Source organism: Erinaceus europaeus, chromosome 13, assembly GCF_950295315.1.
Source record: "Erinaceus europaeus chromosome 13, mEriEur2.1, whole genome shotgun sequence".
NCBI classification, from domain to species: domain Eukaryota; kingdom Metazoa; phylum Chordata; class Mammalia; order Eulipotyphla; family Erinaceidae; genus Erinaceus; species Erinaceus europaeus.
This window is the reverse complement of record NC_080174.1, coordinates 59,066,121-59,138,209: the sequence shown is the minus strand read 5'-3', so window position 1 is coordinate 59,138,209 and position 72,089 is coordinate 59,066,121. Positions and strand designations below refer to the sequence as shown.

At 41.4% G+C, this 72,089-nt stretch overlaps 2 protein-coding genes across 4 annotated transcripts in view; both read right to left on the bottom strand.

The window, feature by feature from the left end:
* The window catches only part of LOC103111998 (cytochrome P450 4A6-like), a 21,723-nt gene extending 6,542 nt beyond the window's left edge, over positions 1 to 15,181 (bottom strand). The window contains exons 1-11 of one of the 3 annotated variants that reach the window (XM_007521353.3): positions 14,959 to 15,181; positions 11,982 to 12,123; positions 10,972 to 11,019; positions 9,936 to 10,063; positions 8,109 to 8,233; positions 7,298 to 7,452; positions 6,743 to 6,849; positions 6,468 to 6,658; positions 6,239 to 6,372; positions 5,235 to 5,299; positions 5,046 to 5,122 (exon numbers count right to left, since the gene is read on the bottom strand). In XM_007521353.3, the coding sequence (XP_007521415.2) occupies positions 5,046 to 5,122; positions 5,235 to 5,299; positions 6,239 to 6,372; positions 6,468 to 6,658; positions 6,743 to 6,849; positions 7,298 to 7,452; positions 8,109 to 8,233; positions 9,936 to 10,063; positions 10,972 to 11,019; positions 11,982 to 12,123; positions 14,959 to 15,153 (1,367 nt within the window). In that variant the 5' untranslated portion in view covers positions 15,154 to 15,181. Of the gene's footprint in view, positions 1 to 5,045; positions 5,123 to 5,234; positions 5,300 to 5,479; positions 5,545 to 6,238; positions 6,373 to 6,467; positions 6,659 to 6,742; positions 6,850 to 7,297; positions 7,453 to 8,108; positions 8,234 to 9,935; positions 10,064 to 10,971; positions 11,020 to 11,981; positions 12,124 to 14,958 lie in introns of those variants that run through there. The other 2 variants (XM_060205975.1, XM_060205974.1) reach the window with 2 other exon arrangements.
* A 25,499-nt stretch (positions 15,182 to 40,680) lies between these two features.
* On the bottom strand, positions 40,681 to 63,642 carry LOC103111997 (cytochrome P450 4A6-like). Its single transcript, XM_007521352.3, has 12 exons — positions 63,383 to 63,642; positions 60,351 to 60,492; positions 59,236 to 59,283; positions 49,917 to 50,044; positions 48,271 to 48,395; positions 47,540 to 47,694; positions 46,986 to 47,092; positions 46,711 to 46,901; positions 46,482 to 46,615; positions 43,761 to 43,825; positions 43,572 to 43,648; positions 40,681 to 41,068 (listed from the first exon to the last, which is right to left on the bottom strand). The coding sequence occupies exons 1-12, from the start codon at positions 63,575 to 63,577 to the stop codon at positions 40,873 to 40,875; spliced, it is 1,563 nt and encodes a 520-aa protein (XP_007521414.2). The 5' UTR covers positions 63,578 to 63,642; the 3' UTR covers positions 40,681 to 40,872.
* Between the last annotated feature and the right edge of the window lie 8,447 nt (positions 63,643 to 72,089).

Below are 72,089 nucleotides of genomic sequence, written 5' to 3'. Positions count from 1 at the left end.
GAACATAGATGCCAAAATATTAAACAAGAACTCGGCCAACCGGATACAGCAACATATCAAAAAGATTGTTCATCACGACCAAGTGGGATTCATCCCAGGAATGCAAGGCTGGTTCAACATCCGTAAATCAATCAATGTCATTCACCACATCAATAAAAGAAAAGCTAAAAACCACATGATTATCTCAATAGATGCAGAAAAAGCCTTTGAGAAAATCCAATACCCATTCATGCTCAAAACTCTACAAAAAAATGGGAATAAATGGGAAATTCTTCAAGATACTGGATTCTATATATATCAAACCTACAGTCAACATCATATTCAATGGACAGAAGTTGAAAGCATTCCCCCTCAGATCCAGGACTAGACAGGCTGTCCACTGTCACCGTTACTCTTCAACATAGTATTGGAAGTTCTTGCCATAGCAATCAGGCAAGAGAAAGAAATCAAAGGAATACAGATTGGAAGGGAAGAAGTCAAGCTCTCACTATTTGCAGATGATATGATAGTATACATAGAAAAACCTAAAGAATCCAGCAGAAATCTACTGGAAGTTATTAGGCAATATAGCAAGGTATCAGGCTACAAAATCAATGTACAAAAATCAGTGGCATTTCTTTATGCAAACACTAAATCTGAAGAAGAAGACATCCAGAAATCACTCCCATTTACTGTTTCAGCAAAATCAATCAAATACCTAGGAATAAAGTTGACCAAAGAAGTGAAAGACTTGTATACTGAAAACTATGAGTCACTACTCAAGGAAATAGAAACTGATACCAAGAAATAGAAAGATATCCCAAGCTCAAGGATTGGAAGAAAAAATATCATCAAAATGAATATTCTCCCAAGAGCCATATACAAATTTAATGCAATACCCATCAAAGTTCCACCAAGCTTCTTTAAGAGAATAGATCAAACACTACAGTCATTTATCTGGAACCTGAAAACACCTAGAATTGCCAGAACCATCTTGAGGAAAAGAAACAGAAATGGAGGCATCACACTCCCAGACCTTAAACTATATTATGAAGCCATCATCATCAAAACAGCATGGTACTGGAACAAAAATAGGCACACAGACCAGTGGAACAGAATTGAAAGCCCAGAAATAAATCCCAACACCTATGGACATCTAATCTTTGATAAGGGGGCCCAAAGTATTAAATGGAAGAAGGAGGCTCTCTTCAATAAATGGTGCTGGGAAAACTGGGTTGTAACATACAAAAGAATGAAATAGAACCACTTTATCTCACCAGAAACAAAAATCAACTCCAAATGGATCAAAGACCTGGATGTCAGAGCAGAAACAATCAAATACTTAGAGGAAAACATTGGTAAACAGTTTCCCACCTACACCTACACCTCAAGGACATCTTTGATGAATCAAACCCAATTGCAAGGAAGACTAAAGCAGAAACAAACCAATGGGACTACATCAAATTGCAAAGCTCCTGCACAGCCAAAGAAACTATTAAACAAACAAAGAGACCCCTCACAGAATGGGAGAAGATCTTCACATATCATACCTCAGACAAGAAACTAATCACCAAAATATATAAAGAGCTCAGCAAACTTAGCACCAAAAAAACAAATGATCCCATCCAAAAATGGGCAGAGGATATGAAAAAAACATTCACCTCAGAGGAGATCCAAAAGGCTAACATATGAAAAACTGCTCTAGGTCACTGATTGTCAGAGAAATGCAAATTAAGACAACACTAAGATACCACCTCACTCCTGTAAGAATGGCATACATCAAAAAGGACAGCAGCAACAAATGCTAGAGAGGTTGTGGGGACAGAGGAACCCTTTTACATTGCTGGTGGGAAAGTAAATTGGTACAGCCTCTGTGGAGAGCAGTCTAGAAAACTCTCAGAAGGCTAGACATGGACCTTCCATATGATCCAGTAATTCCTCTCCTGGGCTTATACCCCAAGGACTCCATAACACCCAACCAAAAAGAGGTGTGTACTCCTATGTTCATAGCAGCACAATTCATAATAGCTAAAACCTGGAAGCAACCCAGGTGCCCAACACCAGATGAGTGGCTGAGAAAGCTGTGGTATATATACACAATGGAATACTATGCAGCTATCAAGAACAATGAACCCACCTTCTCTGACCCATCCTGGACAGAGCTAGAAGGAATTATGTTAAGTGAGCTAAGTCAGAAAGATAAAGATGAGTATGGGATGATCCCACTCATCAACAGAAATAGAGGAAGAAGATCTGAAAGGGAAACTAAAAGCAGGACCTGACCAAATTGTAAGTAGGGCACCAAAGTAAAAACCCTGTGGTGAGGGGTAGACATGCAGCTTCCTGGGCCAGTGGGGGGTGGGAGTGGGTGGGAGGGATGGGTCACAGTCTTTTGGTGGTGGGAATGGTGTTTATGTACACTCCTAGTAAAATGTAGTTTATAAATCACTAGTTAATTAATATGAGAGGGGGAAAATTAATTGTATGTCTCGAAGTTTTTTAAAACACAGACTGAATCTTTTTAATATATAGGCCATGTAATTGATATGTAGAGTCTCTCAAAAGCCTAGACCAAGTAGATCAGAAGCAACCAATAGTACAGCTATATACAAGATACTGGGTACTGTACAGCAAACCCTAACAAAAAGACTTTTCAAAGTTAACCCAATTACCAAATAATGTGATGATAACATTAACTATCAATAGTCTTTTTGAACCCTAAGACAGCAGGAACCTCACATATCCACTATAGAGCCTCTACTTCCCCCAGTCCTCTAACCCTTGGGTAGGGCCCACTCTCCCGTATGCCTCTCCCAATCCATATCAAATAATACTGCATCTGCTGATCACAACCTGATCAACGCCACGATGCCCACCTCAACATGCTTCACTTCAGACTGTGTCCAGAGACTTCACATGTGGAATGACAACCCTTCAGCTTCATTACTAGGTGAGACCTTTCCTTTCATAGTATATTGTAATTCCATCTCAGGTGGTTCACTTTCTAACAAAGTCCCAAAACCTAGATATACACCAGTTTCTGTGAGAGAGAGCTTATGTTCACACGTATTCATAAACTACTGCAAAATAGATACCTGAAAGCAGTAGTACACTAGAGTTTACAGTGAGTATCCCCCTAACACTTCCTCTCCACTATTCCAAGCTTTGGGTCCATGATTGCTCAACAATTTGTTTGGCTTCGTATGTTAACTCTCTTTTCAGTCACCAGGTTCCAGATGTCATCAGGATGCCGGCCAGGCTTTCCTGGACTGAAGCCCCCATCAATGTGTCCTGGAGCTCTGCTTCCCCAGAGACCCACCCTACTAGGGCAAGAGGGAGGCAGACTGGGAGTATGGACCGACCTGTCAATGCCCATGTTCAGCGGGGAAGCAGTTACAGAAGCCATACCTTCCACCTTCTATAACCCACAATGACCCTGGGTCCATGTTCCCAGAGGGATAGAGAGTAGGAAAGCTATCAGGGGAGGGGGTGGGATATGGAGATTGGGTGGTGGGAATTGTGTGTAGTTGTACCCCTCCTACCCTATGGTTTTGTTAATTTATCCTTTCTTAAATAAATAAATAAAATAAATAAAATAGAATAAAAAATAAAAATAAATAAAAGTAAACCTAGGATTCAATTCCCCAGCGCATCCTCTGCCTTTAACTGACAGTCACTGGCTTAAATCATATATCTAAGAGGAACTCATGTTTGTGGAAAAACTAAATGCCAGCATCATTCTGGAAGAAAATCAGACCACGGCAGTTGTATAAATGTAGAGTCACTCAAGAATTGAGGAGTTCAAAGGAGCTTGTTTTTACTTGTGGGAGTCAGGCGGCAGCACAGTGGGTTAAGAGGACTTGGCACTAAGTGCAAGGACAAGCTTAAGGATCCCAGTTACAGCCCCAGCTCCCCACCTGCAGGGGAATGGCTTCACAAGCAGTGAAACAGGCCTGCAGGTGTCTATCTTTCTCTCCTCCTGTTCATTCCCTCCTCTCTCCATTTTTCTCTGTCATATCTAACAATGATGACATCAAAAACAACAACAATAACAACTACAACAATAAAAATACAATAAGGACAACAAAAAGGAAAATAAATAAATATAAAAATATTTTTTAAAAAAACTACTTGCAACAATTACTTTGTAGTTTCCAGAAACAAATGTCTCCTAGCAACTACTGACACCTGAAGTGAGTCTATCACTGGTGAGTCAGCAGCAGTGGAGGGAGGACTTTCACAGCAGCCATTTGAAGAGCCCTAGTCCATCTCAACAGCTGCTTCAAGTTTGCTGCATATTGTATGCTAGGACTCTTTCAAGAGCAGTGTGCCCTATACTGAGTACTGGATATTCTCTCAAAGACTTGATCTTTCACACTTGTATCCTTTCAGTCAACATTATACTATGTGGACTACGAAACTGTAGTAGTCAAATCCTTCATACAAAGGGTTTGCCAGTAGGCAACGTTCTGCCTTTAAGCAAACATAGAAGGGTCAAAGTTGTTTTGGAAGGGACTGCAAAGATAAAAAGTATGGAAACGGATGTAAGAGTTCCTCCAAACATCTACTGAAACCTTTCATGGAGATGCCGTGAACAGTATGTAAAGGAAACAACTACATATCTAAACATACCTCCAAATCACTGCTATGTGAGCAGTGGATTGCTAAGTGAACTGTGATAGAATGGACTGAGAATGTGGGGTGAGAGAAAAAGTCAATTTAGGGTGAATGATCAGTCAATTTTCTGTCAAAAGAGTTTATTGACATGAAATTTTATGAAAAGTACTCATTTTTAAAGCAGTACTTACGAAGTACGGAAAATATCAGAATAGAATGACTGCAGAGCTGTCACTGACAGTGAATTGCAGAATTCCACCGAGAAATACAAATGGGTCAGTGTCATCACGGAGTGTCCTGAAATTGTGTTAACACACGTGCCCCATTCCTGGTGAAGTACCATATAACCTCATAACTGCAAACATCACTATGCAAGTTGATAGACGGTCACATGCATCAGGGCATGCCCCCAAGGGACTCCCTAAACACTCAAGTGCAAAAGACCTCACCTTGACCCTGCTGAGAAGGGCAAGAAAGCATGACTGTGCCGATCAGAACCAGGTGCAAAACGAAAAGGATCAAACACCTGCAGAGACAGTACCATGGCAAGTGAGCTAGTGGCAAACCTTTCTTCCAAGCCACAAAGGGGAGGGGAAGAGCAGAAATTCTCCCACACCCACCTCCCCTGGCCATCATACCTCTGGGTTTGGCCAAACCTTCGGGTTGTGGTGCAAAGCATAAATGGAGAGAGACAATATGACTCCTGTGGGGTGAGATGAAAAAGAGAACTATCACACCCATGGAGAAACTTCTGGCCCCTCAACCAGCAGTGGCCATGTGCATGAACATGAGTCATGAGGTCTGTAAAGAGAGTCATTCCAAATGAAGTTAAACTGAAGCATGAGAGGCAGATAGAACATAGAAGAGGATACCCATGAGGACAGATGGAATAACAGAATTGGAAGCTTACTTTTGTAGCCACTCCCTAGTAACAGCCAGATTAATGAACTGCAGTTGTAAGCAAACAGAGAATGTGCTTAAAATAAATCAGTGCTCACACTATCCCTCCATGGAAGTACTCTTATGTCCATTGTTCAGATAAGGCACCTAAGCCTCAGAGATTGAGTAACTTGCTTATGGTGATGACACTGTAGGATGTGGAGAGGTGGGGATTCAGATCTAGCAAAGAAGTGAGCCAAGAGTTTGCCTCCTGCTGTTCCAGAGGTGTCAGATGTGGTAATCTGCTGGTCCCAGTCCCCGCTGATCCTGGTGCATCCTACTCAGAACAGTGAATTCTCAGTGTCTATTCATCTGACTAGAACACAGAATGAAAGAGCAATATCTACCCTTTCCCTGAGTTCATCTGTTGTATCAGGATTACAATTGATAGTTATATTCTTGAGAAAAAGAATATAGGCCACATTTGGAGGACTGACTGCATTTGGCAATAGAACTCAGAAAAAGCAGTTATTTCAAAGTATTTTAAGTACCTCTTTATCACTGCACATAAGTATTACATAACTACCTCTTTATACATACCTCTTTATCATACCTCTTTATCACTGCACATAAGTATTACATAAGTAGTTTTCTTAAAGGGAAAGGGGGGCTATTTAAAGAGAGTAGACTAGCTCCAATTTAAATATTTAAAATTCTGTGTGTCTATACAGGATCATCAGGTATGAGTTTAGTGAGTCCCTACCTTTGGGTAAGGATCGTCCATCAGAGAAGGTGATGGGCTTGCTGAGTTCCCTGCCAATGCCTGGTACTGGAGGATAGAGTCTCAGTGCCTCCTTGATGCACATGGTGGTGTAGGGCATCTGGTCCAGGTGGTCCCTGAAACAAAGCCCATCATGAGGGCATGAAAAGCATGGTCACACCTGGGTTTCCTCCCCTAGGCAGACAGGGCTCCAAGTGGCTGGGACACTCACCAGGTGATGGAGGCACCATCCCCTAGGAGGCTCTGGATCTCCTCCCGGCACCTCTGCTGATGCTCAGGGTGGGAAGCCAGAGCATACAGGATCCACGAGATGCCACTAGCTGTGGTGTCATGACCCTCAAACATGAATGTGTCCACCTCTGCACGGAGGTCCTTGTCAGACAAGCTACTCCCATTCTCCATCTGGGGAAGGATAGTGACAGCAAAGGGTTTGCCCCTTCCTTGGGGGATCTGGGCAAAGCCTCAGTTTCTCCATCACACACTCACTCTGGAAAAGAGGAGGATGTCCAGGAAATCCAGGTGCCTCTTCTGTCTGACCTTCTCCAGCTCTCCCTCCTTCTGCAGTTGAGCCTTCCTCAGCCGGATCACTCGGTCTGTCCCAGAACAGTGGACCCAGGCAGAGCTGAGAATACTGGGTGCCCAGATGCGGCAAGCACAGTAGCCCAGATTGTCCCCAAGCTGCAGTCTGGGTACAGGTGTGTGGGGTTGAGTATGGGAGTGGGTGTGCACATCAGCTGAGGGTTCCAGAACCCTCTTGTTATAGATTTTGCCTTCCCTCAAGAGCTCAGCCCATGGGGCTCCCTGGATTCTACAGGGAGGGTCCCATTCAGCCATCACCAATAAGGTGACATATGTTCATCGCTGCAAACATCTTGTGCCCCAACTCCTTGTTTCTGACCCCCTGCATGAGAAACATTCCCCACACTGGCCTGCCACCATTCCTAAGGAATCTGTGAGCTCCCAGCTCTGTCTGAGGCATGAGGGCCAGACCCTTTTGGTGTGCCTGATGCAGGAGGGGATTAGTCCAGGGGAATGTCCGACCTGTGTGTTCATGGGCCGCCTGGCAGGCACGGTAGTTCCTGCGGCCTTCAGCGGTCAGTCCATAGAGGTGGTCATTATGGTAAAAGACGTTCCTCAGTCGGGAATAAAACAGGTTCTTTAGGTCTATGATCGCCTGGATGTAGGATTGGGAGCTCCTAAAGGAAGAAGTGTCAGAAGAGACTAGAGAGGAGGGCAGACTCTGACCTAGCGGAAGGGTGAAACTCTGGATGGAGGTTTCTGCTAACAACAGATCACAAGAAAGCATTTTCTTTTCTGTTTATATCCTTAAGGACCTCCTTTCTTTATCGGTTCAAGAGGAGTCAGGCTTCTCTGTATGCCACGATCATTTATCTGGCACCAGCTTTGATGGGGATAGAATATAACCTTCCCCAGGCGGTAGCACAACTGTTTAAGTGCATGTGGCATGAAGCACAAGGACAGGCCTAAGGATCCTTGTTCCAGCCCCCAGCTTCCCACCTGCAGGGGTGTTGCTTCACAGGCTGTGAAACAGTTCTACAAGTGTCTACCTTTCTCTCCCCCTCTCTGCCTTCCCCTCTTCTCTCCATTTCTCTTTGTCCTATCCAGCAACAAAGACATCAATAACAACAACAATAATAAATACAACAACAATAAAAAAACCAAGGGCAACATAAGGAAAATTAAATTTTAAAAAAGAATATAACCTTTCCTAGTCTAGTAACTGAATCTTATTTGTTATACTAGTTTATGCTCCAGATACCCTATGTGCATCTCAGGTAAGTCCACACCTCTCGGTTAGAATAAAGACACACAGTTGGAGGTGCTCACTGACCTGTCTGTCTGGACACTGCCCTGGTAGCTGAAGGCACACTTCATGATGGTGTCCAGGGTCATCAAGGAGACATGCTCAAAGATCTCCAGATGGGAGTTCTGGCTGATGCGTTCTTCCCATTTGTCCTATACAGTGAGGGGGAAAATTACCTTTTTCTACCAGAAGGGTAGAAATAGGCTCACAGCCTATTTCTCTTCTCTCTCTAGATATACTGTTTAGAATTTTTACTTTCCAGATCAGATGCATCAAAGCTGGTTAAGACTGTGACATTAAGGCTTACAAAATGATGCCTACTATTCTGTAGATCTCTGTATAGAATATAAAATTATCTTATAATCATCTGATTTTTCTTTTTAATTTTGTTATTTTGTTATTAGGGGATTAATGACTTATAGTCAACAGTAAAATCCAGTTGCATTCTTTTTAGTTTTTGTAGCAAAGTGTGATAATAAGCACATTTGAGCAAACACATTGTTTCTCAGGGACAGGAGATTGATCTGCCTAAGAACTGAGAAGACCTAATGGACAGGAGAAATTCAAACAGAGAGATTGTTATAGGTCACTACTAGGCTATTGACTTGCTTCAATATTTTAAGGGATTAAGATATGAACTTGATTGGAAAGACTACATTTCCCAGTATTCTTGGTACCAAGCAACAAAGAAACTAAAAAGGCAGGGGAGGGGGATGTTAAGCAAATTGAGGAACTGGAGAGGAAGCTGGAATTTGCCCATGAACTCTGAACCATAAGTACCAGGAGATCAAGAACTGGGGTAAAAAAAGAGGCATGGAGAAGAAGGGGTTGCAGGTGGAAATAGTGGATCTGTCCTGAAGCCAGAGAGGACTTGAGGATTGGTGGGTACAGGAAGTAGTCACAATGTTTTGTTTTGTTTTAATGTCCTTCATTCTCCTTAATATAAGACAATAAAGCCCTATTTTCATGCAATTAATCAATATACTTTTTATTTTATGAAAGCCTTTATAGATATTAGTCTATAGTAGTCATATCTACACTAAAAGAGACAAAATACCCCTATTACTTTGGGAGACGTAACATCTCCTATAACAGTATCAAGGGCAGAGAAAGCCTAAGGAGTTAGTACGGGGCTCTGAACCAAGGTAATCCAGGGACTTCCAATTCCTTTCCTTCATCAAATGCATCCCACACAAGTATTGAGAAATGAATTGTGATGGAGAAGCAGTTCTCTTTCTCTCTCTCTCTCCCTCTCCCTCTCTCTCTCTCTCTCCCTCTCCCCCCTCTCTCTCTCTTTCTCCCTCTCTCTTTCTCTCTCTCTCTCTCTTTCTCTCTCTTCCTCTCCCTCTCTTTCTCTCTCTCCCTCTCCCTCTCTCTCTCTCTCTCCCTCTCCCTCTCCCTCTCTCTCTCTCTCTCCCTCTCCCTCTCTCTCTCTCTCTCCCTCTCTCTTTCTCCTTCTCTCTCTCCTTTAACTCTGGATCCCAGCGAGATCCAGTGAGTGATACCCTGGGATGTGCACCCACCACTAAGTGAAGGCTGTCAGTCCAGCCAGGGGCACGTTGTCCTGCTGCCCAGGGGAATGGCCTGGCTCTGGTTCACAGTGCTAAAGCACTGACAGAGGGATGGGGGGGTGTTTTTCCCACCATGACTCCATTGTGAGGGTTGAGGAAAATGTGGATCCAAACTGCTGCCTGGATAACATCTTGCTGAGCTGCTTTGTGGAGAATCCTTACTCACAGTAAGGTCTGAGCCTGTTCATGTTATCTGAGTGGCACATTCAAAGAGTTGTCTGGGAGTGGAGTCTGAGCTGTTCTGTGCATGGTTGTGTGCAGGTAAGAAAAAGAACAGACTCACCAGCATCACTCGAGCAGAGTCAGCCATGGTCCCCACATAGGGCTTCAGGATGTTGTAGTGGAAGGCTGGGGTCAGCATCCGCCTGTGTTCAAACCAGGGCTGTCCATTCAGCAGGAGCAAACCATACCCTGAGGCAAAGATAAATGTTTAGGAAGGAGATAAGCAGTTAGAGAGATGACTGAGAAACAGCTAGCCAGAAAAAGGTTGTGAGATAGTGGCACCCCTCTAGATGCTTTTCAGGTGGAAACAATTAAATGGGCATCTGACAAATTAACAGATAAGAAGACATTTAATTATATGCCTATAAGGCACTTATATAGATATGAAAGACTCCAGAGATTGACAGCATGGAGTGTTGTCTTTAGGAGTAAGGAAAGGGGTTCAGGACTCTGGAAATTAAGGGAAGGAAGTCAGGTTACGGGAGATGTGAATCTCAATTGTTTGGAAAGTATGTGTCACTAGTGCTTCAAAAACATAGTGACCCCAAAAAGGAATCTGAGTTTATAGTCTATCACATTCACCAGTGTTCATAGAATTAGCTCCAAACACAAGTAGCTCATGAAAACAGGACTATAATCCAAATTCTTTTAGATATTCAAAGAGGGGAGTAAAATGTTTTCCTGAGATATTTGTTCCAAAGTGCCTCTTTGGAATCTGTATAGCAAAATGTCATATTTTGGATCATACATTCTTTCCACCATGGAAATCTCAGTACATTTAGATAATGTGAATTCCCCAAGTTGGCTTGTTCATAAGATGCTCTTATGACCTCTGGATGGAATAGGTTGGAAGGGGAGAGTTCACAGAAGGAATTAAATAAACATCCAGCTGTGAACCATAGAAAAACTTAGAAGTGACGAGGAAGAAAACTGAGCTTTCATAATACCCTCACCATCATTTCAAGGGAGTAAGAGATTATTCAAAAAGAGTGAAAGGAGTCTTGATTCAGAGGTAAAACTGGTATTATTGCTACCTATAGCCCAAGTAGACAACTTTTCCTCCCATGCTGGAGGCATTTCTAGGTATGTGTACTTACCAATCCAGGGAACAGTGAGTCTGTAGGAACCATGAAGAGCTTTTGGATCTGAAAGGAAAGGCAGGGCATTGTAGAAACTAGAAGGAACAAAACAATACAGATACCTCCAGGAGGAACTGAACTCCCATCCCTTCCAGATGCCTGTCAGTTGGCAGTCTGTCTCCAGTCACCTTCCACCACCTCCTACACTTGGTCCCTCTGTCTTCTTTAGTCACTGTGAGATCAGGGAGTCAGTCTTGGTATCCCAGCAGTTAGGATGGTGATTTGGCAAGAGCAAAAGCTCTGCCCTCAATGCCAGTGGAGAAGGCAGAAGACTGTGTGGTTTCTCTATATTTTATGAGGGCAGGTCCCACTCAGAAGGCAAATGCCAAGCAGTACAGAAGGAAATTGTCCAGAAGATCTTGGGTAGCTTTTTGTTTTTCCTGTGTCTTTGGTCTATAATTTCACACCTCTACAAACCTAGATTACCACACCATACCTACCATCACAATACCAATAACTCCCAGTGTAATTTATGAGTTGATTATATATAATAATTCATGACAATTTAATTTTAAAAAAATAATTAAGTGGCCAGACAGTGGTGTACATGGTCAAATGCACATTTTACAGAGTGCAAGGAACTGGGTTTGAGCCCATGATCCCCACCTGAAGGGGGAAAGCTTCACAAGTGGTGAAGTAATGTTGCAGGTGTCTCTCTGTCTCATTCCTCTCTATCTCCCCTTTCCTTCTCATTTTCTCTCTGTCTCTATCCAATAATAAATAAATAAATAAATAAATAAAATTTATTAGAAGAAATGAAAATTTTAAATTACAAAAAATTAATTAACACGACTCTAGTCAACTGATACACTATAAGTAAATACTGCTGGCTTAGGCACACTTGTGGGCTATAACATTAGTTGGTAGAAGGTCTGGGAAATCTGCCACTATCTTCTGGAGTCTCAGGGACAAGGGCAGGTACCCACTGGACTAACATGTTTCTGTGAAGGTGCAGGTTGGGCTCTCACCTGATCTCCCAAGAACCGCCTTCATGTAGTCAGGGTCATAGACCATCAGGTGGGCCCTCGTCCCCCACAGCCAACGAGGAAAGGCACATGGGAACTTCTCTGCCCATTTCAGTAACACCTGTAGCTCCTGATCCTCTTGGAACTGTCATCAGGGAACAGTAAAATCAACTTAAATATTGTCCAGCTCCCACGTTTGGAGTGAGGGTGAATGGCATGATCGTCACAGGCAGATAGTCTGCACCAGCAGAACTAAAAGTTCCGAAGTTTGACTTAGGACTTGGATTCTGATCCAACCTTAATGTTTTTTTGGCCAAGGCTTCACCCCAGGCTCTATTTGGTCTCATTGTTGGTAGGGCCAATGACTGAACTCTGAACTGGGTCAGGGGTCAGGTCACTGTGTAAAATTTTAGATGTCATTAGTGTCACATTTCAGGTGTTTATTTGTTTGTTTCTTTTCCAGAACAGAAAGAAACTGAGAGGTGAGGGGAAAGGAGAGAGGGAGAGACCCTTGTAGCACTGCTCACCTCTTGTGAGGCTGGCCTTCATAGGTAGAGACTTGGAGGCTTGAACCCAGGTCTCTGTGCATGGTAACATGCATGCTCAACCTAGTTTACCACCGTGGGGCCCATTAGTGTGATATTTACTTAAGGATTTTGATGATCTGAAATACTGCTTGAGCGACAGCCTTGTCATTCAGCTTTGTTTATGTAGGGAATAAAAGGATTATCTTTTAAAATGTATGATTGCATTTAAATATTAATTTGCCATGCTAGATGCTCTATCATTTCACATTAGTACATATTAGTAGAAAACGGTGCTGGAGCACCGTTATATATTTTCACTTAATATATGATTAAGTGAAAATTAAGTAGCAAGCTATCAGCATATTTTATTCTTTACATGGAATGTGTGCTCACTTAGAGCGAAGTTTGGATGTGCATCTATGAAAATGGTATGAACTGTTAATTTGCTGTTTCAGATTTTACTTCATTTTCCTAGATTAGTAAAAGAAATGTCTTTGTGACTTCCCACTGCCTGTTATCATCTTGTGAATGTCTCTGTGTGACGCAAAGTCCTTTGCTCCCATCTGAATTCTGGCCTCAGCCACGCTGGCAGCTGCCCTCCCCAGGACCAACACAGATGCTGCTGCTGCTGCTGCTGTTCACTCCCCCGAGCCTCACTAGCTGCCTGTGCACAGGCTCCTGCCTCTAGCTGGTGCTCCCCTGCTCTCTGCCACAGAGCAACAGCCTCCTTTCAGCTTTTGAGACTTGGCTCTGCTTTGCTGCCCCGGGGATTCTCACAGATACTTGAGCTTACACAGGCTTCACTGGGTCAGCTCTCCTTTATTTCACTGCTTCTACTGAACTCAAAGAGACTCTCTGCTCCGCAGGCATCTAACCTCTGCCTGCACCTTCCCTCATACAGAAACTGCCAGGCCTGCGAAAACTTGTCTAACTGTGGGCTAAGCTTCTTCACTGAGCACAGATTTTAATTGAACATCTATTCTGTGCAAGGCTATGACTTAGCTACAGAATTAAGTTACAACTATAGGTCCTTATCTATGTGGAGTTTCCAGTTTAGTAGGGAAACAGAAAGAACAAGAAGTTAGAACAACAGAGTGCTGCTAATATTTTCACAGTCAGAAGTCAAGTCTCTGGGGAAATGCTTTGAGGAATAGGACATAACTCAGAAGTCAATAATAAAAGTTTCTTCATTATGAACTTACTCTGTCATTAAGTCACCAATGACCTAGAGACTGTTGGCTTACAAAACTGAGCTAGAAACATAGCTCCTGGGAGCTCACAGCTATGGCACTGCAGAGGAAGTAGCTGGAACAAGTGCACATTGCTTCATGAGTAGGACAGTCATGAGAAAACATAGACCCCTCTGCTCCCAGAAACATATTAAGGACTATTTGGAGGAGATGGCTGGGACTGGGCTTGGTTAGATGGGTACATGACATTTCCCAGTTTTCCATATAACAATACAAACCTCACTAGGTTCTGTCATCCTTTGGGAACTAATTTACTTTTGCGCAACACTAAGTGAAAAAAAAAAAAAAAAACCTATCTACTGACCAGAACTGGCTTCCATCTATGTGGCAAAAAGAAAAGAAAAGAAAAGAAAAAGGAGGAAAAAAGGATAAATGAAGCACACATCATTTCAATAGAAGGCATGGTGTAATCAGAGACCCAAGGCTGAGACACAATCAAATATGAATGGCACACATGGAGGCCAGGCAGTAGCACAGCAGGTAAAACACACATGGTGTGAAGCACAAGCACCGGTGTAAGGATCCCAGTTCCAGCCCAAGGAGACACACCTGCAGGGGGGTCTCTTCACAAGCGGTAAAACAGGTCTGCATCTTTTTCTCACCCTCTCTGTCTTTCCCTCCTCCTTGGATTTCTATCTGTCTTATCCAACAATAACAACAACAGCAATAGCAATATTAATAACAACAACATGGGCAACAAAAATCACCTCCAGGACTGGTGAATTCCTAGTACAGGCACCAAGCCCCAGTGATAACCCTGGAGGCTATAATAAATAAGTAAATAAATAACAACGAAAGGTAGGCTTCTGTCTATCCTTCCAGTAAAGCTTAGAGCCAAGCAGAGAGAATGGAACTGAGTGAACAGACAGGATGCATATAGAAACCTTATTCTGTAAGAAAATTGAGGGGTAGAACTGGAGAAATTCAAAAAGCCAGTCACTGTCCTCACAATAGAAAGCTGCTAAGGTGGGCTGAGCAAGAATCCTCTCAGAGCTCTGGGACAGCAGTGGTTTCATAGGAAACCAGCAATGGTTTCCTATAAAGAGACAGGTCCTCAGAATGGAATAAAGAGTCAAGATTTGAAAGATAATATGGATCTCGCTACCACCACCACCTTCACACACAGATGCTTTGCCCAGTGATATATTATCCTTTGACAGCCAACTCTCCTCACCCTCCCCCTTCCACCCAGCTCCTCCCTACCTCCCTGGAGTGTCCATAGAACCAGTGGGAGGGAGGCGACAGGAACTGCTCAAAGACCTTGAGCAGCCTCTGTCTCTTCAGGTAGAGCTGGGCTGCCTTGAGAAGCAGCAGAACCAGGCTGAGCAGGGAAGCCACTAGCAGGAGCCCAGAGATGCTGCCCAGGGATCTCAGGGAGCTCAGCACAGGCTCAGTCATGGTGCACAGCTTCTCAATGGCTTCCTGACTCCTCCTGATCTCCTCAGCTCATATCAGTCTTCCCTCAGTGATGGATTGTCCCACCCACCTGTGTCAAGATTGACCACTGGGACTGAGGGCAGAGCTCAGTCACCAGCAATTATTAATTCTGTAAAGTCCATCTTGGGAAACAGAGGAGAAGCTTTCTCAACTTAAAGCTATGTATATATCAATTTTCTATTGCTCAACTTTCTCACTAATTTAATGTGCTAGTCTGCTTGCTAGATACTAGGATGCAATCTTAGGCAAAGAATAAAAAAAGACCTCAAACACTTAGAATCTAGTTTGCCACATTACAATAATAATCATTCTGCAACACAATGCTAGATTATATAGCAGATTTTCAATTTGATATGTATATGCAAATCCATTTACAACTAAACTGTGCATAAATATTTAATTGTATGTCTTACTTCAATGTCAAATTTACTTGTCACTGTCATCTCTTTCAATTATAATATATATTACATTAATTTATGTATATATATACACACATACATATATATCAAGATAATAGGATACTACATTATTTTTAGTGATTGATGGTAAACTCATACTAATGTAACAGCCTTTCAAGCACTTTTTTCTAATTATCCTATTCTGGCACAGGGCAGTGGCACACCTGCTATGACACACACATTAAAGTGTGCAAAGACCTGGGTTCAAGCACTTGGTCCCTATATGTAGTGGGAAAGTATCAAGAGTGGTGAAGCAGTGCTGCAGGTGTCTCTCTTTCTCTCCCTCTCTGTCTCCTCTTCCCCTCTCAACTTTAGTCTCTATCCAAAGTAAATAAAATAAAATAAAATAAAATAAATACTTTATCCAGTTAGACTGTTTGATGAAGAGATTTCCAGACAATCAATAGTTGAAGTAAATCATTACCATAAAACCAACTCTGAGAGAGAAATAAGTGGGCTATCTAAAATGAAAATGAAGAAAGAGAGTTTCATGGGTATGGCTAACGATTAACAAGGAAGGAAAACCACACTTTGGTGGGGGGAAGGGGGTTAGCAGAAAAAACACAAAAGATACCTGCAATGGGTTGGCAGGGAGCAACATGGGCTAGAGGCAGCTGGAATTCAGAACTATACTGCAGCGGGGGGTGGGGGGCGATACAAAAGGATACATTTCAAACTGCGGACTTGGCACTGAGTTAGGTAGCAGCATAGTGGAAAAAAAAAACATAGAAGAGGGGGCTGGGAGAGCCTACCCCTAGCCATAGGCAACTGCATGCACACCACACATTTCAGATCTGGAGTTGGAATCACATGGAAACAGATGGAGCCATATTGAAACTCCCAGTGACCTGAAAATCAGGAATACTATCCCCCTCAGCAACCCTCACTACCAGCCCCCCAACACACCAACAAATATAAACAATACAACTGAACCACCTCCTACTGGTTAAACAGCAGAAACCACACCCAACCAAAACATGGATAAGAACTCAAAAGTTCAGGTTCAAGATCACTTGGAAAACAAATGTCTGAGGTTAATTTCAGAAAGTTAATTACGAAGACAATCATAAGACACCAGCCATAGTGTACAAACACAAATTAAGAAAGTCAGAGATCTCTTCACCAAAGAGCTGAGAAACTCACAAAGAAAAACTCCAAAACAGAAATTCTGAAATTAAAGGAGATGATGGACAACACTAAGGCCTTTACAAGAGGACTGGTATCCAGATTAACCTAGTTGAGGATAGAAGAGCAGGGCTAGAAAATAAAACCCCCACACTCTCAGAGTGCAAAGCTGCTGAAGGAGAAAGTGTTATGAATAATGAATGACTCATTTCTCTGTAAAACAGCAGACACCATCAGAAGAAAAGACGTGAAATGTATTGGGGTGCTTGAGGACGAAGTGAAAAAGAGAGGAGCATAGAGCATATCCAAAGAAATGATTACAGAAAACTTTCCATTGCCTAGGCAACTGTGAAAATATAGATATAGAGGAAGGTGAATGGAAACCAGAAATGCTGAACCCCAAACAGCCAAAGCAAAAACACAAAACGGTGAGTCTTTCTAAAAGTAAGATCAAGGAGTAAAGAGTGCAGACTGCAGCAAAAGGAAGAAACTGACATATAGAGGCAAAACCAACAGATTTAACATATAAAGCCAAACAAATTGTTGACGAATCATCAACCTAAAGGCTGGAATATTGCAGGTAAAGATTTGGGGGTCTCCGTTTTGTAGATAGCTCCTAGGCCTATTCTTTTAAAGGAGGAGAAGAAGGAGGAGGAGGAGGTGAAGATGAAGTAGAAGTAGTGGAGGATGCTACCAGTGAAGCCCTAAGTTAAAAGGTTAAAATAATTATTTTTGTGGATAGATCACCACAGGAATTTCTTTTCTGAACTTGATAAATTAGAATTTGATGCTGATATAACTTAACATGTCTTGTTTACTTTTATAGCTCTGTGGAGACTGTATCTCCCATTCAAATATCTTTAAAATCTACATATTTGCTTGTAATTCCATCTGGAAGAAGGCACAGAATTATCAAGTTTATTTATCTCCGAGAGTGTTCTGTATCTTACCTAATATTTGTAATGAGATACAGAGGTAATTATGCAACAGTGATGTTTTCTTACTCAGTACCCAGCTCAGACAGTAAATCTTCAAGTAATGTCTTAATATATATATATATGTGCATATATATATAATACTTAAACTTGCTAAATTGCAGTAATAAGTACTCCTTAATTGCTGTTATTTATTAAATCTTATTTAATTTCAAGATCACTAAGACTTGGGATACCACTAAAGATTCTTTTTTTCTGTTCTTTTTAAAAATTTATTTGTAAAATAAAAACTATTGATAAGATCATAGGATAAGAGGGGTACAATTCCACACTATTTCCACCACCAGAGCTTGGTATTCCATCCCCTCCCTTGAAAGCTTTCCTATTCTTTAAATTTCTGGGAGCATGGACCCAGAATCATTATGGGGTATAAAAGATGGAAGGTCTGGCTTCTGTAATTGCTTCTCCACTGAACATTGGCATTGGCAGGTTGATCCACACTCTAAGTCTGTTTCTTTCTTTCCCTAGTGGGGCAGGCTTCTGGAGTGTGCCGTTCCAAGGTGTATTGGTTAGGTCATCTAACCAGAGAAGTCTAGTGGGCATCATGGTAGCATCTGCAACTTGGTGTCTGAAACATCATTAATATATAAAACAGAACAAATTTTTTCATAATCAGGAACCTACTGGAGGTTCTTAAGATCAAAAGCAAGTAAGGGTCCGTTTGGACCTTACCTCAAATTTCTGATTCCAGCTATTAATATTTACTATCAGTTGGTTCCGAGAGGCATGGTGTGTGGATTAGCAGCAATCAGATTGGCGCTGTTCCCATAACAACAAATAAACACAAGTACATAACTGAATCCATAACAAACAGCTGAAAGATTTACAGCCTCTGATGGGTGCTTGCATGCGTAGCTGGGGCAATAGGCGTGCTGTTTGAAAGGACAACACAGTTAAGTCAGAGATCTGGGCCACACAGGGCAGAGCCCCATCACTTTGGAGAGTGAGCAGAGTTTGTAGTCCTGGAATGTCAGGCTAGCAACACGAGAGAGAGATGACCCAGGAACCAAGCTTGTGGTGCTGAGCCAATTCAAATCTTTATTCATCCGAGAGCCCCAGAGTCATGTGGTAGCACTCCTGGTTAAGCTATGTGTCGCCAACTGCAATGGCCAGAGTCAGCCTTCCCACCTGCCCCCTGGTCCTCCCAATAATAATATAATAATAATATAATATAATAATAATATAATATATAGTAAGATAATAATAATACCCTGTGGTCTTGAGGGCAGGAATAGACTATATAAAATGAGCAGGATGGGTGGGGAAATAGAGAGGAGGCCTTAAGTGATCTGTGAGACAAAACAGAAGATTGGCATGTAGATAATAAAAGGATGGGCCATAGTATCAAGGAATGCAGGGTGGAGCAGGGGGAGCTGGTTTAATGTTTTAAGGAATGCCGGGCTCCAGGAGGCAGAACAATGCAGGGTGACTTGTGAGGCAGGGAGTCTGATAAGACAAAGGCAAACCTTGGGGGTTCTCCTGTCCCTCCTCGTTCCAACTCTCAGGAGAGAGAGAGACTGACAGGATAGACGCACCCCTCACATCAAGCCCTGCAGGCTCAACTACATCCTCACAATTGCCCTACACTGGAAGAAAAGAGAAGGTAGCTTAAACCCTCTCATCCTTTGACTTAGGGATTTTATTTTGTTTTGTTTTGTTTTTTAGCCTTCTGAATTTAAGGCAAGGACACAACCAAAGCCAGAGAGCAACTCCAAACACTTGATACCCAAAAACAAACCCCCACCCCACCCACTGCGGAAAATAATCAAGGCAAGCCTGGAGATCACAACAGCACCACCTGCTGGCTGACAATAACCAGCACAGAACTGTGCAAGCACGGAACTATGAACAACCAGTTGAATATGTGGCTTCACACAAATAGAAGCAAGACAGAGGAAATCCAAGAAGGTCCAGATACAGAAAGATTATCAGAAACAGACTATAGAAAGCTCATTATGCTCTTCCCTGATCCAGCTTTCTGGTTCATTTTCCAGCCATGACATCATCTCCCCAGACAATAACATGGACCCACCTGCATATCAAATGTCAGGCTCAGGAAAAAAAAAAAAAAAAAAAAGGATTCGACTTCCGGAGGTGGAGCTACGAGCAGCAGATCGCTTTCTCTCCTCTCCTCTCCCGGATCAACTAGGAATACCAAAGGAGACCACCCGGACCGAAACAAGACAGGACTAGAATGACCACAGGAACCCAGTAAATCACCCGTGAGCACAAACACGCGTGGCTGGTGACAGAGAGGAGAGAGGGGCCTAAGGAGAGATTAAGTGACTGCTAACAGTTCAACAGTTTATCAGTGGAGACACCACCTCCAGTCTGCTCCACAACAAGGGGACAGCTGAAGGGAGGAAAGGACTCCCCAGAGACTCACCAAGTGCAACTCTGAGTCTCCATTGCTACTACTCTCAGAATCTGGAGCAGCAACAGGGAGGGACACCAGGGGACAGAGATCTAACCGGGAAACTCAGGAGAAGACCTATACCTCGGTGGCATAGCTGAGGGGCTGTGAAAGTCTCTTTGCATAACCACTGGATTATCTCTGCCACACCCTGCTTTATCTCTTGGTCAGGAGTCAGTGATTAATCTAAGAAGCCTATTGACAGTTTAAAAGCCCTCAGGCTCCCATAGCCTACAGGGAAGAAAAAAGAAGAGGCTTTTACACCACTGAGCTCCAACTCAGGGATTGAAAAAACTGTTAACTTCCACCACGGTAAACCCTTTAATTAAATTGCTTAGACACAAGTCAATCCAGGCAATAGTGATCAATAATTTGAAAAGTACTGATAAAGGGAACTCATAACATAATATATAAAATGGTTAAAACAACAAGAAAAAATATTGGAGACTTGAACCAGGACAAGAGTCCAGCTTAAAGTCCACCAGAGGGTGAAGCACAAAACAACGAGTTCAACATCCAAACATTAGCTAAGGAAATAATAACAGGAGTGAGTAAAGAATTTGAAAAAAATGTAATCAGAAATGCAGGAACAACAAATGAGAATATGGAAGAAAATTCTAATTATCTCATGGTTATTAGAGAGCTGAAAGCTGAAATCGCTGAGCTAAGAAGGCAACTAGCTGAACAAGCTAAAACAGTATCAGAGCAGGGCAACAAAATAGATTAACTCCAGAAAGCAGTAGAGGGCAGAGAGAATAGAATCTATGAGGCTGAAGACAGAATTAGCAGATTGAGGATGAATTAGAGACAACTAAAAAAGAAGTAAGAGATCTCAAAAAGAGATTAAGAGATGCTGAAAACAACAACAGAGTCCTATGGGATGACTTCAAAAGAAACAATATACGCATTATTGGCTTACCAGAGGAAGAAAGAGAAGGAGAGGAAGAAAGCATTCTCCAGGCCATAATAGCTGAAAAATTCTCTAGTCTAGACAACACCAAAGACATAAAGATTCAAGAAGCCCAGAGGGTCCCAAACAGAATTAACCCAGACCTAAAGACACCAAGACATGTCATACTTAGAATGGAAAGGAATAAGGATAAAGAAAGGATCCTCAAGGCTGCAAGAGAGAAACAAAGAGTCACCTACAAAGGAAAACCATAAGATTAGCAGCAGACTTCTGCAAACAAACACTACAGGCCAGAAGAGAATGGCAAGATATCTATCGAGTACTCAATGAGAAAGGCTTTCAGCCAAGAATACTATATCCTGCTAGACTGTCATTCAGACTAGATGGAAGCATCAAAACCTTCTCAGACAAGCAACAGTTGAAGGAAGCAACCATCACCTAGCCTGCCCTGAAAGAAGTTCTGAAAGGTCTCCTAAAAACAACCAGACCACCACAAATAGGACATCTATCAAAACACTCTAAAACTCTACAAGAATGGCGTTAAAATATCTTCAATCTTTGATATCAATAAATGTCAATGGCCTGAATTCACCTATTAAAAGACACAGAGTAGGAAGATGGATCAGAAAACACAACCCAACAATATGTTGTCTACAAGAAACTCACCTAACCCAACAAGACAAACACAGACTTAAAGTGAAAGGATGGAAAACTATCATACAAGCCAATGGCCAACAAAAAAGGGCAGGAACAGCTATTCTCATATCTGACATGATAGACTTTAAAACAGATAAGATTTAAAAAGATGGGAATGGACACTACTTAATGCTCAGAGGATCAGTCAATCAAGAGGACTTAACAATTATTAATATCTATGCACCCAATGAGAAGCCATCTAAATACATCAAACTTCTACTGAAAGAGCTACAACAATATATTAACAGTAACACAATCATAGTAGGGGACTTCAACACCCCACTCTCTCAACTTGACAGATCATCCAGGAAGAAAATCAGTAAAGACATAAGGGAGCTAAATGAAGAGATAGATAAACTAGAACTATTGGACATTTTCAGAGTCATTCATCCCAAGAAACTGGAATACACATTTTACTCAAATCCACATGGATCATTCTCAAGGATAGACCATATGTTAGGCCATAAAGACAGCATCAGCTAATTCAAGAGCACTGAAATCATCCCAAGCATCTTCTCAGACCACAGTGGAATTAAACTAACACTTAACAATCAACAAAAGATTAGTAACAGTCCCAAAATGTGGAAGCTCAACAGTACACTTCTTAACAACTTCTAGGTCAAAGAGGAAATCAAGGAAGAAATCAAAATGTTTCGAGAGTTCAATGAAAATGAAGACACAAGCTATCAAAATATTTGGGACACAGCTAAAGTAGTCCTAAGAGGAAAGTTCATAGCTATACAAGCACACATTAGGAAACAAGAAAAGGCACAAATAAACAGCCTGATTGCACATCTTAAAGACCTAGAAGAAGAACAACAAAGGAATGCTAAAGCAACCAGAAGGACAGAAATCACTAAAGTTAGGGCAGAAATAAATAACATTGAGAATAGGAAAACCATAAAAAAGATCAATGAAAGTAAATGTTGGTTCTTCGAAAGAGTAAACAAAATCGACAAACCTTTAGCCAGACTCACAAAACAAAAAAGGGAGAAGAGCCAAATAAATCAGATAGTAAATGAAAGAGGAGATATCACAACAGACACTGCAGAAATTCAACATATCGTGTGAGGCTTCTATGAACAACTATATGCCACCAAGCTAGAGAACCTGGAAGAAATGAATGATTTCCCAGATACCTACCAACTTCCAAAACTAAGTCAAGAGGAAGTGGATAACATGAACAGGCCCATCACAGCTAAGGAAATTGAAACTGTTATCAAAAATCTTCCCAAAAATAAAAGTCCTGGACCAGATGGTTTTACAAATGAATTATACAAAACTTTCAAAGAAGAACTAATACCTCTACTTTTAAAAGTCTTCCAGAAGATTGAAGACACTGGAATACTCCCTGCCAGCTTCTATGAAGCCAACATCACCCTGATACCAAAAGCAGACAGGGACACAACCAAAAAAGAAAACTACAGACCAATATCTCTGATGAACATAGATGCAAAAATATTGAACAAAATTCTCGCCAACCGGATACAGCAGTATATAAAAAAGATTGTTCATCATGACCAAGTGGGGTTTATCCCAGGCATGCAAGGTTGGTTTAATATATGTAAATCAATCAATGTGATCCACCACATCAAAAACCACATGGTCATATCAATAGATGCAGAGAAAGCCTTTGACAAAATACAACATCCCTTTATGATTAAAACACTACAAAAAATGGGAATAGATGGAAAATTCCTGAAGATAGTGGAGTCTATATATAGCAAACCTACAGCCAACATCATACTCAATGGTGAAAAACTGGAAGCATTTCCCCTCAGATGAGTTACTAGACAGGGCTACTAGACAGTTACTAGTAGGGCTGCCCACTATCACCATTACTATTCAACATAGTGTTGGAAGTTCTTGCCATAGCAATCAGGCAGGAGCAAGGAATTAAAGGCATACAGATTGGACGAGAAGAAGTCAAACTCTCCCTATTTGCAGATGACATGATAGTATACATGGAAAAACCGAAGGAATCCAGCAAGAAGCTTTTGGAAATCATCAGGCAATATAGTAATGTGTCAGGCCATAAAATTAACATTCAAAAGTCAGTGGCATTCCTCTATGCAAACACTAAGTTAGAAGAAATTGAAATCCAGAAATCAGTTCCTTTTTCTATAGCAACAAAAACTATGAAATATCTAGGAATAAACCTAACCAAAGAAGTGAAAGATTGTATACTGAAAATTATGAGTCACTACTCAAAGAAATTGAAAAAGACACAAAGAAGTGGAAAGATATTCCATGTTCATGGGTTGGTAGAATTAACATCATCAAAATGAATATACTACCCAGAACCATCTACAAATTTAATGCTATCCCCATCAAGATCCCAACCACATTCTTTAGGAGAATAGAACAAATGCTACAAATGTTTATCTGGAACCAGAAAAGACCTAGAATTGACAAAACAATCTTGAGAAAAAAGAACAGAACCGGAGGCATCACACTCCCAGATCTCAAACTGTATTATAGGGCCATTGTCATCAAAACTGCTTGGTACTGGAACATGAACAGACACACTGACCAGTGGAACAGAATTGAGAGCCCAGAAATGAGGCCCCACACGTATGGACATCTAATCTTCGACAAAGGGGCCCAGACTATTTCATGGGGAAAGCAGAGTCTCTTCAACAAATGGTGTTGGAAAGAATGGGTTGAAACATGCAGAAGAATGAAACTGAATCACTGTATTTCACCAAATACAAAAGTAAATTCCAAGTGGAACAAGGACTTGGATGTTAGACCACAAACTATCAGATACTTAGAGGAAAATATTGGCAGAACTTTTTTCTGCATAAATTTTAAAGACATTTTCAATGAAATGAATCCAATTACAAGGAAGACTAAGGCAAGTATAAACCTATGGGACTACATCAAATTAAAAAGCTTCTTCACAGCAAAAGAAACCACTTCCCAAACCAAGAGACCCCTCACAGAGTGGGAGAAGATACTTACATGTCATACATCAGACAAGAGTTTAATAACCAACATATATAAAGAGCTTGCCAAACTCAACAAGACAACAAATAACCCCATCCAAAAATGGGGGGAGGACTTGGACAGAATATTCACCACAGAAGAGATCCAAAAGGTCGAGAAACACATGAAAAAATGCTCCAAGTCTCTGATTGTCAGAGAAATGCAAATCAAGACAACAATGAGATATCACTTCACTCCTGTGAGAATGTCATACATCAGAAAAGGTAACAGCAGCAAATGCTGAAAGGGTGTGAGGTCAAAGGAACCCTCCTACACTGCTGGTGGGAATCTAAACTGGTCCAACCTCTGTGGAGAACAGTCTGGAGAACTCTCAGAAGGCTACCTACCCTATGGACCTACCCTATGACTCTGCAATTCCCTTCCTGGGGATATATCCTAAGGAACCCAACACATCCATCCAAAAAGATCTGTGTACACATATGTTATTGGCAGCACAATTTGTAATAGCCAAAATCTGGAAGCAACCCAGGTGTCCAACAACAGATGAGTGGCTGAGCAAGTTGTGGTATATATACACAATGGAATATACTCAGCTGTAAAAAATGGTGACTTCACCGTTTTCAGCCGATCTTGGATGGACCTTGAAAAAATCATGTTGAGTGAAATAAGTCAGAAACAGAAGGATGAATATGGGATGATCTCACTCTCAGGCCGAAGTTGAAAAACAAAATTAGAAAAGAAAACACAAGTCAAACCTGAAATGAAATTGGAGTATTACACCAAAGTAAAAGACTCTGGGGTGGATGGGTGGGTGGGGAGAATACAGGTCCATGAAAGATGATGAATAAAAATAAATAAATAAATAAACAACTATTATACTCATGTACCCATTGGAATATAACTAAAATAGGACTACTATCAGTCTACAAAATGGAGACTTCCCAATCTTCATCTGCAATATTCTGAACTTTAGGTTCATGATTAGTCAACAATTTGTTTGGCTTTATATGTTAACTCTTCTATCAGCCACCAGGTTGCAGATACTAACATGATGCCACCCAGACTTCCGTAGACAGATGACCCCACCAATGTGCCCTGGAGCCATGGTAAAACTTGACTGAATGTCTCACACTTCTTAATGCACAGACCAGAGGCTGAGTCTTTGAAATGTTGACTCTACTACAAGCTTAGACCAGGGAGAACAGAAGCAACTGGTGGTGTTATTCTATAAGACACAATTATATATAAATAACATCAAAGGACATAAATTATGGTGATGTTATGTATGATACAGCATATCCTAACAATGGCATTTTAATGTTAACACATTGCAAAATATTTTGACTATAGCAAAAACTATCTATTGCCTTCTTAAACCCTGAGACAGAAGGAACCTCTTGCTTCCTCTATAGAGCCTATATTCCCCCCTGTCCTATAACTTTTAGGGTGGGGCTCACTTTCCTGCATGCAAATCTCAATACATTTCAAATGAGATTGTATCTGCTGACACCAACCTAATCAATGCAAGGAGTACCACCTCGGCATGTTTCACTGTAGATTGTGTCCAGAGATGTCAGGCATGGAATGTCAACCCTTCAGCCTAATTACTTGGGTGAGACCTTTCCTCTCTGATAGGCTTCTCTGATTCCATTACCCTAACAAAGTCCCAAAACCGAGATATAAACCAGGTCCCATGAGAAAGGGCATATATTCACATGTGTCCATACGTTAGGGCAAAATATATACCTGAAAGCAAAAGTGCACAATATTCTGCAGTGAGTCAGTATATGCAGCAAGCAAGTAGAAAGACTTAAAAAGACACCATAAAGTTCCTAATGAAACTGTGTCTACTTAGACCTAGATACTCTCCTCACCTACTTCCTATTATGCTTCCCTCTGTCACTCCAAAGCTATCGTTATCAAAGAAAGGACTACAAAAGCTGAATAAGGGCAAGAGACTGGAAAACTTTAATGGTGACTCTTTAGTCACTATCAGGCCACCCCATAAGCTGGGGCCATACTTTGGGAGTCCTGAGATTCCCAAACAGACAAGATGGGCCTAGACTTCAAATAAATCCCTCTCTCCATTGTTACCAGTCATCTCTATCTGGAACAACACAATAGACTCCTTTATGCCTTTTATCTTGTCTACAGTTGGGAACTTCTCATCGATTATGTCCTGTGGAATGCTTTCTTCCCCTCCCTCTCTTTCTTCTTCTGCTAGGCCTATAATGCATATATTATTTTTCTAAGTCACCCCATATGCCTCTGTTGTTGTTATCAGTATCTCTTACTTCTTTCTTAGTTTTCTCTAATTCATCCTAGTCTGCTAATTCTGTTTTCTGACTCATTCATTATACTCTATCTCCCCTCTGTTGTTTTCTGTAGCTCAGCTATTTTGTTACCCTGTTCTGACACTGTATTAGCTTGTTCAGATAGTTGTGCTCTTAGCTCAGCTAGTCAGCTTTCAGCTCTCTAATTACCTCGACATAATTAGTGCTTTCTTCCAGAGTCTCATTTGTTGTTTCTGCATTTCTGATGACAATTCTTTCAAACTCTTTACTTACTTTTGTGACTAATTCCTCAGCTAGTGCTTCGATGTTGATCTCATTCTTCTGTGTTTCTACCTTTGGGAGGCTGGACCTATTTCCTGGTTCATTTCTCCAAGTTTCTCCTTGGTTTAACCATTATGATAGTGTGTTATGAGGTTCTTCTCTCAGTACTTTTACGTCCACTCTTGCCTGAATTGACTTGTGTCTAAATAAGGTACTCAGAGTTCACAGTTGTGGAAAGTAACAGTTGTTACCTCAGTCCCTGAGTTGAAGCACAGTGGCTGTTAAAGCTTCTTTTGTTCTTTGTTTTCCTTGTAGGCTATAGTAGCCTAAGGGCTTTTTAACTATAAATGGTTTTTTTTAGCTTAATGTCTCACACCAGCAACTTGGTGGGTTCCAAAATTACTCCCAGTCTCCTCTTATTGCAGTCTCAGGAGGTCCTTGACATTCTTTGCTCTTTACAGAAGTTTCTCAACTAGGTAGAGCTGGATGTCTGAGCAGAGTTGTGGTCTCTGGATGCTCTGGTGATTTGGTGGGTTCCCAAAGTAGTTCCACTCCTGTCTCTCGGCTACTAACATCCTACTCCAGTCCATTACTTTAAGTTTCCATTTGACTTTTCTTCATGTGTGTGTTTTCTAGAGACATATAATGGATGGATCTTGTTCTTTAATCCACTTGTCTAGTATAGTATAATAGTCTGAGTATATTGATAGATGTATTTAAGTCTTTCACATTCAGGGTGACTACTAATATATGTGGTTTACTTATAGCCATTCCACTTTTTGTTTCGAAGTTCTTAAATATTTTGTTGATTCTTCATATAAATGGGTTTCTAAGATAAGTTCTCACTGATTTCAGTTGTACACTTGTAATGTGTTTCTGTTTAATATTTTGTACTGTGGTTACCATAAATGTTATCTCTAATTTACTATATCTAACATTATTTTTTTGAAGTTGGTCTGTCTTGATTCATTGACATCTGATTTTTTTTCTAACTGTTCCTACCCCACTCCCTTTTAAAAAATCTCACTGTTCTTTTCTCTTTTGTTGGTGTTCTTGGTTCAAGTGTACTGCCGATCACTTCAGAATGTGTATTTCTTTGCTTTGTATGGGGCTCTTTTCAGTAATTCTTGCAAGACAGATCTGGTGGTGGTAAATTCCTTTATCTTCTGCAGATTTGAGAAGGCTTACCCCTCCCTCATTTTATATTTATGTTTTTATTATGGGTAATGGTTTACATTGTAGATGTTTGCGAATTGTACAATTTCTCACAACACCATGATAAATACCATCAAAACACTCTCACCCCCAACTTAAATCTACCTCATATTTTAAGAATTTTTTTTGCCTCCAGCATTATCACTGAGGTTCACTGCCTACACTATGAATCCACGACTGTTAGTGGCCATTATTTCCATTTTGTAGCTGTTGTTGTTGTTGTTGTTATTGTTGTTAATGCTGCTATTTTGTTGGATAGGACAAATAGAAATCAAGAGAGGAGAAAAAGACAGCAATGGGGAGAGAAAGCTAGACACCAGTATATCTGCTTCACCACTTTCTCTCAGAGAAAGGAGTACTATTCTACATATTTCATTATTCTGAAGGCAATGTAACAACTCAAAGAAAATCTCACCTAAAATTATCAACTAAAAAACTCTTAAAATTATCACAGAAAACATTTAGCTTTGAATTGTGCAATCATAGTTGCACAAAATGCCCCTAAATCTTTGTACTTGAAAGTTCACAGTTTATGTCTTTCCCAAAAGTTCCAGACAGATTACAACATTTTGGACATTACTCTCCTGATAAACTAGGAAAAACAGTGGAAAATCACCTGAAAACTCAAGAAAAGATAACCAGGATTTCTTCAGATAGCCACTACACCACAGGTGAGAACAGACTGTGACCAGTGGGTACAAAGGAAGGGGTGAACATGAGATTCTTGGAACTCAAGACACCAACATAGTGAGGAATAGCTCCAAACTGGAAGTGCAACATCTGAACACTTCAGCAGGGGGTGGCAGAAGAGCAAGGACTGTATTCCAGTTCTTCACTGAAGTTCATCTCCACATCCGTGGCTATCAATCCAGTGCTTTGCAGAATCTATATTTAGAGACTGCACCTAATTTATGAATGTATATACACATGTGCCCTGGGCCCTGGTGTACATCTAGGTTCTGTAGTGTTATTAAGAAATGCACCACTCAAAATGGAACTAGGGAGTCCCATGACTTAGGAAAGGTCTCACCAGAGTATTGGAACTGGAGGGTTAATATCCCAGGACTGGTATCTCTGGACACAATCTGGAATGAAACACTGTTGAGGTGGCACTAGTTTCATTGATTTGGTTGAGGTTGGCAAGAGGAGTATCGAGGAGTATCAAATGGGAGAGATCAAGGGAAGCATGAAGAAAAACAAGCAAGTCCCAGAGTTCCAGGACTAGGAGAAATACAGATTTTTGAAGAGAATGAGTCAGATTTTTTGCTGTCTTGGTGTTTAAGAAGGCAATAGATGGGGCCAAGTGGTAGAGCACCTGGTTAAGTGCACACATTACAGTGCACAAGGATCTATGTTCAAGCTCCTGCTCCCCACCTACAGGGGTAAAGCTTCACTAGTGGTGAAGCTGGGCTTCCGGTGACTCTCTCTCCCTAATTCTCTCTGTCTGTGTCACATAATAAGTAAAATATTTAAACATATATATATATATGTTTAAAGAAGGCAATAGATAGTATCAAAACCAAGTTATTGGGGAAGTTGTTTTGCTTTGAAAACTCCATGGATATGATTTACTGTAACATACAAGTCCTTCGCATGATTTATGCCATTTGATGCTATTTATAAATAACTTTCTCTTTCACACTGACAGTACTAGTTGCTTCCTGTCTTCCTGGTCTAAGACTATAGGTGATTTAATATTTCAAAAGAAGTTATTATTAGAAATGTACTAACAATTTAAGTCCATTGTGAGAATTCAATCACTTTTCAAATTTGAAACTTTAAGTGCTTAGATTAATTAATATATACTCAAGACTGAAATCTATGAATTTAAAGCACTTGTGACATTCAATCTGTTTTCCACTCCTCTCATCTTCATTAAAAATGGTGCTTTATAAGACTCTAAGTTAATAGTAGTATATACTAACACCATTCCCATTACCAAAATTCTATGTCCCTAGCCCAAGTCCCCCAGTGAAACTGAATAGATGCCCTTCCCTTCTGGCCCAGTATTTTACATTGGAACAACACTCCAAACTCAGTCAAATTCTGCTTTGCATTTCCCTTTCTGTTCTTCTTTCTAAAGTATGATTTATGAGTGGCATCATACCATGCTCCTCTTTCTCTTTCTATGTCATCGTGCTTAACATAATTCTTTCTAGCTCCATGCAAGACAGGTTGAAGAAGGAATATTTATTATTTCTTTTTTTCATTTCTTTATTGGGCTTTAACAGTATATAGTCAACAGAACAATAAAATAGTTTGTATAAGTGTAACATTTTCACATAACAGTACAACCCCTACTAGGTCCTCCTCAGCCATCATGTTTCAGGACCTGAAACTTCCCCCGTCCCTCCTCCCACCACACACCCTAGAGTCTTTTACTATGAGACAATACACCCACACTAGTCTAAGCTCTGCTTTGAGTTTTCTCTTCGCATCTTGTTTTTCAACTTCTGTCTATGTGTGAGGTCATACCATATTTATTCTTTTATTTCTTACTTATCTCACTTAATATGATATCTTTCAGCTCCATCCAAGATGGTGTAAAGAAGGTGAATTCACCATGAATGTGTGACTTTGTAGCCACAGAAATAAGAATTCCTTTGCATGACCATTATGCCATCTATCCCAGTTCACATTGCTCAGTTTTCCATATACACTTGAATGCTCCTCTAGATCCACCTCTACAGTCATATTTCAAAACTTGAACACTCCCCTCCTAGGCCAGAGTCCTTTATTTTGGTTCATTACACCACACTCAGTCCAAGTTCTGCTTTGTGTTTATTGTTCAACTTTTTTTTTTTGGTAATTAGATTTCTTTCATTGAATATGCCATTAAAATTTGTATGGAAAAGAGTCCTGGCACTATTTTCCCCTAGTTATTTGAGAGTTTCTGGTCTAACACCAAAGGGGTGTTGAAATCCCCTACTATTACTATGTTGCTGTTAATATATAGCTGTAGCACTTTCAGTAGATGTTTGCTGTATTCATATGGCCTCTCATTGGGAGCATAGATATTCACAATCATGCAAACCTCTTGATTGACTGATCCACTGAGCATTAAGTAATGTCCATTCCTATTTTTAAATTTTTTATTTTTTTAAGGTCTATCATTTCAGATTGAGAGTAACTGTTCCTGCCCTCTTTTGTGGTCCATTTGCTTGTATGGTAGCTTTCCAGGCTTTCACTTTGAGTTAGTGTTTGTCTTGTTGAGGTAGGTTGGATTCCTTCTGACAACATATGGTTGGGTTGTGTTTTCTGATAGATGTTCCTTCTCTATGCATTTTAATGAGTGAATTCAGGCCATTGGCATTTATTGATATTATAAAATCAAGATATTTTATTGCCATTGTTCTAAAATTTTAGAGTGTTCTAATATATGGCATGTTTATGATGATGTGATTGTTTATAAGAGACCTTTTAGAACTTCTTGCCGGCAGGCTTGGTGATAGTTGATTCCTTCAACTGTTGCTTGTCTGAGAAGGTTTTTATGCCTCCATCTAGTCTGTATCTAGAGGGATACAGTAGTGTTGATTGAAAGCCTTTCTCATTGAGAGCACAATATATACCTTGCCATTCTCCTCTGGCCTTTAGTGTTTGTGTGGAGAAATCTGCTGCTAATCTTATGGGTATTCCTCTGTAGATGACCCTTTGTTTTTCTCTTGAAATGTTCAAGATTCTTTCACTATCCTTGTTGCTTTTCCTCTAAATATGATGTGTCTTGGTATCTTTAAGTCTGGGTTAATTCTTTTTAGGACCCTCTGATCTTTTTGAATCTTTGTGTCTTTTATCTTGTCTAGAGTATAGAAGGTCTCAGCTATTATGTCCTGTAGAATGCTTTCTTCCCTTCTCTCTCTTTCTTCCTCTGGCAGGACAATAATGTGTATATTACTTAATTTGAAGACATCCCATATGGCTCTGTTGCTGTTTTCAGTATTTTCTTCATCTCTTTTTGAGATCCCTTACTTCTACTTAGTTTTCTCTAATTCATCCTCAGTCTTGCTCATTTTGTTTACTGCTTCACTTGTTCTGTTCTCTCTCCCCTCTGATATTTTCTCTAACTCAGCTATTTTGTTACTCTGGTCTGACACTGTATATGCTTATTCAACTAGTTGTGCTCTTCTCTCAGCTATTTCAATTTCAGCTCTCTAATTACCTTGAGATAGTGTTTCTTTCAGAGTCTCATTTGCAGTTTTACCTTTTTCTGATGATACTACTTTCAAACTCTTCCTCTCTCCTGTAATTAATGCCTCAGTTAGTGTTTGGACTTGTCCTCATTCTCATGTGCTTCTACATTGGGGAATTTCTAACTGGGTCTTTGTCCAGGTTCACTTCTCCAAAGTTTTTTTTTTGGCTTAACCATTGTGTGTGGTGTGTTATGTCTGTCAGTACTTTTGAACCCACTAATCACACTTGCCTGGATTGACATGTGTCTAAGTAAGTTACTGAAACTGTTCACAGTTATAGAAAATAATAGTTTCAATATTGTCTCAGTCCTTGAGGTGAAGCACAGTGGCTGTTTAACCCTATTAAGTTCTGTATCCTCCCTCTATGCTATGGAAGCCTGCAGGCTTTTTACTGTAATTAGATTTTTTTAGCTTAATTACTCACACCTAACCTAGGGATAAAAAAAGGTGGGGGACAGATAGCATAGTTGTTATCCACAGATACAAAGCCCCAGGCCCAGTTTGGCTTCTCTGGCAGCAGCTAGAACTAAGCTAGCCAGCAGTTCTTGGCCATGTGAGTTACAAAAAAAAATTGTTTGTACTCTGTGGGTTCTGAGGCAATTATTCATCACATGTCCAAATTCGTGTGGAGAACAATGTAGAAAGGCTGCCACTATACAGCTGCACTTCCAGACCACTTCTTCTTCTAGTGTTTGCCCTTCTTCCATAGCCAGTCAACAGCGTCAGGTTGAGCCTGATGTAAAGTTTCGAGACCTCCTTTGAATCTGGAGAGGTGGCAGTCGTTGACTATGTGGGTCATAGTCTGTCTGTAGCCTCAGGGGAAGTTCGGGTCGTCTCTGGCTCCCCAGCAATGGAACATAGTGGCGCACCGGCCATGGCCTGTTCGATAGCGATTGAGGAGGGCCCAATCATAACGTGCTAGGTCAAAGCCGGGTTGACCACTGTGAATGTATGTCTTCTACTGAGTTGCCAGATCAGGTCTCTGCCCTCGATGTCAGCACCTGTCCTCCCTGCTACTGCTCCAGCCTCCAAGGGACAGTCACAATGGAGACTCCTAGCTGCATTTGGTGAGCCTTAGGGGATCCTCTCCTCCTGTTAGCAGTTTATTTGTTGGTAAAACTCAGACTGGAAGGTGGTACCTCAACTGGAAAACTGCCGGACTGGTACTAGTCACTCCTAAGTAGTGCAGGCTTTCAGCCCCAGGAACCTCTCCTTAGGTCTCTCTCTGGTTAATGAGTCACATGTGTTTGTACTCACTTGTGACTTGGTGTTTTCCCAAAGTACTCTGAGTCTTGTCTTGTTGTGTTCTCAGGTGATCTTATTTGTTATTGTTAATTGATTGGGGAAGGGAGAGAGACAAAGCTGTTGCTACTCTGTAGCCCCACCTCCAGAAGTCCCACCTTACTCATTTTCAAGGAAGAGAGACGGAGAGGAAGAAGGAGAAGGAGAGAGTGAAAAGAGAGAGAAAGGAGAGGAGAGGAGAGGAGAGGAGAGGAGAGGAGAGGAGAGGAGAGGAGAGGAGAGGAGAGGAGAGGAGAGGAGAGGAGAGGGGTGGAAAGGAGAGGATAAGAGAGAAGATACCACTAAATACACTTAAGCTTGCTTCAATGCTGTGGGATGCAGACTCTAACCTGCATTATTTCCAAAGCAGTACACTATCCAACTAAGCTATTTGCCAACACATCTTCTCTACTCTACATTGTCAGCTCCTCACCTTCCTTTGGGTTCACTTGACTGTTCTCTCCAACCAGAGGTCATTTTGATCACTTTATCTAAGTGGGTACATTCTTAGCATTTTTTTTCCTTCTCAGATATTACTACTGTATGTGATAGTTTCACTGAATTGATGACTTTTTATTATCAGTCTTACCTCATAGAAGAAAGGACAACACCATGTCTGTTTCACTCCTCTGAGACATCTAGATAGTGCCCTATATGTAATATGTCCTACAATGGTGGCTATCATTGGGAACTTTGGTGGTGTGTTTGGTGTGGACCTACACATTGTAATCTTACAATCTTGTAACAAACTAATAATGACAACACATTTCGAAAGGACAAGTTGAGAGAATTATTTCTTCATTTTTTAATCTTTCAAAGAACCAACATTTGGCTTCATTGATCTTTTGTATGGTTCTTTTATTTTCGATGTTGTTTATTTCTGCTCTAACTTTAGTGATTTCTGTCCTTCTGGTTGCTTTAGGGTTCCTTTGTTCCTCTTCCTCTAAGTCCTTGAGGTGTGCAGTAAGGTCGTTCATTTGGGCTTCTTCTTGGTATTTAATATGTGATTGTATGGCTATAAGTTTCCCTCTCAGTACTGCTTTAGCTGTGTCCCAAATATTTTGATAGGTTGTGTCTTCATTTTCATTAGTTTCCAGGAACATTTGAATTTCCTGTTTGAGTGAGTCTCTGACCCAGTGGTTCTTAAGGAGGATGTTGTTTAGTTTCCAAATTCTATGTCTTTTAATAATTTTCCGTTTGTTGTTAAATGTTAGTTTTACTCCACTGTGGTCTGAGAAGATACTTGGGATGATTTCAATGTTCTTGAATTTATTGATGCTGTCTTTGTGGCCTAACATGTGGTCTATCCTTGAGTATGTGTTATGTGGATTTGAAAAGAAGGTGTATTCCAGTTTTTTGGGGTGGAGGAGTCTGAAAATGTCCAAGAGGTCTAGTCTGTCAATCTCTTCATTCAATTCTCTTGTATCTTTATTGGTTCTCTGCTTTGTTGATCTGTCTAAGTGTGAGAGTGGGGTATTGAACTCTCCCACTATTAATGTATTACTATTGATGTATTTTTGAAATTCTTTCAGTAGATGCTTAATGTATTTAGATGGTCCCTCGTTGGGTGCATAGATGTTAATAATTGTTAAGTCTTCTTGGCTGAATGATCCTCTAATCATTATGTATTGTCTTTGCCTACCTTTTATTACTTTATTTAATTTAAAATCTATCGTGTCTGAGATGAGAATGGCTGTTCCTGCCCTTTTTTGTGGTCCGTTAGCCTGTATGACAGTTTTCCATCCTTTCACTTTAAGTCTGTGTTTATCTTGTTGTGACAGATGGGATTCTTGCAAGCAGCATATGGTTGGGTTATGTTTTCTGATCCATCCCCCCACCTGTGCCTTTTTATGGGTGAGTTTAAGCCATTGACATTTGTTGATATTATGGATTTAATGTACTGTAGTGCCATTGTTCTCAAAAACAATTTGTTTACTCTGATATATTGCAAGTATTATAGTGATGTTCTTGTTTATAAGAGGTCTTTTAGTACCTCTTTCAGGGCCGGCTTGGTGATGGTTGCCTCCTTTAACTGTTGTTTGTCTAAGAAGGTTTTGATCCCTCCATCTAGCTTGAATGAAAGTCTAGCAGGATATATTATCCTTGGTTGAAACCCTTATTCATTCAGGGCTCCACAGATATCTTGCCACTCCCTTCTGGCTTTTAGAGTTTGAGTGGAGAAATCTGCAGATAATCTTATGGGTTTTCCCTTATATGTGACTTTTTGTTTCTCTCTTGCAGCCTTTAGGATCCTTTCTTTATCCTTACTTCTTCTCATTGTGTCTATGATGTGTCTTGGTGTCTTCAGGTCTGGGTTGATTCTGTTTGGTACTCTCTGGGCCTCTTGAACCTTGATATCCTTTCTGTTATTCAGGTCTGGGAAGTTTTCTTGTATTATTTCCTCTAGAATGTTTGCTTCCCCTTCCTCTCTTTCTTCCTCTGGCAGGCCAATTATACGAATGTTACGTCTTTTGATATCATCCCATATGTCTCTGTTGTTGTTTTCAGTGTCTCTCAATCTCTTTTTAAGCTCTTTCACCTCTTTCTTCATTTTCTCTAACTCATCCTCTGTCTGACTAATTCTGTTTTCTGCTTCTGTTAGTCTGCTTTCCCTTGCCTCAGCTTCTTTCTTCATTACAGCTATTTCAGCTTTCAGTTCTCTAATTGCCTCAAGATAATCAGTATTTTCCTTGGGGGTCTCAACTGTTGTTTCCCTAATACTGCCATTCCTTTCCTCCAATGTTGTTTTCATTTCTGTGATTAATAAGTTTATTATTGCTTGCATACTTTTCTTATCTATGGTTACTTCTGACTGATTTGTAGTTTCTTCTGGGCTCTTGTCTTCATTCATTGGGGTAGCAGTTTTATTTGTTTTTAATCTACCCATTTTTTTATTTATGTGTTTCTCTCTCTTTTTTTTATGCTCTGTTGTTCCTCAGTTGTTGTGTCCTGAGTACAGGTAACACTGTACTAAATACCTTTATGACAGTTGCACTCACCAACCTCAGGAATTACAGTAGCAACTGAAGTAAGTATTGAAGTAGTTTAATCGTTACCAGTTAGCCAAACAATTTCTCCAGTCCGTGAAAAAATAGTAACCAAATCCCAGTGAAGAAAGAGAAAAGAAAGAGAGGATAGCAAGAATAGATAGTTATGCAAATCTACTATCCAGTGTATATTCTAGGGGTAACAGGAGGGGAAAGGGAACTAGAGCAGAGATACACACATAGAGAGTCCACTCTGAGTCAGATTTCTTCCCCAAAGTAATTCACAAATTCAGAAAGGCAAAGAAGAAGGAAGAAGTGTATGATAAGATTAAAAAAAAAGAGAGAGAGAGAGAGAGAAAAAAGAGAGAGAAAAGGGAGAAGATAAGAAGAAGAGTTGTAATTAAAGAGCAGTGCAAGGAACTTCCCAAATGTGTATCAGTGAATTCAAAAAAAAAAAAACACCCTGTTTGGTGGTATGGGGTATCCTGCTAGGAGCTGGTCCCAGGGACTGCTTATTAGGGGGGGGGCGGCAGGAAGGATGTATGCTTAAAAATTAAAAGGAAGAAAAAAGATTTTTTTTCCCTACTCTAATTCTTAACCCAAATTAAGTTATAGTCACCTCCTTGGTGTCTAAGGACACCTTATTGGCTGGCCTGCTAAAGGCAGAAAATCCTATTGTCTCCAGGGGAGTGTGTTCTGAGCTCAAAGGCTAGCAGCTTCTCCGTCCGCCATCTTCCGGGAAACCCCCCCCTCCAGACTTTTTTAAAGGATTTCTCGAAAATGAAAACTAGCTCCAAGTCCTTTGATCCAATGAGAGCTATACTTACGAAGTCTTTGGATCCGCCCTCAGGGTCGCAGTGGACCCTGGAGACTCCCAAGAGAAAGCCCCCGAGCTAAAGTGCTCTCTCCGGGTCCTATGCCCGCTGCACTCTGCAACCGGCAGAGGAGCCGCCTTCCCGGGTGGAGGACAATGCCTGGCGCACTCACCTTGCACGGCACTGCCTGGGAAGTCTGGAGCCCTGCTAGTCCGTGTCACCTTTACTCTAATTCTTAACCCAAATTAAATTATAATCACCTCTTTGGTGTCACCCCTTATTGACAGGCCTGCTAAAGGCAGAAAATCCTACCGTTTCTAGAAGATGTGATTAGAGAACACGCTGTTAGCAGTTTCTCAGTCCGCCATCTTCCCCAGGAGCTTATCTATTTCTTCATTTTTTACAGCTAAGTAATAATCCACTCTGTTTATGTACACCACAAATCAAATTTTTAACCAATCATCTGTTTTAGTTGTTTCATATAAGGGAAACCCAGTGGATGATGATAAAGGTAAACTGTATTTGGTGGTGGGAATGGTTCACAGACAACTGACACACAGGGAAGAGAATCTGTACTTATATGACAACTGTGTTGCATTATTTCCCCCTGAAAATGTTTTTTCAAAGAAACAAAATTAACCTGTTAGAGATGACAAGACAACTCATTTTAGGTCCTGGCAGATGAGGCGAGATCCTCAGGACAGTGAAGTTAGAGGATCATTATCTAAGTCTATACTATGCATAAATGACCTGAGAGTTTCTCTGTCTCCTGTGACAATCATCCTTATGCCTTATAAAGACAAGACTTACCCCAGGTCAACATCTGAAAACTAAGTACAAAATATCCATCTGTCATATGAGGTATAAGATAGAAATAAAATTCCTCGTATTGGGACTGTATTTTTAAGTCTTATTTTATTTTTTTATGATTGGATAGAGACAAAGTGAAATTGAAAGTGGAGGAGTGGTCTGAGAGGGGAGGGAGATGGAGAGGGAGATAGACAAAGAAACACCTACAGCCCTACTTCACCACTCATGAACCTTTCCCACTGCAAGAGGCAACAGGTACTTGTGCCTGTGTCTTTGTGAACCTTAATGTGTATGATAACCAGGTGCCTGGACCCCCAGGTTGTACTGTTTTAGATGAGAACATTAAGATGTCTGGGCAGTATGAACATTGGAAACAAGGACAGCTAAGAAGAACCAGGCTAAAAAGAGTCATCAAACTCCAAAATACTTCTGAGTCTTATCTGCCAGTTGCTATGCATATCTAATCTAATCATCCACTCAAGAGTCAGGAAAACAACCTGTCAGTTTGGTTCTACCACATCAGGTGAGTGAAAGTAGCACACAGTCTCAAGTGACACTTTTGAGAAGGCTGCCAGTGCTTTATATCAGTGTTCTATAAAGATATGTGTTGCTTCATGACTTTTTGTTTGTTTGTTTATCAATGACACCACATATAGAGTGGTGCCCCCTGGACATTAGCCCATTTAGCCTTTGTAAGGAGTCAGGTATACCATTTAGGTTTGTGTAATTATAAGATGGGATGTTCACACAATCATAAAATTGTCTAAAGGCACATTTCTCTGAAAATATCCCTGCTGCTAAGTGTGTCATCAACTATAAATAGTGCTGCTTCCTTTAATGACAAGGATTCATGAGTACAGAAATCCCAGATACTAATGGTTGTGTTAACAATCATTACTACTCCTACTGAAATTGATAGGACAAAATTTGTCACTGGCCCCTGCAATTTTATGTTGTTGGCCTAGTGAAGTGGGTTTAATCTGTTGTACCACCATAAACCAGAGCTGAGCAGTACACTTGGATGTGTGTTTTTATCTCTCTCATTAAAATAAAGCAAATCAAAGGGGAAAAGATGCCAGGTAAGACCATAACTAGTAGTAGAAAGACAGTGACTCTTACAAGTACTTATGTATTTGTTACAAACATGCCTGTTTGGCATGTGCAGCTATGTGTATTCAAATTTTCCTGTTTTTTTTATTTTATTTAGTTATATTTATTTATTTATTTATTTATTGGATAGAGAAAGCCAGAAATCTGGAGGGGAGGTAGAAGTAGAGAGGTAGAGAGACAGAAAGACACCAGCTGCCCTGCTTCACCACTCGCAAAGGTTTAACCCAGCAGGTGGGGACCGGGGGCTCAAACCAAGTTCCTTACACATTGTACCTGTGCAGTCAACCTGGTGTGCCACCACCTGGCTCCTGTATTCAAAATTTTCTTCCTGCTACTAATCTCTGAAATAAAATGTATTAATAATGTATTAATGTTGGGCAGTATGCCAGCTCCCCCCTGCTTAACCCTGTGGTCTATTTACATAATCACTGTTTTACCTGAGAACCGCCATGCCTGCAGGGCACTGGTTTAATCCCACTGGTTTGCACTCTTCTTTTGCCCCGCCCCTTCTCCTAGTCACACCCTATTTTCCATCACTAGTTTGCACTCTCTTTCTGTTCCACCCTCTCTACCTCAAATCCTGTTTTCCACCCTACTATTTCCTTCTTGGCAAGTATAAATACAGAGGCTCTTCTGATTAAACATGGGATTGCCTTCTGGCTCCGAGAGTCCCAGAGTCTCTCTCCTGCAACGCTAGCCCAGCACAAGTTCCTGATCCCTCTCCCATGCAGCAGCCTAGGTTGGCTCCAGTAGAGTTCTCTCCAACCCAGAGAGCACTTGCTCAGGAAGAAACACCCTCAGGCTATCCCAGTATATTGAAAGATATATTCTGTGGTCCAGGAGGTGGCACAGTGAATAAAGCACTGACTCTCAAGCATTAGGTCCTGAGTTCAATCCCTGGCAGCACATGTACCAGAGTGATGTCTGGTTCCTTCTCTCTTCCTCTCTTTCTCATGAATAAATAAAATATTAAAAAGAAAGATATATTCAAAATAGATCCTTTATATCACACCATGCAAATGACAGAGTGAACATAACCATCTAATGTCTTCATTGTCTTTGAGGGAAAATTTTTATTGTAATCCAGTTAAAGTAGCCAGAGAAAGTTGATACAAGACCAAACTGGCAGGACAAATGGAAACACACAGAGAAAGATGGCCTGGAAAGCAAAGGCTCAAATCCTGTCCTTCTTACACAAGGATCCCTGGATATTTCTCAAATACAGGTGAATTCCATTTTCCGACATCAACACAATTTTTGAGCAGCAAATGGGGACCCTGGAGGGATCCGGCATCAGCTCAAAGCGGAGCAGAGTCAGGGCCACAGCCACCTTCATCTCGTTCATAGCAAACTGTTTCCCGATGCAGTTCCTGGGAATGGAGTGAGAATGAGATGAGTGGGGCACTCAACACCTTTTTCAGCTGGGCAGCATTTGCCACAGAGTCCCTGCATGGAACGTAGCATCCAGCTTCCCCCTCCTGACCCAGCTCAGACATACCCCTTCAAGACTATACAACTCCACTGCACATGGTAGAGCTTACGAACTCTCTCTTTAATTTGTTTCATTTTTCTCAGTCACTTTTTAAATTAGTGGTTCACAGTGGCTTGTATACAAGACTATAAGGTGACAGGGTATAGGTCCACACTGGTCCCACCACCAATGCTCTGTGCCCCACTCTCCCAATGATAAACACTAGTTTGCACAGAGTCTTTGAGACTGTGGTTTACTTCTTTTTTTTTTTTTTCAAGTTGATGACACACTCTCTCCTGACCTCTGAGAAACTTACTTCTCTTCTAGGAACTAACCCTACTCCTACTGGGAAATGAACATTATATTTGAGGAGGGTCAGTTCTCCAAACCACAATCAAATCAAGGGTATCACTAAAGATTTTTTTCTTTACTACATCTACAGCTGCATCAGCTTCTGCTTCTGCCTTTGCAAAATGCAGGCAAGTAAAGACATGGTAACTGCCGAATGGGTCACAAACTCATGTCTTCATTAGTAGGGAACTGTGGAAGAAATCAAGTCATGTGAGTTCTTAGCAAGACAGAGTTGTTAAGGAAATTAAAATGAGGGCTGGGCAGTCATTATAAGGACTCTCTGGTCTGAGGCATCAAAGATCCCAGATTCAGTCCTCAGCACTACGTAAGCCAGAGATGAGCAGGGATCTGGCTCAAACAAACAAACAAAAACTGTAGGTAAGATTTAGAAAAAGAGAAAATGAAAATAGAGTATTTGGGGAAGGGCTATAGCTTAATAATCCACTGTGTTATCTGATTTAACTTAACAGCTGAAACTCCTGCTTCCTTCATTCCCTCAGCCAAGCATTTCTGGTCTCCTTTCAGCTCTACTGTCCTTTTCTACCATCACTCTCTCTCTCTTCACCTGCATGTTTCTGTCTCCTGCCTCGCCTCCCTCTACAAGAAAGCCAGAGATCAGTTTAATTCTGCTGTGCCCTCCAGCACAAGCAGGACATGTCCTGATGCCTCAGCTGACATCAATCCCTCCATAGGGTGTTGCCTCTCTCACCTCTGAACATCATCCCGATCAGCTCATGTTGAGTCAACCCTCCATCTCTCCTTCCACATCTTTAAGGCTGTCCAATGACAGCCTGGACCAAGGGCTCTAGAGGGAGAGCTTTCTTACAGCACTAAACTTGTACAGTTGGAATGAAATTAAATGAACTGAAAATATGTCCCAAAATAATAAAATAAAATAAAAGTAAAGTAAACCTAGGATTCAACACCCCAGCTCCTCCCCTGCCTTTTACTGGCAGTCACTGACTTAAATCAGAAATATAAGAAGAACTCAAGTCTGGGGGAAAATTAAATGCCAGCACCATTCTGGATCAAATCAGACCATGGCAGTTGTGTGAAGGTAGAGTCACTAAAGAATCAAAGAGTCAAAAGGAGCTTGTTTCTATCAATAAAAACTACTTGGAACAATTACTTTGTAGTTTCCAGAAACAAATGTCTCCTAGAAACTACTGACACCTGAAGTGAGTCTATCACTGGTGAGTCAGCAGCAATGGAGGGAGGACTTTCACAGCAGCCATTTGAAGAGCCCTAGTCCAGCTCAACAGCTGCTTCAAGTTTTCTGCATATTGTATGCTAGGACTCTTTCAAGAGCAGTGTGCCCTATACTGAGTACTGGATATTCTCTCAAAGACTTGATCTTCCACACTTGTATCCTTTCAGTCAACATTATACTATGTGGACTATGGAACTGTAGCAGTCAAATCCTTCATACAAAGGGTTTGCCAGTAGGCAACGTTCTGCCTTTAAGCAAACATAGAAGGGTCAAAGTTGTGTTGGAATGGGCTGCACAGATAAAAAGTATGGAAACTGATGTAAGAGTTCCTCCAAACATCTACTGAAACCTTTCATAGAGATGCCATGAACAGTATGAAAAGGAAACAACTACATACCTAAACATACCTCCAAATCACTGCTATGTGAGCAGTGGATTGCTAAGTGAAGTATGATAGAATGGACTGAGAATGTGGGATGAGAGAAAAAGTCAATTTAGGGTGAATGATCAGTCAATTTTCTGTCAAAAGAGTTTATTGACATGAAATTTTATGAAAAGTACTCATTTTTAAAGCAGTACTTATGAAGTACAGAAAATATCAGAATACAGTGACTGCAGAGCTGTCACTGACAGTGAATTGCGGGATTCCACTGAGAAATACAAATGGGTCAGTGTCATCACGGAGTGTCCTGAAATTGTGTTCACACACGTGCCCCGTTCCTGGTGAAGTGCCATATAACCTCATAATTACAAACATCACTATGCAAGTTGACAGGCAGTCACATGCATCAGGGCATGCCCCCAAGGGACTCCCTAAACACTCAAGTGCAAAAGACCTCACCTTGACCCTGCTGAGAAGGGCAGGAAAGCATGACTGTGCCGATCAGAACCAGGTGCAAAACGAAAAGGATCAAACACCTGCAGAGACAGTACCATGGCAAGTGAGCTAGTGGCAAACCTTTCTTCCAAGCCACAAAGGGGAGGGGAAGAGCAGAGATTCTCCCACACCCACCTCCCCTGGCCATCATACCTCTGGGTTTGGCCAAACCTTCGGGTTGTGGTGCAAAGCATAAATGGAGAGAGACAATATGACTCCTGTGGGGTGAGATGAAAAAGAGAACTATCACACCCATGGAGAAGCTTCTGGTCCCTCAACCAGCAGTGGCCATGTGCATGCACAAGAGTCATGAGGTCTGTAAAGAGAGTCATTCCAAATGAAGTTAAACTGAAGCATGAGAGGCAGATGGAACATAGAAGAGGATACCCATGAGGACAGATGGAATAACAGAATTGGAAGCTTACTTTTGTAGTCACTCCCCAGTAACAGCCAGATTAATGAACTGCAGTTGTAAGCAAACAGAGAATGTGCTTAAAATAAATCAGTGCTCACACTATCCCTCCATGGAAGTACTCATATGTCCATGGTTCAGATAAGGCACCTAAGCCTCAGAGATTGAGTGACTTGCTTATGGTGATGACACTGTAGGATGTGGAGAGGTGGGGATTCAGATCTAGCAAAGAAGTGAGCCAAGAGGTTGCCTCCTGCTGTTCCAGAGGTGTCAGATGTGGCAATCTGCTAGTGCCAGTCCCCGCTGATCCTGGGGCATCCTACTCAGAACAGTGAATTCTCAATGTCTACTCATCTGACTAGAACACAGAATGAAAGAGCAATATCTACCCTTTCCCTGAGTTCATCCATTGTATCAGGATTATAATTGATAGTTATATTCTTGAGAAAAAGAATATAGGCCACATTTGGAGGATTGCATTTGTCAGTAGAGTCAATGACACCAGTTGCTTCTGTTCTCCCTCATCTAATCTTTTAATAGAGTCAACCTTCCAAATACTCAGCCTGTGGTCTCTGCATAAAAAGTTTGAGACATTCAATTAATTTTTGCCCACTCATATTAATTAAATAGTGATTTATATGACTACAAGTCAATAGGAGTGTACATAAACACCATTCCCACCACCAAAAGACTGTGTGCCATCCCATCCTGTTCCCTCCATCCTCCCCCACACACAGTAAAAGTGTGTGGGACTATGTGAAAGCTTGGTAGAGCTTAGGGGAGCTCTCCCATCCTTGGATGGAGGTCTGGAAAAACACTACACTTGTTAGCCTCTCTCCTTATAGAGATGAGCCAAGAGGCAAAGGTCTCTCAGACTCAGTTTCTCCTTGTTAGTCTCCCAAGCTCACAGAATGCCTACAAGCCTCTCACACTTAGTTTCCCCTGCTAGCAGCAGTCCAAATGGCTGCCTGCTTTGGGGTTCACTCAAAGTTCACACATCCACTTCACCTTTTGATCATAAAGGAGAACACACTCTATTGTACACTTCCCCAACACCAGGCAATGAAAACCCCAAATTCTATTTCCTTGTGCTCTTTGATATCTGTGATTTACATCAAGTTTTGTTTTTCTTCTTCCTCACCTCACCTTACTGGTTTAACCCCTATGCTTCTCTCAAATGCCTTTGGATAATTAACCTGCCTGCATCATGAAGAATAATCATTTTGACCTTTATGTAACACATCAATTCTTGTCATACCAGCCCCCTACCATAGGGGCAAGCTGACCTTTAAGAAACCTGTAATTTCTGATATATGTGAAAAATGTTCTTTGTTTAACTCTATATAGAAACCTGTACTCTTCTCCCAATAAATAAATGTTTGTACCAGAATATTCCCCGATGCCTCTCTCTGAGTCGTGAGGTCACTAGAACCGCCAAGGGAGGGTCAGATGCTTACCCCTCGTTGGAGCCACTCCATGTGAGTGCCAGCAAAGGTGTATATTAACCCTCATCTTAATCCAGAAATTTTACTTTGGTACTCTACTCCTAACTCAGTCAAATCCTGCTTTGGGTTTCCCTCTCTGTTCTTCTCTCACACATTCTATTTATGAGTGAGATCATCCCATACTTGTCTTTTTCTTTCTGATTTAGCACACTTAACATAATTCCTTCTAGCTCCATCCAAGATGAGTCAGAGAAGGTGGGTTCATTGTTCTTCATAGCTGAGTAGTATTCCATTTTGTATATATACCACAGTCATGGGCCCTTTGGAATATACTTGAAATTATCCTACTAGCTATCTACAAAACGGAGACCCCCCACCCAACTCTTCATATGAAATTTTCCATCCTTTAGGTTCATGATTAGTCAACAATTTGTTTGGATTTATATCTCAACTCTTGTTTCAGCCACCAGGTTCTAGATACTACCATGATGACAACCGGACATCCCTGGGCAGATGACCCCAACAATGTGTCCAGGATCCAAGCTTCCCCAGAGCCCCTCCCCACTAGGGAAAGAGAGAGACAGGCTGAGAGTATGGATCGACCTGTCAACGTCCATGTTTAGCGAGGAAGCACTTACTGAAGACAACCTTCCACCTTCTGCACCCGCTAATGACCCTGGGTCCATACTCCCAGAGGGATAAAAAATAGGAAAGCTATCAGCGGAGGGTATGAGATACAGAGTTCTGGCTTGGGAATTGTGTGGAGTTGTACCACTCTTATCCTATGGTTTTGTCAGTTTTTCCTTTTTATAAATAAAAAAAAGTTTTAAAAACTCAATGAAAGCTGAGTTTGAGTTATTTCAACGTATTTCAACTACACCTTTATCACTTCAACTATTATGTAGTTTTCATAAGAGAGGGGCATATCTAAAAAGAGTAGACTAGCTTCACTTTAAATATTTAAAATTTTGTGTGTCTTTACAGGGTCTTAAAGTCATGAGTTTAGTGAGTCCCCACCTTCGGGTAAAGAACGTCCATCAGAGAAGGTAATGGGCTTGCTGAGTTCCCTGCCGATGCGTGGTACTGGAGGGTAGAGTCTCAGTGCCTCCTTGATACACATGGTGGTGTAGGGCATCTGGTCCAGGTGGTCCCTGAAACAAAGCCCATCATGAGGGCAGGAAGGGCATGGGCACACAAGGGGTTCCTCCCCTAAGCAGGCAGGGCTCCAAGTGGCTGGGACACTCACCAGGTGATGGAGGCACCATCCCCCAGGAGGCTCTGGATCTCCTCCCGGCACTTCTGCTGATGCTCAGGGTGGGAAGCCAGAGCATACAGGATCCACGAGATGCCACTGGCTGTGGTGTCATGACCCTCAAACATGAATGTGTCCACCTCTGCACGGAGGTCCTTGTAAGACAAGCTACTCCCATTCTCCATCTGGGGAAGGATAGTGACAGCAAAGGATTTGTTCCTTCCTTGGGGCATCTAGACAAAGCCTCAGTTTCTCTATCACACACTCACTCTGGAAAAGAGGAGGATGTCCAGGAAATCCAGGTGCCTCTTCTGTCTGACCTTCTCCAGCTCTCCCTCCTTCTGCAGTTGAGCCTTCCTCAGCCGGATCACTCGGTCTGTCCCAGAACAGTGGACCCAAGCAGACCTGAGAACACTGGGTTCCCAGATTCGGTAACCAACATAGCCCAGATTGTCCCCAAGCTGTAATCTGGGTGCAGGTGTGTGGGAATGAGTGTGGGAGTGGTTGTGCACATCAGCTGAGGGTTCCAGCACCATCTTGTTATAGATCTTGTCTTCCCTTAAGAGCTCAGCCTACAGGGCCCCCTGGATGCTACAGGGAGGGTCCCATTCAACCATCACCAACAAGGTGACACATGCTCATCTCTGCAAACATCTTGTGCCCCAACTCCTTGGTTCTGACCCCCTGCATGAGAGATATTCCCCACACGGCCTGCCACCATTCCTAAGGAATCTGCGAGCTCTCAGCTCTGCCTGAGGCATGAGGACCAGACCCTTTGGATGTACCTGATGCTGGAAGGGATTAGTTCAGGGGCTTTTCCAACCTGTGTGTTCATGGGCCATCTGGCAGGCACGATAGTTCTTGCGGCCTTCAGGGGTCAGTCCATAGAGGTGGTCGTTCTGGTAGAAGGCATTCGTCAGTCGGGAGTAAAACAGGTTCTTTAGGTCTATAATCGCCTGGATGTAGGACTGGGAGCTCCTAAAGAAAGAGGAGTGAGAAGAGACTTGAGAGGAGGGCAGACTCTGACCAGGGGAAGGATGGGACTCTGGAAGGAGGTTTCCTCTAACCAAGGAGACAGACCACATGAAAGCATTGTCTTTTCTGTTTATATCCTTAGGGACCTCCATTCTTTATAGGTGCAAGAGTCTTCTCTTGTCAGGCTTCTCTCTATGCCAGGATCAGATATCTGGCACCAGCTTTGGTGGGGATGGAATGTAACCTTTCCTATTCTAGTAACTGAACCTTATTATTTTGCACCAGTTCATGCCCCATATACCCTATGTGTATCTCAGGTAAGTCCACACCTCTCAGTTAGAATAAGACCTTCCACATTCTGTATCCCATAATGGCCCTGGGTCCATACTCCCAGAGGGATAAAAAATAGGTAAGCTATGAGGGGAAGAGATAGGATATGAAGTTCAGGTGGTGGGAATTGTGTGGAGTTGTAGCCCTCTTATCTTATGTTTCTTGTCAGTGTTTCCATTTTATAAATAAAAATTAAAATTAAATTTAAAAAAAAAGAATAAGAACACACAGGTTAACCTGCTCACTGACCTGTCTGTCTGGACACTGCCCTGGTAGCTGAAGGCGCACTTCATGATGGTGTCCAGCGTCATCAAGGAGACATGTTCAAAGATCTCTAGATGGGAGTTGTGTTTGACGAGTCCTTCCCATTTGTCCTGTACAGTGAGGGGACAATCACCTTTTCCTACCAGAAGGTCTCTGCTCACAGCCTATTCCTCTTCTCTCTTTAGATATACTGTTTAGAAATTTTACTTTCCAGACAAGATGCTTCAAAGCTAATTAAGACTGTAACATTAAGGCTTGCAAAGTGGTCTCTGTGTAAAATATAACATTATCCTATAATAATCTGAAATTTCTTCTTAATTTTTTACTTCTTTATTAGGTAATTAATGGTTTATAGTGAACAGTAAAATACAGTCGATTTCTTCTTAATTTTTGTAGCAAACTGTGACAATAAGCATGTTTGGGCAAACCAGAACACCTGGTTTCTCAGGGACAGGAGATTGATCTCCTGCCTATGATCTGAGAAGACCTAATGGACAGGAGAAATTCAAACCGAGGGATTGTTACAGGTTGCTACTAGGCTATTGTCTTGCTTCAAGATTTTAAGTTGTTAAGGTGTGTAACTTGATTTGAAAGACCACATTTCCCAGAATTCTTGGTACCAAGCAACAAAGAAACTAAAGCTAGAAGCGGGCGAGGGAGAATGTTAAGCAAATTAAGGGACTAGAGAGGAAGCTGGAATTTGCGCTTGAACTCTGAGCCATAAGTACCAGGAGATCAAGGACTGGGGTAAAAAAGAGGAAGAAGCATGGAGAAGAAGGGGCTGCAGGTGGAAATAGTGGATCTTCCCTGAACCCACTAAGAACTTGAGGATTGGTGGGTACAGGAAGCAGTCACAGTGATTTTTTTTTCTGACTGCCATTTATCCCAATTAATATAAGGCAATGAAGCCCTATTGTCATGCAATTAATTAATATACTTGTTGGTTTTATGGAAGCCTTATAGATATTAGTGTATAGTAGTCATTTTTACACTAAAAGACACAAAATGCCCCTATTACTTTGGGAGACATAAGGTCTCCTACAATAATATCAAGTGCAGAAAATTCCTAGGGAGTTAGTACATGTCTCCAAAAGCAGGAGCTTCAGGGACTTCCAATTCCTTTCCTTCACGGAGCACATCCTACACAAGTTGTAAGGAATGAATTGTGATGAGAGGTGATGCCACAGAGGGCCTGGCTCCAGTGAACCTGTTCTCTCTCTCACTCCATGGAGAGGCTCCATTTCACACAGATCTTAGGTCCCAGCCAGAGTCTAGTGAGTGACCTTGGGATGTGCACCCACCACTAAGTGAAGTCTGTCAGTCCAGCCAGGGGCAGGTTGTCCTGCTGCCCAGGGGAATGGCCTGGCTCTGGTTCACAGTGCTAAAGCACTGACAGAGGGATGGGGGGAGTTTTTCCCACCATGACTCTATTGTGAGGGTTGAGGAAAATGTGGATCCAAACTGCTGCCTGGATAACATCTTGCTGAGCTGCTTTGTGGAGAATCCTTACTCACAGTAAGGTCTGAGTTTGTTCATGTTATCTGAGTGGCACATTCAAAGAGTTGTCTGGGAGTGGAGTCTGAGCTGTTCTGTGCATGGTTGTGTGCAGGTAAGAAAAAGGACAGACTCACCAGCATCACTTGAGCAGAGTCAGCCATGGTCCCCACATAGGGCTTCAGGATGTTGTAGTGGAAGGCTGGGGTCAGCATCCGCCTGTGTTCAAACCAGGGCTGTCCATTCAGCAGGAGCAAACCATACCCTGAGGCAAAGATAAATGTTTAGGAAAGAGATCAGGCATCAGAGAGATGACTGAAAACAGCTAGCCAGAAAAAGGTTGTGAGATAGTGGCACCCCTCTAGATGCTTTTCAGGTGGAATACAAACTGACATCTGACAAATTAACGGATAAGAAGAAATTTAATTATATGCCGATAAAGCAGCACTTACACAGACATGAAAGATTCCAGAGATAGACAACATACAGTGATAAGTCTTTCTTTAATATTTTTAATATTTTATTTATTTATTAGTGAGAGGGATAGGAGGAGAGATAAAGAACAAGACATCACTCTGGTACATGTGCTGCTGGGGGATCAAACTCAGGACCTCATGCTTGAGAGTCCAATGCTATATCCACTGCGCCACTTCCTGGAACAGTCCAGACTACTTTCTTTCATTTGATAAAATGCATTTGAGTATCTACCATATATCTCATGAAATGATAGATCTTTTCCTTTAGGATCCCAGTTTGTTTATCCAATCACTTAGCTGAAGAATACCTTGGTTATTTCCAAGTTTTAGCAATTATGAATAAAGATGAAACATCATTTTCTAAGAGTAATAACTTGTGGGGGAAGTGGACAGTGGCACTCCCAGTTGAGAGTACACATTACCATGTGTAGGGATCTAGGTTCAAGCCTCTCAAGCCCCAACCTGCATGAAGGAAGCTTCACAAGTGGTGAAATGGGGCTGCAGATGTCTCTTTTTCTTTTCTTTTTAAAAAATTTTTATTTATGAAAAGGAAACACTGACAAGAACCATAGGATAAGAGGGGTACAACTCCACACAATTCCCATAACCAGATCTCCATATCCCATCCCCTCCCCTGATAACTTTCCTGTTCTTTATCTCTCTGGGAGCTAGAAGGAATTATGTTAAGTGAGCTAAGTCAGAAAGAAAAAGACAAGTATGGGATGATCCCACTCATAAACAGAAGTTGAAAAAGAAGAAGAGAAAGGGAAATTCAAAGCAGGATTTGACTGAATTTGGAGTAGGGTACCTAAGTAAAAATCTCTGGGTTGAGGGTGAGGGTGGATGTTCGTCTTCATTGTGTGTGTGTTTGGGGGGGGGGGGTTTAAGAGGGGGAAGGATGTGATGGGACACAGTCTTTTGGTGGTGGGAATGGTATTTATGTACACTCCTATTAACTTGTAAATTATAAATCACTACTTATATAAATCACTACTTAATTAATATAAGAGGGAAAATTGATAGAATGTCTCAAAATTTTTAATGCACAGACCATAGGCTAAGTCTTTGAAATATTGACTCTCTTAAAAGATTAGACCAGGATTGTCTTTTTGAACCCTAAGACAGCAGGAACCTCACATCTCCACTATAGAGCCCCTACTTCCCCCAGTCCTGGAACCCTTGGACAGGGCCCACTTTCCCGTATGCATCTCCCAATCCAAACCAAATAATATTGCATCCACCGATCACAACCTAACCAACGCAACGATTGCCACATCAACATGCTTCACCTCAGACTGCGTCCAGAGACTTCACGTGTGGAATGACAACCCTTCAGCTTCATTACTCGGGTGAGACCTTTCCTTTCATAGTATACTCTAATTTCATCTCAGGTAGTTCACTTTCTAACAAAGTCCCATAACCTAGATATACACCAGTTTCTGTGAGAGAGAGCTTATGTTCACACGTATCCATAAACTACTGCAAAATATATACCGGAAAGCAGAAGTACATTAGAGTTTGCAGTGAGTACCTCCCTAACACTTCCTCTCCACTATTCCAAGCTTGGGATTCATGATTGCTCAACAAATTGTTTGGCTTTGTATGTTAACTCTCTTTTCAATCACCAGGTTCCAGATGCCACCAGGATGCTGGCCAGGCTTCCCTGGATTGAAGACCCCACCAATGTGTCCTGGAGCTCTGCTTCCCCAGAGACAAACCTTACTAGGGAAAGAGAGAGGCAGACTGGGAGTATGGACCGACCAGTCAATGCCCATGTTCAGCGGGGAAGCAATTACAGAAGCCAGACCTTCTACCTTCTGCAACTCTCAATGACCCTGGGTCCATGCTCCCAGAGGGCTAGAGAATGGGAAAGCTATCATGGGAGGGGGTGGGTTATGGAGATTGGGTGGTGGGAATTGTGTGGAGTTGTACCCCTCCTACCTTATGTTTTTGTTCATTAATCCTTTCTTAAATAAAAAATTAAAAAAAAAAAGATTAGACCAGGTAGAACAGAAGCAACTGGTGGCATTACTCTATAAGACACAGCTATATACAAATAATATCAAATGACACAAATTATGGTGATGTTGTACATGGTACAGCAAATCCTAACAAAAGGATTTTCCAAGTTAACCCAATTACCAAATAATCTGATTACAGCAATAACTATGTATTGCCTTCTTAAACCCTAAGACAGCAGGAAATTCCTGCTTCCTCTATAGAGCCTATATTTCCCCAGTCCTGGAACCACTAGGGTGGGGCGCACTTTCCTGCATGCTTCTCTCAATTCATACCAAATGATATTACATCTGGTGATCCCAGCCTCATCAATGCAACAAGTACCACCTCAGCATGCTTCACTTCAGACTGTGTCCAGAGACCTCAGGTGTGAAATGTCAATGCTTTAGCCTCACTACTTGGGTGAGAACTTTCCTTTCATGGTATTCTCTAATTCCATTTCCATTGATAAATCTTGAGGTTCCTGGAAGATGGAGGACTGAGAAGCTGCTAGTGGCTGAGTTCTGACCACATCTCCTGGAAACGGTAGGATTTTCTGCCTTTAGTAGGCCAGCCAATAAGGGGTCCTAGCGGTAACACCAAGGAGGTGACTATAACTTAATTTGGGTTAAGAATTAGAGTAGGAAAAAAGGGAAAAAAATTTTTTTCTTCCTTTTAATTTCTAAGCATACCTCCTTCCCAGCCCCCCCCCCAAAAAAAAAACAGTCCCTGGGGACCAGCTCCTGGAAGGATCCCCTGCTAGGAGCTCCTTTTCTTTACCAAATTCCTGTCCCACCAGGGAGTATCATTAATTCTAAGTCTATACCCTTCTGAAACCTCTGGCCTTTTTTCTTTCTAAGTAGCCAACCCCCCCACCTCACCCCGCATAGCTAATTAAATAATTAAAAATAAATACATAAAAAAACCCTTTCCTTTCACTGCCCTTTTATGACTGTTCTTTTTCTTATCTTTTCTCTCTCTCTCTCTTTCTTTATTTTTTTTTCTTTTTCTCATTATTGCCATCCTTTCTTCCTTAATCCTACAGCTTCCAAAGTCACAGCCCCGAGCCCCCACACCAAAAAACTGTGCTTTTTTGAATTCACTGATACACATTTGGGAATTTCCTTTCACTGTTCTTTAATTACAGCTCTTTTTCTTATCTTTTCCCTTTTCTCTCTCTTGCCTCTTTTTTTTTTAATCTTATCATACACTTCTTCCTTCTTCTTTGCCTTTCTGAATTTGTGAATTATTTTGGGGAAGAAATATGACTCAGAGTGGACTCTCTATGTGTGTACCTCTGCTATATACAGTGGATAGTAGATTTGCATAACTGTCTATTCTTGCTATCCTTTCTTTCTTTTCTCTTTCTTCTTCACTGGGATTTGGTTACTATTTATTCACGGACTAGAGAAATTGTTTGGCTAACTGGTAACGATTAAACTGCTTCAATACTTACTTCAGTTGCTACTGTAATTCCTGAGGTTGGTGAGTGCAATTGTCATAAAGGTATTTAGTACAGTGTTACTTGTACTCAGGACACAACAACTGAGGAACAACAGAGCATAAAAAAAAGAAACACATAAATCAAAAAAATGGGTAGATCAAAAACAAATAAAACTGCTACTCCAATGAATGAAGACAGGAGCCCAGAAGAAACTACAAATCAGTCAGAAGTAACCATAGATAAGAAAAGTATGCAAGCAATAATAAACTTATTAATCACAGAAATGAAAACAACATTGGAGGAAAGGAATGGCAGTATTAGGGAAACAACAGTTGAGACCCTCCAAGGAAAATACTGATTATCTTGAGGCAATTAGAGAACTGAAAGCTGAAATAGCTGTAATGAAGAAAGAAGCTGAGGCAAGGGAAAGCAGACTAACAGAAGCAGAAAACAGAATTAGTCAGACAGAGGATGAGTTAGAGAAAATGAAGAAAGAGGTGAAAGAGCTTAAAAAGAGATTGAGAGACACTGAAAACAACAACAGAGATATATGGGATGATCTCAAAAGAAGTAACATTAGTATAATTGGCCTGCCAGAGGAAGAAAGAGAGGAAGGGGAAGCAAACATTCTAGAGGAAATAATACAAGAAAACTTCCCAGACCTGAATAACAGAAAGGACATCAAGATTCAAGAGGCCCAGAGAGTACCAAACAGAGTCAACCCAGACCTTAAGACACCAAGACACATCATAGACACAATGAGAAGAAGTAAGGATAAAGAAAGGATCCTAAAGGCTGCAAGAGAGAAACAAAAAGTCACATACAAGGGAAAACCCATAAGATTATCTGCAGACTTCTCCACTCAAACTCTAAAAGCCAGAAGGGAATGGCAAGATATCTGTGGAGCCCTGAATGAAAAAGGGTTTCAACCAAGGATAATATATTCTGCTAGACTTTCATTCAAACTAGATGGAGGGATCAAAACCTTCTTAGACAAACAACAGTTAAAGGAGGCAACCATCACCAAACCGGCCCTGAAAGAGGTTCTAAAAGACCTCTTATAAACAAGAACATCACTATAATACCTGCAATATATCAGAGAAAACAAAAAAATTTTTTTGAACAATGGAACTACAATACATTAAATCCATAATATCAATAAATGTCAATGGCTTAAACTCACCCATCAAAAGGCACAGAATGGAAGAATGGATCAGAAAACATAACCCAACCATATGCTGCTTGCAAGAATCCCATCTGTCACAACAAGATAAACACAGACTTAAAGTGAAAGGATGGAAAACTATCATACAGGCTAACGGACCACAAAAAAGGGCAGGAACAGCCATTCTCATCTCAGACACGATAGATTTTAAATTAAATAAAGTAATAAAAGATAAGCAAGGACACTACATAATTATTAGAGGATCAATCAGCCAAGAAGACTTAACAATTATTAACATCTATGCACCCAATGAGAGACCATCTAAATACATCAAGCACGTACTGAAAGAATTTCAAAAATACATCAATAGTAATACAATAATAGTGGGGGACTTCAATACCCCACTCTCACACTTAGACAGATCAACAAAGCAGAGAACCAATAAAGATACAAGAGAATTGAATGAAGAGATTGACAGACTAGACCTCCTGGACATTTTCAGACTCCTTCACCCCAAAAAACTGGAATACACCTTCTTTTCAAATCCACATAACACATACTCAAGGATAGACCACATGTTAGGCCACAAAGACAGCATGAATAAATTCAAGAGCATTGAAATCATCCCAAGTATCTTCTCAATTGATAAATCTTTAGGAGTAAGGAAAAGGATCCAAAACTCTGGAAATTAAGGGAAGGAAGCCAGGTCTCAGGAGATGTAAAGATCAGTTGTTTGGAAAGTAAATTTCACTAGTGCCACCAAAATACAGTGAACCCAAGAAGTAGACCAAGAGTCTACAGTCTATCATATTCACTAGTGCTCATTAGAATCAGCTCCAATCATTATGGACCCCAGATCAAAACAATAGGGATATTTATATACTTTTCCCATATTTAGAAACTACTCTCTTCCCTGATCCAGATATCTAGTCCTATTTCCAACTCTGACAATATCTCCCCAGACAGTACCTTTGGCCCACCTGCATGTTAGCTGTAACATCAGGGATGGGCCCATTGGAATATACCAAAAATAGGCCTACTAGCATTTTCCAAAATGGAGACTCCAAATTTCATCAGCTATATTTTTACCTTTAGTCTCCTGATTATTAAACAATTTGTTCTACTTTATATGTTAACACTTTTTCAGCCATCAAATTACAGATGCTACCCTGATGCCATCCTGACTTACCTGGGCCAACAACCTCACCAATGTGTCCTGGAGCCCCACTTCCCCCGAGCCTTGCCCCACTAGGGAAAGAGAGAGACAGGCTAGTGTTGCTGAGGAGTTATTCTGATGCAGTCTCCGCCCCCAGGTTTTTCTATGCCCCGCTAAATCCTAGAGTGCCACTTTTCAACCAATCATGGCCCTACCCCTGGTTGTCACCCAATAAAAAGCCCCCTCACCCCTCCCCTCTCTCTCTCTGGGCTCTCGGGCTCTCCCTCTCTGAGGTCTCGCTCCCTGCTCTCCCCCCGTGGTCGGCCATTGCTGGCTGGCTCCACGTGGTCTGAACCAAACCTCCCCCCCATCCTATAATAAAGATTTGTGTACCCCTTTGCTCTGGACATCCGCTCTCTTCTCCGCGGTGCAGCCCGACACCAGACCACCGCAACAACAGGCTAGGAGTATGGATTTATCTGCCAATGCCCATCTTCAGTGAGGAAGCAACTACAGAAGCCAGACAGACCTTGCATCTTCTACACCACATAATGATCCTGGAACTCCCAAAGGAATAAAGAATAGGAAAGCTTTCAAGGGAGGGGATGAGATACGGTGTTCTGGTGGTGGAAACTGTGGAATTCTACCCCTCTTGTTCTATGGTCTTGTCTATTGATCAATAAAGAAAATAATTAAGTCCAAACAGAACTAGCTCATGAAAATAGGACTAATATCTAAATTCTTTTAGGTATTCAAAGATGGGAGTAAAATTTCTTCCTGTGGGTTCTGAAATTGAAGCAGCTTGGAACATCCTTACTCATGACCACAGAATGTGAGCTCAGATTTACAGGGATGAAGAGTCACATAGGCTCTTAAGCTGAATATGGGCCCCATATTAAATAAAATCAATGGGGTTTACAGTCAATAATATTTATACACCTTTCCCATATTTGGGAGCTACTCTTTTCCCTGATGCAGCTTTCTGGTCCTTTTTGCAGCCATGACATCATTTCCCCAGACAATAACTTGGGCCCACCTGCATATCAGATGTCAGGCTCAGGGAAAAGAAAAAACAAACTAGTATAATCATGGGCTCTTTGGAATATAATAAAAGTAGGAATACTAACTATCTACAAAATGGAGATATCCCGCCCCAATTCTTCATCTGCACTGTTCCAGACTTTAGGTTCATGATTAGTCAACATTTTAAAAATATTTTTTATATTTATTTATTTATTTTCCCTTTTGTTGCTCTTGTTGCTTTTTATTGTTGTAGTTATTATTTCTGTTGTTGTTGTCATTGTTGTTGGATAGGACAGAGAGAAATGGAGAGAGGAGGGGAAGACAAGAGGGGGAGAGAAAAATAGACACCTGCAGACCTGCTTCACTGCTTGTGAATTGGGCCCTTTCAGGTGGGGAGCCTAGGGCTTGAACCAGGATCCTTACGCTGATCCTTGCGTTTTGTGCCATGTGTGCTTAACCCACTGTGCTACCACCTGACTCACAGTAAACAATTTTTTTTGGCTCTATACATTAATTTTTTTTTCAGCCACCAGGTTCCAATGCTAACATGAGGGCAACCAGACTTCCCTGAGCAGACGATCCCACCAATGTGTCCTGGAGCCCTGCATCCCCAGAACCCTACCTCACTAGAGAAAGAGACAGGCTCAGAGTATGGATCCATCTGTCAATGCCCATGTTCGGTATCATCTGTTTTCCATCTACACCATGCCTCGGCCTCGCGTGAGCTTAATGTGCAGCTTGGCGGTACGAGAATCCGGCATGAAGCCCAGCCAGTCTCTCTTGGCGTTACTCTCGATCGCACTCTGTCATTTCACAAACATCTCATAAAAACTGCAGCAAAGGTGGGCGCGAGGAATAACATCATTGCTAGACTGGCCAGCTCCTCATGGGGCGCGAGCGCTTCCACACTACGATCATCATCTCTGGCATTATGCTATTCCACTGCAGAATACTGTGCCCCAGTATGGTTCCGTAGCCCCCATGTCCACTTGGTCGATTCCAAATTATATTCCTCCATGAGGATAATTTCTGGAACCATCCCTTCCACCCCGGTTCCATGGCTGCCAGTTCTTAGCAACATCGCCCCGCCAGATATTCGTCGGGATGCGGCATCATCTAAGTTCATTTCCCACGTCTACGCTCGACCGGACCTGCCAATATACGCGGATATCTTCGCCCACCCTGTCCAACACTTGACGTCTCGTCACCCAATCTGGTCCCCTATGCCTACACTGAACTTCTCTGTTCCAGACTCTTGGAAACAGAGTTGGCAGTCAGCTGAGGTAAAGAACAAACACCTCATCACAGACCCCTGCAAGCGTCAACCCGGCTTTGACCTAGCACGTTATGATTGGGCCCTCCTCAATCGCTATCGAACAGGCCATGGCCCATGCGCCTCTATGTTCCATCGCTGGGGAGCCAGAGACGACCCGAATTGCCCCTGTGGCTACAGACAGACTATGACCCACATAGTCAATGACTGCCACCTCTCCAGATTCAAAGGAGGTCTCGAAACTTTACATCAGGCTCAACCTGACGCTGTTGACTGGCTACGGAAGAAGGGCAAAAGCTAGAAGAAGAAGTGGGGAAGCGATTACAGAAGCCAGACCTTCCACCTTCTACATCCCATAATGACCCTGGGTCCATACTCCCAGAGGAATAAAGAATAGGAAAGCTATCAGAGGATGGGATGGGATACAGAGTTCTGGTGGTAGGAATGGTGTGGAATTGTAGCCCTATTATACTATGGTTTTTGTCATGGTTTCCTTTTTATAAACAAAAATTTAAAAAATTAAAATTAAAAAAAATTCTTCCTGAGATATATGTTCCAAAGTGCCTCTTTGGAATCCATATGCCAAAATTTCATATTTTGAATCCATACATTCATTCCATCCTGGAAATCTCAGTACATTTAGATAAAGTGAATTTCCCAAGTTGGCTTGTTCATAAGATGCTCTTCAAATAAGGAATTAAATAAAAATCAGGCTGTGACTATTAGTAAAAAATAAAAAGTGATGTGTAAGAAGCTGAGCTTTCATAATATTCTCAACTTCATTTCAGTGGGGTAAGAGCTTATTCAAAAAGAGTGAAAGGTGTCTTAATTCAGTGGTAAGGCTGGTGATATTGCTACCTATAGCCCAAGTTGACAACTCTTCCTCCCATACTGGAGGCATATCTGGGTATGTGTACTTACCAATCCAGGGAATGAACAGTCTGTAGGGACCATGAAGAGCTTTTGGGTCTGAAAGGAAAGGGAGGGCATTGTAGAAACTAGAAGGAACCAAGCAATACAGATAACCTCCAGGAGGAATTGAGCTCCTATCCATTCCAAATGTCTGTCAGTTGGCAGTCTGTCTCTAGCCACCTTCCACCACCTCCTACACCTGGTCCCTCTGTCTTCTTTAGTCACTGTGAAATCAGGGAGTCAACCTTGGTATCCCAGCAGCAGAACTGAGTTAGGATGGTGATTTGGCAGAGCAAAAGCTCTGCCCTCAATGCCAGTGGAGAATGCAGAAGACTGTGTGGTTTCTCTACATTTTATGAGGGCAGGTCCCACTCAGAAGGCAAATGCCAAGCAGTACAGAAGGAAATTGTCCAGAAGATCTTGGGTAGTTTTTTGTTTTTCCTGTGTCTTTGGTCTATAATTTCACACCTCTACAAACCTAGATTACCACATCATGCCTACCATCACAATACCAATAGATTCCAGCATAGATTGTGAGTTAATATATATATAACAATTCATAACAATTTAACTGAAAAAGTAACTAAGTGACCAGGTGGTGAAGCACCTGGTTAAACACCTATATTATAGTGCTCAAGGAACCCGGTTTGAGCCACTGGTCCCCACCTGCAGGGAGAAAGCAGTGAAGTGGTAAAGTAGAGTTGCAGGTGTCTCTTTGTCTCTTTCCCTCTCTATCTCCATTTTCCTTCCCATTTTATATCTGTCTCTATACAATAATAAATAATTAAATAATATTTCTTAAGAAAAGAAGTGAGGTTTTTAAAAATTACATACAATTAGTATGTATTGTTATATGGAAAAATGGGAAATGTTATGCAAGTAAAAACTATTGTATTTACTGTTGAATGTAAAACATTAATTCCCCAATAAAGAAATTTAAAAAATTAATATGACTCTAGTCAACTGATGCACTTTAAATATTGCTGGCTTAGGCACACTTGTGGGCTATAACATTAGTTGGTAGAAAGTCTGGGAAATCTGTCACTATCTTCTGAGTGTCACAGACTAGGGCAGGTACCCACTGGACTAACATGTTTCTGTGAAGGTGCAGGTTGGGCTCTCACCTGATCTCCCAAGAACCGCCTTCATGTAGTCAGGGTCATAGACCATCAGTTGGACCCTCGTCCCCCACAGCCAACGAGGAAAGGCACATGGGAACTTCTCTGCCCATTTCAGTAACACCTGTAGCTCCTGATCCTCTTGGAACTGTCACCAAGGAACAATAAAATCAACTTAAATATTGTCAGCTCCCACGTTTGGAGTGAGGGTGAATGGCATGATGGTCATAGGCAGAAGGTCTCCATCAGCAGAACTGAAAGTTCAGAAGTTTGTCTTAGGACCTGGATTCTGATCCAACCTCAATGTTTTTTTACCTCAGGCTTCACCTCAGGCTCTATTTGGTCTCATTGTTGGTAGGGCCAATGACTGAACTCTGAACTGGGTCAGGGGTCAAGTCACTGTGTAAAATTTTAGATGTCATTAGTGTCACATTTCAGGTGTTTATTTGTTTGTTTCTTTTCCAGAACAGAAAGAAACTGAGAGGTGAGGGGAAAGGAGAGAGGGAGAGACCCTTGCAGCACTGCTCACCTCTTGTGAGGCTTGCCTTCATAGGTGGAGACTTGGAGGCTTGAACCCAGGTCTCTGTGCATGGTAACATGCATGCTCACCCTAGTTTGCCACCATGGGGCCCATTAGTATGATATTTACTTAAGGATTTTGATGACCTGAAATGTTACTTGAGTGACAGCCTTGTCATTCAGCTTTGTTTATGTAGGAAATAAAAGGATTATCTTTTAAAATGTATGATTGCATTTAAATATTAATCTGCCATGCTAGATGCTCTATCATTCCACGTTAGTACATATTAGAAAATGGTGCTGGAGCATATATATGATTAAGTGAAAATTAAGTAGCAAACTGTCAGCATATTTTATTCTTTACATGGAATGTGTGCTCACTAGAGCAAAGTTTGGATGTGCATCTATGAAAATGGTATGAACTGTTAATTTGATGTTTCAGATTTTACTTCATTTTCCTAGATTGGTAAAATAAATGTCTTTGTGACTTCCCACTGCCTGTCATCATCTTGTGAATGTCTCTGTGTGGCGCAAAGTCCTTTGCTCCCATCTGAATTCTGGCCTCAGCCACGCTGGCAGCTGCCCTCCCCAGGACCAACACAGAAGCTGCTGCTGCTGCTGCTGCTGCTGCTGCTGCTGCTGCTGCTGCTGCTGCTGCTGCTGCTGCTCACTCCCACTGAGCCTCACTAGCTGCCTGTGCACAGGCTGTTGCCTCTAGCTGGTGCTCCCCTGCTCTCTGCCACAGAGCAACTGACTCCCTTCAGCTTTTGAGACTTGGCTCTGGTTTGCTGCCCCGGGGATTCTCACAGATACTTGAGCTTACACAGGATTCACTGGGTCAGCTCTCCTTTATTTCACTGCTTCTACTGAACTCAAAGAGACTCTCTTCTCCACAGGCATCTAACCTCTGCCTGCACCTTCCCTCATAAAGAAACTGCCAGGCCTGAGAAAACTTGTCTAACTGGGGGCCAGGCTTCTTCACTGAGCACAGATTTTAATTAAACATCTATTCTGTGCAAGGCTATGACTTAGCTACAGAATTAAGTTACAACTATAGGTCCTTATCTATGTGGAGTTTCCAGTTTAGTAGGGAAAAGAAAGAACAAGAAGTTAGAACAACAGCGTGCTGCTAATGTTTTCACAGTCAGAAGTCAAGTCTCTGGGGAAATGCTTTGAGGAACAGGACATAACTCAGAAGTCAATAATAAAAGTTTCTTCATTATGAACTTACTCTGTCATTAAGTCACCGATGACCTAGAGGCTATTATCTTTAAAAATTGAGGTAGAAACTGTCTCTTCCAGGAGCTCACAGCTATCTCACTGCGGAGGAAGTAGCTGGATCAAGTGCACATTGCTTCATGAGTAGGACAGTCATGAGAAAACATAGACCCCTCTGCTCCCAGAAACATATTAAGGACTATTTGGAGGAGTTGGCTGGGACTGGGCTTGGTTAGATGGATACATGACATTTCCCAGTTTTCCATATAACAATACAACCCCCACGAGATTCTCTGTCATCCTTTTGGGACTTAATTCCAACCCACCCACCCACCCACCCCAGAGTCCTTTACTTTGGTGCAACACTAAGTGAAAAAAAGAAAAAACCCAAAAAACTATCTACTAACCAGAACTGGCTTCCATCTATGTGGCAAAAAGAAAAGAATAGAAAAAGGAGGAAAAAAGTATACATGAAGCACACATCATTTCAATAGAAGGCATGGTGTAATCAGAGACCCAAGGCTGAGACACAATCAAATATGAATGGCACACATGGAGGCCAGGCAGTAGCACAGCAGGTAAAACACACATGGTGTGAAGCACAAGCACCGGTGTAAGGATCCCAGTTCCAGCCCAAGGAGACACACCTGCAGGGGGGTCTCTTCACAAGCGGTAAAACAGGTCTGCATCTTTTTCTCACCCTCTCTGTCTTTCCCTCCTCCTTGGATTTCTATCTGTCTTATCCAACAATAACAACAACAGCAACAGCAATATTAATAACAACAACATGGGCAACAAAAATCACCTCCAGGACTGGTGAATTCCTAGTACAGGCACCAAGCCCCAGTGATAACCCTGGAGGCTATAATAAATAAGTAAATAAATAACAACGAAAGGTAGGCTTCTGTCTATCCTTCCAGTAAAGCTTAGAGCCAAGCAGAGAGAATGGAACTGAGTGAACAGACAGGATGCATATAGAAACCTTATTCTGTAAGAAAATTGAGGGGTAGAACTGGAGAAATTCAAAAAGCCAGTCACTGTCCTCACAATAGAAAGCTGCTAAGGTGGGCTGAGCAAGAATCCTCTCAGAGCTCTGGGACAGCAGTGGTTTCATAGGAAACCAGCAATGGTTTCCTATAAAGAGACAGGTCCTCAGAATGGAATAAAGAGTCAAGATTTGAAAGATAATATGGATCTCGCTACCACCACCACCTTCACACACAGACGCTTTGCCCAGTGATATATTATCTTTTGACAGCCAACTCTCCTCACCCTCCCCCTTCCACCCAGCTCCTCCCTACCTCCCTGGAGTGTCCATAGAACCAGTGGGAGGGAGGTGACGGGAACTGCTCAACAGCCTTGAGCAGCCTCTGTCTCTTCAGGTAGAGCTGGGCTGCCTTGAGAAGCAGCAGAACCAAGCTGAGCAGGGAAGCCACTAGCAGGAGCCCAGAGATGCTGCCCAGGGATCTCGGGGAGCTCAGCACAGGCTCAGTCATGGTGCACAGCTTCTCAATGGCTGTTCCTGACTGTTCCTGATCTCCTCAGCTCATATCAGTCTTCCCTCAGTGATGGATTGTCCCACCCACCTGTGTCAAGGTTGACCACTGGGACAGAGGGCAGAGCTCAGTTACCAGCAATTATTAATTCTGTAAAGTCCATCTTGGGAAACAGAGGAGAAGCTTTCTCAACTTAAAGCTATGTATATATCAATTTTCTATTGCTCAACTTTCTCACTAATTTAATGTGCTAGTCTGCTTGCTAGATACTAGGATGCAATCTTAGGCAAAGAATAAAAAAAGACCTCAAACACTTAGAATCTAGTTTGCTACATTACAATAATAATCATTCTGCAACACTATGCTGGATTATATAGCAGATTTTCAATTTGATATTTATATACAGATCCTATTAAAAGTAAACTGTACATAAATATTTAATTGTATGTCTCACTTCAACGTCAACTTTACTTGTCACTGTCAATTTCTTTCAATTATAATATATATTATATTATATTATATTAGTGTGTGTATATACATATATATATACATACATATATATATCAAGAGGATAGGATACTACATTATTTGTAGTGATTGATGGTAAACTCATACTAACATAGCAGCCTTTCAAGCACTATTTTCTAATTATCCTATTCTGGCACGGGGCAGTGGCATACCTGCTATAACACACACATTAAAGTGCACAAAGACCTGGGTTCAAGCCCTTGGTCCCCATCTGTAGTGGGAAAGTTTCAAGAGTGGTGAAGCAGTACTGTAGGTGTCTCTCTTCTCTCCTGCTCTATCTCCTCCTGCCCTCTCAACTTCAGTCTCTATCCAAAGTAAATAAAATAAGATAAAATAAGGCATATGTTATCCAGTTAGACTGTTTGATGAAGAGATTTCCAGACAATCAATAGTTGAAGTAAATCATTACCATAAAACCAACTCTGAGAGAGAAATAAGTGGGCTATCTAAAATGAAAATGAAGAAAGAGAGTTTCATGGGTATGGCTAACGATTAACAAGGAAGGAAAACCACACTTTGGTGGGGGGATGGGGGTTAGCAGAAAAAACACAAAAGATACCTGCAATGGGTTGGCAGGGAGCAACATGGGCTAGAGGCAGCTGGAATTCAGAGCTATACTGCAGCGGGTGGGGGGAGGGGGGCTGATACAAAAGGATACATTTCAAACTGCGGACTTGGCACTGAGTTAGGTAGCAGCATAGTGGGAAAAAAAAAAACATAGAAGAGGGGGCTGGGAGAGCCTACCCCCAGCCATAGGCAACTGCATGCACACCACACATTTCAGATCTGGAATTGGAATCACATGGAAGCAGATGGAACCATATTGAAACTGCCAGCGACCTGAAAATCAGGAATACTATCCCCCTCAGCAACCCTCACTACCAGCCCCCAACACACCAACAGATATAAACAATACAACTAAACCACCTCCTACTGGTTAAACAGCAGAAACCACACCCAACCAAAACATGGATAAGAACTCAAAAGTTCAGGTTCAAGATCACTTGGAAAACAAATGTCTGAGGTTAATTTCAGAAAGTTAATTACGAAGACAATCATAAGACACCAGCCATAGTGTACAAACACAAATTAAGAAAGTCAGAGATCTCTTCACCAAAGAGCTGAGAAACTCACAAAGAAAAACTCCAAAACAGAAATTCTGAAATTAAAGGAGATGAAGGACAACACTAAGGCCTTTACAAGAGGACTGGTATCCAGATTAACCTAGTTGAGGATAGAAGAGCAGGGCTAGAAAATAAAAGCCCCACACTCTCAGAGTGCAAAGCTGCTGAAGGAGAAAGTGTTATGAATAATGAATGACTCATTTCTCTGTAAAACAGCAGACACCATCAGAAGAAAAAATGTGAAATGTATTGGGGTGCTTGAGGACGAAGTGAAAAAGAGAGGAGCATAGAGCATATCCAAAGAAATGATTACAGAAAACTTTCCATTGCCTAGGCAACTGTGAAAATATAGATATAGAGGGAGGTGAATGGAAACCAGAAATGCTGAACCCCAAACAGCCAAAGCTGTGAGTCTTTCTAAAAGTAAGATCAAGGAGTAAAGAGTGCAGACTGCAGCAAAAGGAAGAAACTGACATATAGAGGCAAAACCATCAGATTTAACATATAAAGCCAAACAAATTGTTGACAAATCATCAACCTAAAGGCTGGAATATTGCAGGTAAAGATTTGGGGGTCTCCGTTTTGTAGATAGCTCCTAGGCCTATTCTTTTAAAGGAGGAGAAGAAGGAGCCGGAGGAGGAGGAGGAGGAGGAGGAGAAGCTGAAGTAGAAGTAGTGGAGGATGCTACCATTGAAGCCCTAAGTTAAAAGGTTAAAATAATTATTTTTGAGGATAGATCACCACAGGAATTTCTTTTCTGAACTTGATAAAATAGAATTTGATGCTGATATAACTTAACATGTCTTGTTTACTTTTATAGCTCTGTGGAGACTGTATCTCCCATTCAAATATCTTTAAAATCTACATATTTGCTTGTAATTCCATCTGGAAGAAGGCACAGAATTATCAAGTTTATTTATCTCCGAGAGTGTTCTGTATCTTACCTAATATTTGTAATGAGATACAGAGGTAATTATGCAACAGTGATGTTTTCTTACTCAGTACCCTGCTCAGACAGTAAATCTTCAAGTAATGTCTTAATATATATATATGTGTGTGTGTGTGTGTGTGTGTGTGTGTGTGTGTGTGTGTGTGTGTGCATATATATATATAATACTTAAACTTGCTAAATTGCAGTAATAAGTACTCCTTAATTGCTGTTATTTATTTAATCTTATTTAATTTCAAGATCACTAAGACTTGGGATGCCACTGAAGATTCTTTTTTTCTGTTCTTTTTAAAAACTTATTTGTAAAATAAAAACTATTGATAAGATCATAGGATAAGAGGGGTACAATTCCACACTATTTCCACCACCAGAGCTTGGTATTCCATCCCCTCCCTTGAAAGCTTTCCTATCTTGAAATTTCTGGGAGCCTGTACCCAGAATCATTATGGGGTATAAAAGATGGAAGGTCTGGCTTCTGTAATTGCTTCTCCACTGAACATTGGCATTGGCAGGTTGATCCACACTCTAAGTCTGTTTCTTTCTTTCCCTAGTGGGGCAGGCTTCTGGAGTGTGCGGTTCCAAGGTGTATTGGTTAGGTCATCTAACCAGAGAAGTCAAGTGGGCATCATGGTAGCATCTGCAACTTGGTGTCTGAAAAATCATTAATATATAAAACAGAACAAATTTTTTCATAATCAGGAACCTACTGGAGGTTCTTAACATCACAAAGCAAATAAGGGTCAGGTTGGACCTTACCTCAAATTTCTGATTCCAGCTATTAATACTCAACTATCAGTTGGTTCCAAGAGGCATGGTGTGTGGATTAGCAGCAATCAGATTGGCGATGTTCCCATAACAACAAATAAACACAAGTACATAACTGAATCCATAACAAACAGCTGAAAGATCTACAGCCTCTGATGGGTGCTTGCATGCATAGCTGGGGCAATAGGGGTGCTGTTTGAAAGGACAACACAGTTAAGTCAGAGATCTGGGCCACACAGGGCAGAGCCCCATCACTTTGGAGAGTGAGCAGAGTTTGTAGTCCTGGAATGTTGGGCTAGCGACGCGAAAGAGAGAGGACCCAGGAAGAGAAAGAGAAAGGAAAGAGAGAGGACCACCCCTGTTTGTGGTGCTGAGCCAATACAAATCTTTATTCATCCAAGAGCCCAGAGTCAGGTAGTAGCACACATGCTTACACCACATGGTGCCAACCGCAATGGCCAGCATCAGTCTTCCCGCCTGCCCCCTGCTCCTCCAGGCCAGACCACGGAAGAACCAAGCCAGAAATGGAAGTGGCTTGACAATACCTACATGGTTAGAAAAGGGGCAGAAAAAGGTAAAAGGGGGCCAAGGAAGGTAGGAATTTCCTTAGGAACTGTTGCTAGAGGGTTAACTGGTAGGATTAATAATACTCTGTGGTCTTGAGGGCAGGAAAAGAATATATTAAATAAGCAGAATGGGTGGGGAAATAGGGAGTAGGCCTTAAGTCATTTGTGAGACAAAGCAGAAGATTGACATGTAGATAATAAAAGAGTGGGCCATAGTATCAAGGAATGCAGGGTGGAGCAGGGGGAGCTGGTTTAATGTTTTAAGGAATGCCGGGCTCCAGGAGGCAGAAAAATACAGGGTGCATTATGAGGCGGGGAGTCTGATAAGACAAAGGCAAACCTTGGGGGTTCTCATGTTCCTCCTTGTTCCAACTCTCAGGAGAGAGAGAGACTGACAGGATACACTAACCCCTCAACTCAACCACTGCAGGCTCAACTACATCCTCACAATTGCCCTACACTGGAAGAAAAGAGAAGGTAGCTTAAAACCTCTCATCCTTTGACTTAGGGATTTTATTTTGTTTTGTTTTGTTTTTTAGCCTTCTGAATTTAAGACAAGGACACAACCAAAGCCAGAGAGCAACTCCAAACACTTGATACCCAAAAACAAACCCCCACCCCACCCACTGCAGAAAATAATCAAGGCAAGCCTGGAGATCAAACCAGCACCACCTACTGGCTGACAATAACCAGAACAGAACTGTGCAAGCACAGAACTATGAACAACCAGTTGAATATGTGGCTTCACACAAATAGAAGCAAAACAGAGGAAATCCAAGAAGGTCCAGATACAGAAAGATTATCAGAAACAGACTATAGAAAGCTCATTATGCTCTTCCCTGATCCAGCTTTCTGGTCCATTTACCATCCATGACATCATCTCCCCAGACAATAACATGGACCCACTTGCATATCAAATGTCAGGCTCAGGAAAAAAAAAAAAAAACAAAACAACTATTATACTCATGTGCCCATTGGAATATAACTAAAATAGGACTATTATCAGTCTACAAAATGGAGACCTCCCAATCTTCATCTGCAATATTCCGGCCTTTAGGTTCATGATTAGTCAACAATTTGTTTGGCTTTATATGTTAACTCTTCTTTCAGCCACCAGGTTTCAGATGCTAACATGATGCCAATCAGACTTCCCTGGGCAGATGACCACACCAATGTATCCTGGAGCCATGGTAAAACTTGACTGAATGTCTCACACTTCTTAATGCACAGACCAGAGGCTGAGTCTTTGAAATGTTGACTCTACTAAAAGCTTAGATCAGGGAGAACAGAAGCAACTGGTGGTGTTATTCTATAAGACATAGCTATGTATAAATAATGTCAAAGGACATAGATTATGGTGATATTATGTATGATACAACATATCCTAACAATAGGATTTTCAACTTTAACACAATGCAAAATAATTTGATTATAGCAATACTATCTATTGCCTTCTTAAACCCTAAGACAGCAGGAAACTCCTGTTTCCTCTATAGAGTATATTCCCCCCTGTCCTATAACTTCTAGGGTGGGGCTCACTTTCCTGCATGCAAATCTCAATACATTTCAAATGAGATTGTATCTGCTGACACCAACCTAATCAATGCAAGGAGTACCACCTCGGCATGTTTCACTGTAGACTGTGTCCAGAGATGTCAGGCATGGAATGTCAACCCTTCAGCCTCAATACTTGGTGAGACCTTTCCTCTCTGATAGGCTTCTCTAATTCCATTTTGGGAGGTTCACTCCCTAACAAAGCCCCAAAACCAAGATATAGACCAGGTCCCTGAGATAGGGCATATATTTGCATGTGTCCATAAATTGGAGCAAAATATACACCTGAAAGCAAAAGTGCACAATAGCCCGCAGTGAGTCAGTGTATGCAGCAAGCAAGTAGAAAGACTTAAAAAGACACCATAAAGTTCCTAATGAAATTGTGTCTACTTAGACCTAGATACCCTCCTCACCTACTTCCTATTATACTTCGCTCAGTCACTCCAAAGCTAACTTTATCAAAGTAATGACCACAAAAGCTGAATAAGGGCAAGAGACTGGAAAACTTTAATGGTGACTCTTTAGTCACTATCAGGCCACCCCATAAACTGGGGCCATACTTTGGGAGTCCTGAGATTCCCAGACAAGATGGGCCTAGACTTCAAATAAATCCCTCTCTCCATTGTTACCAGTCATCTCTATCTGGAACAACACAATAGACTCCTTTATGTCTTTTATCTTGTCTACAGTAGGGAACTTCTCATCTATTATGTCCTGTGGAATGCTTTCTTTCCCTCCCTCTCTTTCTTCCTCTGGTAGGCCTATAATGCATATATTATTTTTCTAAGTCATCCTATATGCTTCTGTTGTTGTTTTCAGTATCTCTTACTTCTTTCTTAGTTTTCTCTAATTCATCCTAGTCTGCTAATTCTATTTTCTGCCTCATTCATTATACTCTGTCTCCCCTCTGTTGTTTTCTGTAATTCAGCTATTTTGTTACCCTGTTCTGACACTGTATTAGCTTGTTCAGATAGTTGTGCTCTTAGCTCTTAGCTTTCAGCTCTCTAATTACCTCGACATAATTAGTGCTTTCTTCCAGAGTCTCAATTGTTGTTTCTACATTTCTGATGACAATTCTTTCAAACTCTTTACTCACTCTTGTGACTAATTCCTCAGCTAGTGCTTTGATGTTGATCTCATTCTTCTGTGTTTCTACCTTTGGGAGGCTGGACCTATTTCCTGGTTCATTTCTCCAAATTTCTCCTTGGTTTAACCATTATGATAGTGTGTTATGAGGTCCTTCTCTCAGTACTTTTACATCCACTGATCACTCTTGCCTTAATTGACTTGTGTCTAAGTAAGGTACTCAAGAGTTCACAGTTGTGGAAAATAACAGTTGTTATCTCAGTCCCTGAGTTGAAGCACAGTGGCTGTTTAAGCTCTTTTGTTCTTTTTCTTCCTTGTAGGCTATAGTAGCCTAAGGGCTTTTTAACTATAAGTGGGTTTTTTAACTTAATCTGTCACACCAGCAAATTGGTGGGTTCCAAATTAGTCCCAGTCTCCTCTTATTGCAGTCTCAGGAGGTCCTTGACATTCTTTGCTCTTTACAGAAGTTTCTCAACTAGGTAGAGCTGGATGTCTGAGCAGAGTTGTGGTCTCTGGATGCTCTGGTGATTTGGTGGGTTCCCAAAGTAGTTCCACTCCTGTCTTTCGGCTACTAACATCCTGTTCCAGTCCATTACTTTGAGTTTCTATTTGACTTTTCTTCAGGTGTGTGTTTTCTAGAGACATATAATGGGTGGATCTTGTTCTTTAATCCATTTGGCTAGTCTGAGTATATTGATAGATGAATTTAGATCTTTCACATTTAGGATGACTATTAATATATGTGGTTTACTTATAGCCATTCCACTTTTTGCTTTGAAGTTCTTCAGTATTTTCTTGATTCTTCATATAAATGGGTTTCTAAGATAAGTTCTCACTGATTTCAGTTGTACACTTGTAATGTGTTTCTGTTTAATATTTTGTATTGTGGTTACCATAAATGTTATCTCTAATTTACTATATCTAACATTCTTTTTTTGAAGTTGGTCTTGATTCATTGACATCTGATTTTTTTCCTATCTATTCATACCCCCCTTTTAAAAATATCACTGTTCTTTTCTCTTTTGTTGGTGTTCTTGGTTCAAGTGTATTGCTGATCACTTCAGAATGTGTATTCATTTGCTTTGTATGGGACTCTTTTCAGTAATTCTTGCAAGACAGATCTGGTGGTGGTAAATTTCTTTATCTTCTGTATATTTGAGAAGGCTTACCCCCTCCCTCATTTTATATTTATGATTTTATTATGAGAAATGGTTTACATTGTAGATGTTCACACATAGTAGTTTCTCACATCACCATGATAAATACCTTCAAAACACTCTCACCCCAACTTAAATATACTTCATATTTTAAGAATTTTTTTTGCCTACTGAATTATCACTTAGAGGTAGATCTAAAGGGGCATTCAAGTGTTATATGGAAAACTGAGCAATGTGAACTGGGGTAGATGGCATAATGGTCATGCAAAGGAATTGTTATTTCTGTGGCTACAATGTCTCATTTTCATGGTGAATTCACCTTCTTTACCCCATCTTGGATGAAGCTGAAAGATATCATATTAAGTGAGATAAGTCAGAAATAAAAAAATGAATATGGCATGACTTCATGCATAGAAAGAAGTTGAAAACAAGGTCAGAACAGAAAACTCTAAGCAGAACTTAGACTGATGTTGGTGTATTGCCTCATAGTAAAAGACTCTAGGGAAGGGGGGAGTCTTCAGGTCCTGAAACATGATGGCTGAGGAGGACCTAGTGCGGAAAATCATGAATATTCCTTCTTCAGCCTGTCTTGGATGGAGCTAAAAAGAATTATGTTAAGTGAGATAAACTAGAAAGAGAAAGAGGAGCATGGTATGATCCCACTCATAAACCAAAGTTTAGAAAAAAGAACAGAAAGGGAAATGCAAAGCAGAATTTGACTGAGTTTGGAGTATTGTTCCAAAGTAAAAGACTGGGGCAGAAGGGAAGGGCAGATATTCAGCT

What these genes read in the sequence shown, in the direction of transcription:
- LOC103111997 (XM_007521352.3), bottom strand. Translation starts at nt 63,577, where the DNA reads ATGACTGAGCCTGTGCTGAGCTCCCCGAGATCCCTGGGCAGCATCTCT. An exon ending in TCTATGGACACTCCAGGGAG is followed by an intron (nt 60,493 to 63,382) that starts GTAGGGAGGAGC and finishes CCTTGGTGACAG; the next exon opens with TTCCAAGAGGATCAGGAGCT. An exon ending in ACTGTTCATTCCCTGGATTG is followed by an intron (nt 50,045 to 59,235) that starts GTAAGTACACAT and finishes TCTTTGCCTCAG; the next exon opens with GGTATGGTTTGCTCCTGCTG.